Genomic DNA, 72,089 nt, shown 5'->3' with positions numbered 1-72,089 from the left:
ATCTGTCATGGCATTTCTGCTGAGCTTGAGCCTTGTCATGCATTATTTTCCATGATGTCCAGTTAGCTGACTCTGGTGCAGTAGATCCACTGTTTGGGGTAGTTTGTTGCTGTAAGTCATATGCCTCTTATGCGCTCTGTCTTCCCAGGTCACCCTTTCATCTTGCCCTGCTAAACTTTCAGATAACCAATAATGCAACTTTGCTATGATGCTGAAACTTCCTCTGCACTAGTTGTTGCTGTGAGTACTTTGAAATATTTGCCTCCATTAGCAGCACTAACTCAAGGTCTGACCTGGTGCTCAGAACTCACTTTTTGTTTATATTCCAAACTGACATACAAACTCACAAATATATAAATACATACACAATTCTGCATGACTTTCCCCAGATTGGCTTTTGACAAGACCATAAGTCCCTTAACAAAGATTTTTTTCCCACTAATTCTTGTCACATTACAGGATGGGAGCAAGACTCAGCATAATGTCTACTATACATGGCCAAATTGGTTTTGTTTCCATTTACTCAGGTTTCATTTTTCATTCTTCTTTCATATGGCAGATTGAACAGCAACATTAAATGGCACCGTCCAAGTTCATCATCCACTCTATGGTCTCTGGTGATACAAGTGAATAGAAGCTATGCATCTAGGGAAGTATCTTATCAAGCAATAGTTCATAAGATGCTCCATGGTTTGAATAGGCTCTCCACAGTCACACATCGGGCTTTCCTTCACCTTCCATTTATGTAGCAGGTGGTCACAGCGCCCATATAAAGTTCTGATGTGGTTCGCGGTGACCCATATTTTACATGGCACGGTGAAGCCGCGGTTCATCATCAAGTCCTGATTCTTGACCCTGCTGGTCTCTCACATCTTCTGCCATTTGTCATTAAGTGAGGGCTCTGAGGTTTTTTATTTTAAAAAAATTAACAGGCAGAGGAAAATATCCCCTAAGTCAGAACACTGGAAAGGTTCATGAAACCATTTTTTCTGTTTTAAAACCATAAGTGAAGGACTTGAATTGAAAAAGCGCTTAACTGCAGTACTACCCTAATAAAGCCCGAGTGCCACTTGTAGCTCACTACTCCTCCCCCTCCCTCCCCCCCACCTCACCCACCCACCCACGGTGGCCCTCAGGAGACCTGTTGCTCCATGTGTCTCTGGACCTCCATTCACAACCTGCCAGTGCAGAAAGAGAGATAGCAGCTTTCAACAAAGAGTTAGTGATTTAAATCTGTACGAGAGTAACAGCAACCAAATAAAAACAACTATAAATAGCAACGGTTGCAATAACGAGGTGTTCAAAATGAGATTGAAACCCCATAGAGGGAATACCAGGCATCTCAGAGAATACTTTCAAGGATGCTTAACAGAGTAATCCTAAATTGTCTCCTGGAAATAAAATAAGAGGTTTGTACCTGAGGGTAGATGGTTGAAAAGCACTTCTGAAAATATTGTTGCAGGAATGTGAAGGTAAAAGGAATTAAATATCTAATCTTGTCTGTTACTATATATACACCATTGAGCAAAGGTGCCCCATGCCTTTTTTTTGTGTTGCAGTATCAGTTCAACAATGTCCAGCCCACTTTGGTGTGAAAGATGTGATGACTGAGGTGCTTCCAAAGGCACATTAATACATGACTGAGCTCAGACATCCATCATTCAAGAAAAAGGACATTCTGGGATGGAGGCAATGTCATAGGACAAGACTAGAAGTTGGAAACATTGTGTGGCTGACACTAGCTTTCTTGTAGTTGCCAAATAAGTGGCAGCATCATCTGTCACGTCTCAGTGGGCAGAAATACTTTTCCTGACAACCACTGAGATATGGATACATGTGAAGCCTTGCTTCATTAGCAATATCTTATTAAATACCTTTTGGAGAAGCTAATAAAAATGTCTAGTGGCAGCCATCAGTAGTGAATCGGTTTATTGCTGAGAACACAACCATAAGAATAGAGCCCATTTTATTGCTTTAGTTGTGCAGAGTGGTGACTTTTGCAGAGCTAGAATTAATAATTGAAAATAATACACATCGCACACAAGTAATGGGAATGTTCCATGGTCCCATAAAAGATCCATTAAAATTTTGACCAAAGAAGAAAATAGGTTCCAGTAACAAATTGCCACATGGAAAGTGGCACCAAGATCCACTATTGGAAGTTATTTGTTCTAACTAATGGTCTCAGTTATAGCCATGGAATGTTTAATGCCAGAGCAAGCCTTCATGGGGAATGGTGCAAAGAGAAAATTCTCCTGTGAAAAGCTACATTTGGGAACTTCCCTTGTAAAGTTTCCAGATACACCCAGAGAGAATATTGATTCTGGGATGGCACCATTGAGATTGGCTAAAGAACAGAGAAGTGGCCAGATTGTCCAGAAAGTGCCTAAAGTCATCTGTGAGGTGACAAAGGTGGACTGCAAGAATTTGAAGCAGTCTAAAAAGAGACCTTAGGTGCCCTTCTTTAAAAGAACACCATCAACATAAAAAATTGTTTGGCACCTTGACATTATGGGGGAGCTTTCCGACTTTACAATCCCAACAGGGAGCTTTGCCTGATAGAAGCGCATGTCGGAAATGTAGTCGTGTGCTGGACACAATTATCCAATAGTCGGAAGATCAACTGCAGCATAATACCTGAATTTCCAGTATGCACACCTGTCAGAAAATGATATGTTGGCAGGTGCGTACAAACAGAAAAAAAAGGTTTCCTACACACTTTTTCCATGATGATTGGCTGATGGTAGATCCGCTTGAGTGGAGCAAGTATAGTATGCCAACTTTCTTTGCACCCCAAGGTTGAATACTCCCTGCTGTGAGATGCTCCACCTAGCAACCTGTCAAGAACTGAAAAAACATGGTGTGCACATTAGTGTCTCTTAATTCAAAGACTTAAACTCATGACCATCTGGTTGTAAAGCCAGTACTGTTACTATTGGAATACCATAAAAAGAGATCAAGAATCACATAAACTCTAGATCATATTTCCTGTTTCCACATTCTTGTTCTAGTTTCACATAAGAGCTAAGACCATAGGTCAATGGAAACGAAGCAATCTGGTATGTAGTAGGCACTTGGTTTGTGTCATAACAGCACCCATTAAATGTCAAACATTTTTTCTAAATTAGTGCACCTCGGCTAGTCACAGATAACCTAAATCCAATATGCACACACCTAAATCTTTTCATACCCAACCCAGAAGTAGTCTGTCATTAACCCTTTGGATATTAGCATTGATTTAATCCTTTAATCCTTTCACACCCATTTTGCAACATTTCTCTTTCTTATTTTACTTCTCCATAACACATCTGCCTCTTTTCAGTTCTTAGTTTTATGTTAAATGTTATTTTAGTTTGTTACTATCCCTTTTTATTTATCACTATAAGTCTGTTTAATGTCAAAGTCTATATCATAAATGTGTCTGTCAAAAGGCATATAGAAATGAAATAGCTCCAGGGTTGAGCTCGCAAATTCCATTTGAATCTAATTCAACCTGATTGGATTGGTTCAAACATCAGATGAAAATGCTGTTCTTTTGTTAAAAATAACAAACATGAATTGCACTCTTAAAAGCCTGAAGGTGGATTGACAGACCGGTTGACCTGCAAATGAATCTGATTCAAAATTTTAAATTTCAAAATCATCTGACTGTGCTCATCCCTAGAGGGCTCCACTGGACTTGTACAACACCAGGTTGGTAAAATATATATCAGTCAATCCCTGGATCATATGCAGTTCAGGTCTTGTTACTTCAATACTTGGATCGTGAGAACTGAGCTTAAAGCAGCTGGTTATGTTTTAGCAAGACTTGCCTTCACTCTTTTTATAAGGGCTTCTACCTTTAGAATTTTATTGGAAATAAAATTATCAATAACAATCATTAAAATTTGCTGAATTGACATAAGTGGTGCCAAGCTATTAAAGTCAAAATGTATGAGATTCATATGGATCTTTTTGTACACATAATTGTTCATTTTGCATACCCAAAAATTATTTTAATATATTGCCTCTATGAAAAGATTCTAAACAGCTGAGACAGGTGGGTATTTTCGGTGATGGAAAATGTTTTCTGCAGTAAGCTATTCTCAATTGCAACATGCAACTGAGAATGGCTTCTTGAGGGAAATATTTTTCATTACCAAAAATCACCAATCTACCTCCACACATATATAGTATACATTTTTATTGGCCCCTTTGTTAAAGCTTGGACTTGGCAGTGACCACTTTGATCCCTAACATATAAATTTCAAAAAACATCTTTGGAAGTTCTTGAGGTGCAGATTAAACAGGGTTAGGAGGAATTGAACTGACTTGTCCACTTTGAAGGATGTACAATCTGCTCCCTGGTCTGAATAATCTTCATAGCTTTGCAAAGCGCCAACCTAGATTTCACTCCATTGAGGGGAGAGAAGTAGAATTTATGAAGATCTTAAACACCTCCACATGCTGTGATGTGCACAGCTAACAGAAAGGCCAGCGTTTACTGCTAATCGCCAGTAGGAACCAGGGGTCTTCACCAACTTGACATGTCCAGTGTCAGCTATTATCAGTATCTTACTTTTGGAATAAAAAGTTTCTGAACTGCTTTCTGCTTCAAATTCATTATTTTTGGAAAAAATGTAATCAAATCAAATTTATAAACTTAAATGGGTAAATTTAAATCATCAATTGGAGCTAAAAATCAAAATCAAAAGTAGCAGTCCCATCTAAAACTAGGGGTTCAAATCCCAGCTGAGTATTTGTTTACTCGTGTTCCATCATTCAGAGATCACTATCGACCCTTTCCTTGTCCGGACTTTCACACCTCATGCCAGTGAATCCACAAAATAACACCATAGAAATCAAAACCCAGTTAAGAGACCGCATCTTACTTTACCATTCCATCAGCTGAAGGATCAATCTTAAGCCTGAAAGAAGGCTTACCATAGAACTAACAAGTGAGGAATGGGTGAAAAATTAAATTTAAAGAACTTTTTAAGGATCATATTTTTTGAATTTTACACCCAACCCAGATGTGATGTAGACTGTTATTAAGCAACCCCCCCCTCCCCACCCCTTCCCCCGTCCCCCCCACAACCTGTTGAATAGCTTTGGGGAGGTACTGAGTGGATTGCAGTTGACCATGGAGTCATATTCAAGCATGAATCATTAATATCAGAAGAGGAGAAAAAAAGAACAGCATGGTATAGATAGGAATGGAAGAGTTGATGAGGTAAATCAGACTGGTATGTGGCATACTTTTTAGCTCCTGTTTCTTCTTCCTGTTTTTGAAATTACCCCACAATACAGATTGATCGTTAGTTTCATCTGTTAGAGTATACCAGTGACTGCACAGAAAAACTTTTGATATAAAAAAATAACTATAGAAAGGCAATATAATTTAAGGAGGCAAGGGAAGATATATTTTTTAAAAGTGCAATGTATAGAGAGGAACCGTATTTTTTACTGAACCTATTTGTAAAATATAAAATATTCTGTGACAGAATGTCAGAATGTACCTCCTGAATAGAGACTTACATTAACTATTTCTTTTTAGGCTGGCAAAAGTATATAGAATTTCCATTATATTCAACAGCAGTCCTAGAATTCCAGTACTTGAAGTTGTCATTTTTTTTTCTAATGTTGTCTAATAATTGAATTCCTAACATGCAGATTTAAAAAAGACAACAGCAAGCACAGTAGCTTGTTAAATCCTGCTATACTGCAATATCAAAGCTCATAGGAGATAGATTGATTTCATAATAATCAAGGCTTTTTTTCTCCTTCCCCCACAAAAGTGCTGACACTGCACTGGGCTACATTCCCATGGGTCCTCGTCACCTCCCGTAACTTGGCAAGTAATCAAGACCGAGACTGACATTTCTCCTCTCTAGCCCAGAGGCACTAGGGCCAGTTGTAGTCTATCACCATCCTGACTGAGATCAGCCGACACAGCAGACCAAGAATCAGACCTAGGACCATTCTAGTTTATATGGCTCAATTCTACATCAGAAATTGTCATTTACCAGCTGAGCCACTAGCGATGGAAAGTATGGACAAAACTTTATTAAGATGCAATAGCAGAACCTTTATTTATTTGTGTAAGAAATATTCTACTATTGAGGTCTTAAAAAGTGTTGTTCATTGTAAAATCATAGCAGGTTCATTTTGTCCCATTAAAACTTTAGTATTATTAATGACATAGTTATTCCAGGAATGAGAACTGGGATATATAGGTGCATTTAGTCCTGTCTACCTTTGACTTACAAGAAAGGAAACAGACAGCGCTATGGTTTTACAGATTAATCCATACTGTTTAATAAAATGCTGATTAATAGTAACCCTGTTATTATACGTATATTTGGGTAAATACATGAAAAACATAAGAAATGCTTTGCTTTTACATATGAAAATTAATGGTTGTTAGAAGAGAGTATTCCATATAAGTCATTGCATATTTTAAACTCTTGAGCCCATTTAGATAAAAATCAGAATGGTTCTCAAATATGTGCATAGCACAGTGTATAAAAACAGTAGTTATACAACTCAAGGCACCTTTGCATTCTTATTGTTTTGGGTCACCATGCTTGCTACCTGTGGGAGACAGCTATTTTCATGATTAGCTCATCTAGCCTGCTGCCATTATGCTGCCAATACCAGTGAACCTCTCCCCATTCCTGTCCTTAAATGCCTTGGTGATTACAAACTCTAATGCATAATTCAACAGCAGTTCAGGTGTTCATCACCATAATAACAAGGCAAGCAGGATAACAGAAAAGCACATCACAAAGGGTAAAAGTTTTTTGGTCCATTAATTAGATGACAACACTTCAGAACAAAACTAGCAGCAAATATTTAGGTAAATTCTGAATGACATTAGCTGAAGAAGTTCTGAATGAGGTTTGTGCAAGTACATTGAATAAGTAATGTGAGGAGCTGAATGTGGGAAGGTCAACAAAGCAGCTTAAGTGTGATGACATTTGTGACGTTATAATGCATTGATAGGCTTATGGTTTTTGTTGAAAAAAATCCAGACATTTTACCATTGGTGATTTCAAAATAAAAGAGAAACATTGATATCTTGTCTAAGGGGAAACTATTTGCCTGTAACAACTAACAGCAGCTGACAAAATCAAACATGGACAAAGATTTTCTTTTTTATAAATGGCTTACTTTGTATATAAAATTTGTTGAACTCATTTTTACACAGCCCCTTCTTATCTTAATCTGTAAGGAATCTTACAACACCAGGTTATAGTCCAACGGTTTTATTTGAAAATCACAAGCTTTCGGAGGCTTTCTCCTTCGTCAGGTGAAGATTCTAAGATTGTAAGATTCCTTACATTTGTCAACCCCAGTCCATCACCGGCATCTCCACATCATATCTTAATCTGGGCATATCCTCCTTCAATAGGAACAGCAGGCTAGATATGGTGGCATTCATCTGATGGACACTAAAACCCATAATCCAAAGGCTGAGACTCTATAATTTTACATTGAAAAATAAAATACTCTTAAACTATTAATCTTTTGTTTTTTTGCTTATTTTCTTAACAAAATGAATAATACCCATATCTGTTCATTTAGTAGTCAATTAACAATAACACTGTATGTATAACAATGGCCCGTAAATTGCTCTGAGCGGTGAACCAACTGTGCTCACCACTCCATAGATTTATACTAACCCACTATCTTACCACGGTCTTTACTGCAGGCATTTCCTCTAATAGGAAGAGGAGATGAGCCCAGCGTTTGCTCCAGCTAGGACCCATGGGAGAAGTGAGAGGATCACTCTCTCCCCTCAAACAATCAGATTGTAGCATTTTTGACAAGCTGCCAACAGTTACTGCAAGCTAGAATGTAAAATCCAAGAAGTGAAAGGTACACTAAAATCATTTGTTAAAACAGTTATAGACAGTGAAAAAAGAGGGTAAGAAATAATCAAATTAAATAAAAGAGATTGAAGGAAAAAGTTTTTTAAAAATTTAATTTTTTAATTAAAAAAAAATGTTTAATGACCAAAAACTATTAAAATAAGGAGTGATGAGATTCTACATTTTTAAAAGATAATTTTTAATTGTTTGGCCATCATTAAGACTTACCGCATTCTTAAAACTTAGTTTAGATCTGGTATTTTAAAGCGTACCTGTTTTGTGGCGATATTAGTTACTTTCCAGCTGGGCAGAAGAGCAAGTTGCTTCTGGTCCGTTGATTCTGCAGCCTGCAATATCCCTTTAAGGCGAAGCTGACAGATCACCGGCGAACCAGGAAGAGTAAGTTCTAGATTTCCGCATTTGTCTGTGCATGTGCGAACGCCAGAACGTGCTCTTTCATTTGGCCATTAAGAACGATGAGCGCTGTTGAGCTCACCGTTCTTTTTAAAGCAATTTCCAGCCCAATGTGTTTGATCTTAGTATATGTTGATCTTAGCATTAGTATGACAGACAACTCAATTTTGCAGTGTAGCTCTAGTACTTTTTAATCATTTAGCTGTTTGCAATCATAAACAGGGCAGGGTTATTGTGATTTTTTTTTTAATACTACTTGCATTTATACAACAACTTTAATGGTAAAACTTTATAAAGCATTTTACACAATTTTGAAGTACATTGGCTGTTGTTTTGTAGGCAAATTATTTGCTCATATTATTATATTATACGATTGTTTGGTTACCAGACACTGAAATACACAATCACTCAGTTGCATTACAGGAAAAACGTCGTCACTTGGTTGCATTAAAATATGTTTTTTCTCGTAGTATTGTTTGAACAGTTGTGCTTAACACTGTGAGCTTTGAAATTGAGGTAACATTTATCTTTTATAAATTCCCTGTAGCGTACGCTGGTATTGTGGTTTGGTCCTTACATTGCGTGAGCTTGGTGTGCTTTCCCTTACAGTCACATATGATTATTTTAATTTCCTAGTTGGAAACTTAGTCTGATTATGGCCTTTGGAATCTGCCTGTTTCTCTTCAGCTTGCTCCCTCTCCCCTGAGTAGCAGACATTTAGTGTGGTTTATAGTTTATCGCCTAACTATCATCCCCTGTCTCTTTGCATAATGTAGGAAGGAGAATATATTGACAGAAATTTTTCGGTCAAGGTATACAGAGCGCACAAGTTTCTCTCTTTCAGAAAACTTCTACAGGAACTACAGCCACACAGTGCGGGAGGGAGGGTTCGAGGATGCCAGTGTAATGGAATGCATCATTATATATGCAGCAAATATCTGTTTGAATGGAGGCAAGGCTCCAGTGAGAGTTATCAAGTGCTACAATCAGAGTTTTAATATAGAATAATACAGCAAAGAAGTAGGCCACTCTGCCCTTTTGTCTGCACCAGTATTTTTCTCCACATGAGCAATCCAGTCTAATCCCATGGTCCTGCTTCCTCCCTACATGCTTTAAGATCCCTCTTTATGAGGCAACTACCTGGTTCTTGTTTTAAAGATTTGTGGACTCTTCTTCGACAACAATTTGTAGCAGAGAATTGCACATACTAACCAGCCTCTATGTAAAGAATTTTTTTCTAACTTCCCCTTTAATTAATTTTTTGATTATCTTAAATTTGTGCTCTTGGCATGCCTATACCTGTATTGTATATACAGGCACAACCTACGTATTTGTAATATGTTGCTCTTTGACCCATGTGCCTCTATATTCCAATCTGGTGGCAATCTTGCATAGCGCAATCTTTCCTGACTTCAGCAGATTTTCCAATTCTATGATAAATTGCCCTCAGTTTGCAGGCCATTTGAAATTTAAATGCAACTCTGCCTTCTTAACAACGCTGGATACCAGGAATACAATGGCATTACCAGCACCAGGCATTGCTAAGGTGTTAGTGATGCAAAATAAAAAAGATCCCATCATTGACATTTAACATTTCATTTGAATACATCTGCCCAAATAAGGTAGGCATAAATAGCATCTGCTGTCACTTCTGGTGGGAAATCCTGGAAATGGTGAGGGAGGCCGGGGAGTCAGGATAACTGCTTTTCCCTACATTTCCCATACTCATCCTCCCAGATAATGCCCCAAAAATTCAGAAACTCCAGCCTATTGCTTTTGCAGCACTTATAAAAGCATAGCATGAGAAATGGCCATTCACCTCATCAATCTTATTCCTTCCACAGGCCACATACAACTTATCTGACAGACTCTGCCCAACTACTTAATCCCATAAGAAAGAAATAAAAACAGAAAATGCTGGAAACACTCAACAGGTCAGACAGAATCTGTGGAGAGAGAAAGAGTTAACATTTCAGGTTGATGACCTTTCATTAGAACTCATGACTGAAGAAAGATTCTGCAATGTTTTCCTCTCTGTTTTCCTTTCAAAAGTAATTGGATGAAACCCCTGAATTGGGTTGGAACTATTAGGTGCCACCTACAGAGGTTAGCAGAAGGAGACATGTGCAGTCCAGCAGCTTGATCTGACTCTCAGCTTACTGAACAAACCATGAGTGCTTATCTTGGTGTCTAATACTTCTCCATTAATTTGTCCTACATGTCCTTTTCCCAGGGCTCATGTGGATTGGATCATGGAGCCTGTATTCATGGACACAAAGATTATGTAGAATTTGGGTCTTTGTTTCATTGGGTTTACATGAGAGAAGAGGAAGTCATCAAATACCTTCAGAATCTTGAGGTCCATAACCAGGATTTTGGGTGGGTAGCTGTAGTTGCTCCTCTTAAATAGTGGCATGTCTGAAGATAAGGACAAGAGTACATTGAAGCCCTGTCAAACAGTTGTGGTACTCAAGACAATCCTTGCCTTTGCCACCTGCAGATGTCTTTCCCTCCTCAACAATTCCATAAGCAGACTTAAGAACCAAAACTTGTGCCTTTATTCACCGCTGTGTACTGGCTTGAATGCCCAGCTTTAGCAATCAACCCTAATCACAATAAATTGGCTGCTGGAAAATATGTGGACTGTCCACTTCATTCTTCGATCAATTCTACTGGTAGAAAATAACATGCTGCCAGACCAAGCTAAATTACTGAGTCAGATTTATATAGCAAAAAGCAAAAAGAGACATAGCAAGATGCTAATACAGTTTAATAACCATTATACGAATTAGTCTGTCTATTTAAAAACAAAAAAAAGACACAGGAAGAGAAATTCAACTCATAGATTAACAATGCAAATTGCTAAGTTAGTAGTTGAAGCGGATTGCTTCACCCTAAGGTCAGTGAGCCTGTCTTCTTATAGATTGTGGATCTGACAGGTCTTCTCTTTTACATTTGCCCCAGTAATTTTCCAACTTTATTTTCTGTGCTTCCCCTCAAAATACTATTGGAATTACAAATCTGGAGCTTCAATAAGGAGGGTTAGCTGTTAACAACATCTATATCTTTCTCCACGGGTGGCCTGCTTTGCGGGGAAAAATTATGAAGCATGCAGCAGATGACAGTGAATCTGGAGAATCTCTCGGGGTTATATTGCAAGATGCCTCCAGACCTATCCAGGCAGCAGAACCTCTGCCTCAGGATGCCAAAGGTTTTCTCACTCAGAGCTCTGGTGGAGGTGTAGTTCTGTCACAGTCTCCCTGGTGAAGTGGAGCCGCTGGACATACTGCTCCCCAGTTAACTGGAAGTAAGAAGGTATAGCTCCTTAGCTACCCACAACAGGGGTGGAATTTGGTACCCTTGTTCCGAGCTGTTTTGTCGAGAAACAATATTGCATACAAGCTGAAATGGTGTGAAGTTAATCACATTCACAACAATTTCCAGATTCACAACACTTAAGCAGGAGTTTGAGCAGATGAAGCTGATACCAACAATATGTCAGCTACAGGAGCAATCAATGTGTAGAACTAAAATGGAAAGGCTGGGGGGAAAAGGTATTGGAAAGAGGAGCTGGCTGAATGTAAACTCTCCATAGAATGTAACTTGAGGTTATGAATCTACAAACCTGGTAGATATTCTCATAATTTCCTTTCCAAAAGATATTACACAACTTACAGCTAACCTTGATTTTTTTACAATATTAATGCTGTTTGTAAATTAGAATTGTGCCTCTTGTTACTGTATAGATAGATGCATTCTAGTTACAAATTCTTAGAATTACTGACTTCACAACTTGCTTATAATAGACTGCTTCAAAATGCTCACTTTATTTTATCATTCCCCTCTGCTCTGCCTCCCACAGACCAATCTCTTCTACCTCATGGCGCCCCAATCTTTACTACCCTCCTTCAGCCCGAAGAGTGAGACATTCTGAGCTGTAACTCATGGTCATTATCAATATTGCTCAATGTTGGCCAACAGGACACAAGCTTTGAGGAAGCAGGTTAAAAATCCTGCCTACTATTCCTGCCCACAATACTAGGGCGGGGCGGGGCTGGGGGAGGAGGGCTGTTGTGTTGGGAAATGCTCTATTTATGCCCAAGCCAAGAAATGTAAAAAAAACACTACTCAAAGAGGGTAGCCAAGTTTAAATATTTTGGAGGCTGAATGTAAGACAAGGTCCCTGATGGTCTGCCCATTAAAACTACCAGGGCAACATGCCGCAATTTATACTTCAGAAAACAGATGAGTAAATGTGATCCATACGTGAACATTAATTAATGGCAAAATCTGTGAAATATGGTAATTTTCATTATATGCAATAGATCATTACAAGCAAAGTTGTTTAAAACCAGACTAGAGTGTAACAAAAAATTCTATAAGACTCCTACATAAAGCAGAAATTGCAGCTTGGTAACTGTCTACTTAAACCATGGATTCTCGTTATCACCTTTTCTTGAAACTCAATAGACCTCCATTTAATTCCAAATAAGAATAACACATGTTCTTATCAATGTCCACTTACTGGTACTTCCATGCACATATACATATTATTGTTTGCTTGTCATGCCAGATGCAAATGTTCACAGCTCCCTCAAGGTCCCTGATGGCTCAGTTGGTAAAGGCATTCTGTAACTGAGTCATACAGATCAATAAGTCCCAGACTCAGTTTCCAGTTTGTACAGAGTTAGCCAGAGTGGCAGCAGGGTTGATACAATTGGCTTCAGCAGCCTTGGTGTAGGGAGGCATTCCCACTCCTGATCTCTATCCACTGACACCTGTGATAAAATACAAATGCCTGGACATCAGGTGGGGACAGATTCAGGATATATGTGATGCCCTCACAGTGGAATAGACTGCAAATGCTCACTGTCTAGGTTTAAACAAGAAGAATGATGTTCATCTGAAATACTGTAGGTGCGCAATGTCCCAGCACAAGTCAAAACCTTCAGGAGAGGAGGAGGGGAGAAATTTAAGAAAGGAATGGTTACATTTTAATTTGACTAAATGGAATTTCATTCAGGATTCAAGGATTATTATTTTGACAGGTTCTATAGCAAATATTGCTAGAAACTAAAAAGGTAAGTTATGTATGTAAATAGAAAAAAGATATTGGGGAACTGTAAAATACCCTATTTATTTCTGTGAATGACAAAGAACTCATAATTCTCAATTTTAAAAAAGAGATGTACTGAATATTAACTTTTAATTTACTGTGCAAACTTAAATTGTTTTAGTTCCCCAGTGGCTAAGTGGGTAGAGCACCACCTGGTGTAGCACTATTCCACACAGACCACATGGTCCCAGGTTTGATTTCTGGTCTATTTTGAGTTAGCTATTCTCAGCACTCGGGGCACTTCTGGGCTATTGGTGGTGGTGGGGGACTCAATCGAGATTCCCATTGCTGATCAATGAATCCAGTCATAAAGTCTGCATGTGTGGACTCCAGATGAGGCTTTGCTTTGCCCCATGGTCGAATGGTCTCCCAATACTCACTGTCTGAACTCAAACATGAAGAATGTCCTCTGTTACCTAACCCAAGTGGCCATTCTTTATCTGTGAGCTTAGAGTGTTCAGTTCCGTTCGCAACCCCTCAGATAATGAAGCAGTCCGTGCCCGCATGCAGCAAGACCTGGACAACATCCAGGCTTGGGCTCATAAGTGGCAAGTAACATTCGCGCCAGACAAGTGCCAGGCAATGACCATCTCCAACAAGAGAGAGTCTAGCCACTTCTCCTTGACATTCAATGGCATTACCATCGCCAAATCCCTCACAATCAACATCCTGGGGGTCACCATTCACCAGAAACTTAACTGGACCAGCCACATAAATACTTTGGCTACAAGAGCAGGTCAGAGGCTGGGTATTCTGCGGCAAGTGACTCACCTCCTGACTCCCCAAAGCCTTTCCACCATCTACAAGGCACAAGTCAAGAGTGTGATGGAATACTATCCACTTGCCTGGATGAGTGCAGCTCCAACAACACTCAAGAAGCTCGACACCATCCAGGACAAAGCAGCCCACTTGATCGGCACCCCATCCACCACCCCAAACATTCACTCCCTTCACCACCGGCGCATTGTGGCTGCAGTGTGCACCATCCACAGGATGCACTGCAGCAACTCGCCAAGGCTTCTTCGACAGCACCTCCCAAACCGGCGACCTCTACCACCTAGAAGGACAAGGGCAGCAGGCACATGGGAACAACACTACCTCCACGTCCCCCTTCAAGTCACACACCATCCCGACTTGGAAATATATCGCCGTTCCTTCATCGTCGCTGGGTCAAAATCCTGGAATTCCCTTCCTAACAGCACTGTGGGAGAACCTTCACTACACGGACTGCAGCGGTTCAAGAAGGCGGCTCACCACCACCTTCTCAAGGGCAATTAGGGATGGGCGATAAATGCTGGCCTCGCCAGTGACGCCCACACCCCATGAACGAATTTTTAAAAAACAGTGAGCGTTGGCAGGCTTATCACAGCTCAGCCTGATCCTGTTTTCAGACAATGTCCACATATATCTGGCAAGGGGTCACTGTGTAGCGATCAAGAGCGGGAACCAGTAAAATGTTTCTCCTCCCCAACATAGCAAGTCAAACAATTTTTTTTCAACAAAAGTAATATTTTAATTCTGAGACAAGATTTTCACCAATAAAGCAACATTTTCCATTTTCAACTCATTCTATTAGATTTATTCGACACAAAACAGTGAGAGCTGCTGTTTATTTGCAGTGTTAGGGGTATTGCAGTATGTATAAAGGAATTTTTAAATAGAATTAAATAGTTACAGACACACACATGGGACTGATATGAATGGAAACTGTATCAAGTCCAGATTTGTCCAAATTGCTCCTAACTACTAAATGCTGATATATCTTTAAAAAATAGCAGTTCAGCTATGGGGAATAGTTAAAAAACACCAATATTGTAGAGGTAGTATGGAACTGTCCAAGAATGCATCAAGAAAGGTATTAAAACTAATGTATAGTCCTCCCATATGTGCTAATTGCATGTCCGTGCATTCAAAATATGTAGGCTTCAAATAAGTTTTTTGAGGAGGACAATCTGAAGACCTGTGAGAAATAACCCGCGAGAGATCCAGTTCAAGGACCTGTAGAGTAGGTGAGATAACACTAGGGGAATTTCCCAGGGAGGCAAGAGAACCTGGCAATAGCAAAGCAGTTCAAATACATACTGCAAGGTACGCGATTAGAGATACACTGAATTTCTGTGGGTCTAAAAATAATAGTTGTATGGAATGTGTGTGCACAAATGGTGTGTATATGTTAGATAATTTTGCTTCAAAACGCAACAGATTTAACCAAAACCGTCTAAACATGTTCTATCCTTAACCCATTCTCCAGCCCCAAAATATTACTAAAATGAACCACCTCACACTTTGCTATATTGAATTTCATTTTCCATTGATATGCCCACACTGCAAGCCTGTTTATGTCTTCCTATATTTTGGTGCATTCTTCCCCACATTATTAGCTATACTGCCCAATTTGGTACAATTTGCAAATTTTGACACCATGCCTCCAATTTCTGAGTCCAAATCATTTATGTATATGGTAAACAACAGTAGTCCCAGCATAGATCCCCACGGGACACCACTTCCCACTTTCTGCAAGTCCAAGAAACTTCCCTTAACTCCTATCCTCAGTTTTCTGTATTGTAGCCATCTTTCAATCCATTCTGCTACCTGGTCCCTGACTCCACAAACCCTGGCCTTTGTCATGACTGTCTTATGTGGCATCTTATCAAAGGGCTTCTGAAAGTCCATGTATACCACATCCACTGCATTGCCCTTTTCTACTGTTACTTTTTCATAGGATTCAACAAGGTTGGATAAACATGAGCTTCCTTTTAGAAATCCACACTGATTATTTTTTATTAAATCCTCCATCTCTAGATGTTTTGATATTTGATCTTTTAGCAAAGATTCTAGTATCTTTCCTGCCACCGATATTAAGCTAACTGGTCTATAATTCCCTGGGTTAGTTCTATCTCCCTTTTTGAAGATAGAAATTACATTTGCTGTTTGCCTAAGCTTTTTGAGTCAAAACTCATCACTTTGTCTAGTTTAGTTCAAAGTTACTTTGTATTAGTTAGTTTGGATTTCTATCCCAATTAAGGTTAATCCTTTGGATGGAGTAAAAAATGTGACCAGGAGTAATTAAACAACATTACTAACCAAATGTATCCAGCCAGACACCAGATCCTTCAGGAGCCAAACAGTATTCAGAGCTGCTTGTATCTACTTTTATACAATAACAACAGAAAGAAAGAAGTTGCAATTACATAGCACTTTTCATGGCCTCAGGATGTCACAAAGTGTTTCATAGCCAATGAAGTACTTTTGAAGTATAGTCACCATTGTAATGTAACAGTCAATTTGTGCACAGCAAGGCCTACAAACAACAATGGTCCAGAAATTGCTTTTAAAATAACGGTGACCCAAACGGTGCTCACCGTTATTAAGGGCAAAATCGAAGAGCAAGTTCCAGCGACCGCACATGAGCAGTTAAACGCGGAAATCTGGAACTTGCTCTTCCTGGTTCGCAGGTGATGTGACAGCTTTGCCTTAAAGGGATATCGCCGGCTGAAATCAATGGCAACAATGGACCAGCGCCAACTTTCTCTCCTGCCCAGCTGGAAACGAACTAATCTTGCCACAAAACAGGTATGCTCAGTTTTTTAAGGCTAAGCTAATATTTAATAACGTGGTGAGTCTTAATGACTGCTAAACAATCTCTCTGGCACTAAAAATTAACTTTTAAAAATGTGGAGTCTCATTACTCCTAATTTTAATAGTTTTTGGACATTTAAAAAAAATTAAATAAAACATTTAACATTTTTTTTACTTTTACCATCTGTCTCTTTTATTTGAGTCTTTTAATCTTATCCTCTCTTTATTTTGCTTTCTCTATACCTTATCGGGCACATCCGGGTTTTTAGTCTGCGCTGTTTGTCTAGGAACTGCACTTCCTGGTTCTCACAGCGTGGCTTGCTTCAAGCTGATTGGTTGAGGGGCCTTAGAAATCCTTTCACCACTCACACAGCCTGTGAAAGAACACTGATGTTACTTGAATTCGCAGTTCAAGGAAGTTGTCGCCAAAAAGAACGCGGTAACTTAGTGGGTGAACTTAAATCTAATGAGTGGCAACCACTGCTGGTTCGTCACTCGGAGCAATTTACAGGCCAGATAATCTGCATTTGTTGTTGTTAGTTAAGGGATAAATGATGGTCAGGACAACTCCCCTTCTTCAAATAGTGTAACTGGATGTTTTACATCCACCCAAGAGGGAAGACAGGACCTCAGTTTAACATCTCATCCAAAAAACAGCACTCTCAACACTACAGTACTCTCTCAGTGCTGCACTGAAATGTCAGCCTAGACTATGTGCTTAAGTCTCAGAGACAAGAGTGCTACCATTGAGCCAAGGTTGACACCTGTGGTACCTTATTTAGTTAGTGTCCCTGTGTTGTCAAAAAATTCTGATTCACAAGCAAGAATGCCTTGTTTAGAAACATTCATTATAAGGATGCTGTCACTGACAGCAGCTTATTCAAGAGTGGCAGTATGTACTGGTGCTCCAATAGCTACACTACCAAGCTGCACATTGTGGATCTGCAACTCCCCAGAATTCCCCACACTTCCTAGCTGTACAGCAACACTGGAAAAATCTGGGAACAAGTTGCCTACTCACCTATCAACCAGAGATGGTGCATGGCAGATCAAAACTGAGCGGGAACAAGGGAGAAAACAATAAAAACTTTACAATTTTTGGTAATATAATGATACCTAAACAAGATGAAAATCTTATTTAAGTAAAAATGAATTCATCAATTTTTCTCCTTCTTCTATAGAGTAGAATAAAAAATCTCATTCCATCTCCAATGTTATTATAAAGCCATTGTGAAATTAACCAATAGCATGTTATTAGGTCCTCACTAGCCAAAATTGTTGTGGATGGATTAAACCTAACATAATTTTTCCAACAAAGTTCTGAAGAACTGCCATAAACAGGATCTGCATGAAGTCATGTTTTTCTTCAGACTAGCCATCTTAAAACATGTATGTTGACTGAAATTGGACAGAATGGCCCTGAAATTCCTGGGTTCGGAGCAGGCTTAAGTCCGATCTTTAAATTCCAGTCAGCAGACCATGGACGGATCATCTTCACCCTCCCTTCCCCCCTCCGTCCCTCCATCATCCACATCAAGGAGATAATATGTCAGCGGCAGTTCTTGGGCTTCACCAGGGAATCCCAGCCTTTAAGCCCTTGCAAGCCCTCAGCAGGACTCACACTTGTAGAGATCTAGCATGAAACTCTTTAAGGTCGTCTGAAGGCCCCAAACCTTTACTAGAATCTGATAATCAATCTTGTGGGAGCTGAAGACTTTAAAAAATAATCTTTGGCCCAGTTGGGCTTTGAAGGGAATTCAGGCAAAGACAAGGCCCTGTTTCAACTTATGGTGAATTAGAGCGGGATGGGCACTGTTAATGGGCACTTGCAAGTGCCAGAGGCCCATCCCAGATATACAAATGATTCTGTCTGGGACATGGGATGAGGTATTCTCACTTTGCCACACATACATTTGAGGAGAGAGTACCCAGAAATTTCCAGGCCAGTGTCCATAATGATAACTATTCAAACATATTCATAATTGAAACAATGTGATCAATCTAATGTTCATTAATCTGCAAGTAGTTTCAAAGGCTTGATTGGCTTTCTGGATTATTGTATTATTCATTAGCAATGAAACTACAAAGTAGGACCTACATAACATTTCAATAAGATCATTTCTGTGGATAACTGGTTGGTGAATCAGACTGGGATAAAGCCACTTAATAACATCCAGATCTAACATGAAAAGTAAGAGACTTCAACACAGAAATAGCTATAGGATTGGTTTTTCCACTGCTCTGAAATGATTTGGAAAGCTATTAACAATTCACAAGCTAAACCAATCAATTGTTGTGATGACACTGAGATGGGAGGGTTATCTGGATTGGCTCTTTTTAAAAAAAAGTAACAAAAACAACAACAACTTGCATTTATAGAGAGCCTTAATGTAGAAAGGTGTCTCAGGGTCCTTCACAGACACGTAGCAGTAAACTAATACTATCTGCTAACATTTGACCCTGTTTGGCATTTTGTGTAAGTATCTGGAAGAGCTGGGCTACACATTCCAGTTTTCAGGATATTCCATTAAGAGCCTCAAACCTAGCTTGAGATATTAGCATATATGATAAATAAAGGAGTTAATGCACCTGCTAAAATAGCAGATGAAGGAGTGCCATGCACACACATTTACACAATAATGTTGCCATCAGTGAGTTTCAGTTTTTGATCATTCTGTAGAAGTTATCTGATATTGAACATTGAACTAAAGTTGATTAACTTATGCTAAAAGATGTCTTTCATGTCACAGGTGTTAATCTTGAGACATTAATCAACTTCCTCCCAAGTATGTCTTCCAATGGACCGGCTACAAAAGATAATAAATTTGTTTATTTTCCTATCTGCAAAGTTGCATATATTAACACATGCCAGCAAACAAGACCATTCCTAATGTGTGATGTAGTTATTGAAGTTTAAGGTGAAAGACTCACTATCCTTCAAGGAATCTTACAACACCAGGTTATAGTCCAACAGTTTACTTTGAAAATCACAAGCTTTCGGAGGCTTTCTCCTTCGTCAGGTGAAGTCACTTCACCTGACGAAGGAGAAAGCCTCCGAAAGCTTGTGATTTTCAAATAAAACTGTTGGACTATAACCTGGTGTTGTAAGATTCCTTACATTTGTCCACCCCAGTCCATCACCGGCATCTCCACATCATCCTTCAAGGAATCATTAATTGGATGATCAAAGCTTCTGCATCTTAGTTGATATAAGTAAGAGGCTTCCAGCATCCACAGTATTTTGCTTTTATTTTATGCAAGAGGCAAACTACCTGCATTCAAGTAGGTAACACAGAGTGGATTTTCCTTAGATTGACTGCATGAAAATAGAGGGGTCCCGAGGCGGAGAAGCAAGGAATATTGAATGGGAAGCTTTCTTCCAAACCCTTGCTCCAAAAAAAGTCACCTGAATTTTCCTCTGTTTCCACTGGGAGCAGACTTCTTTGGCCACTGCACCCTCACCCCACCACATGAAAATGACAGTGGGTGAACAGGGCCTCATTTTCCATCCCTACCACCCACTGACCACCAGCAACAATCAATGCCTCAGGGGAAGAGGCATTGAGACCTACTTGTGGTGGGCTGAAGATGCTCCATACCTGAAAGCCACAAGGAACACAGTGAATATGTTTTTTAGCAATATTATTTCAGATTTATTTTTATTTATTACGGTCCCTGAAATTCCTGGGTGGGGGGGCAGAAATTTGGAGCAGGACTTGGCTCTGCCCCACTTCAGTGCCCTTTTAAATTTTGGTGAGGGGGAGAAGAGGACAAATCTTCCAACTGCCCCACGTCAAGGGGGTGTGTCTGATGGAGGACTGGTGCACCCTGGGAAATCTGCCCATTCTGCCCTTATAAACTCTCGCCAGCTGAGAGGTGGTGTGAGCCTGTTGAGGCTTTTTGAAAGACCTAAAACCTTACTCAGATTAAAGTAATCAATGCCAGAGGGGAACAATTAATTTTCGTCCACAGCTCCCCTTGGAGCTGAAGTCTTGTGCAGCTATTTTTGTTTCTGTTGCCCTTAAGGGCCTCGGGGGCACCTCAGGCAGAGATTTGCAAAGATCGATTTGTATGGGTGCCACTGATGTGCTCTTGCAGGCACTGGCAGCGCACCATCATGTGAATGACGCTGTCCCCACAATGTGGGACAGATTCTGAGTTCTACTGCATAGGCGAACAGGAATCCTGCTCCATCGCATTAAGGCATGTGGGATGGGATTCCAGGAATTTCAAAGCCAAAGGTTTCTTTAAATTCCTTTAAAGTTTTACCAGTTTATGTAAGTATATTTATGAATTTTAAAATAATTTTAAAGTATTCGTAAAGGCTTTATTCCCTCTTTTTCAGTTTTAGGGTTGCAGACTGGGCCCTGGGAATCAATGGGGTCTCCCTTAGGTCTCCTCTTGTTCCTCTGCTTTGAAGAGGAAAAATAGGAGGATCTGCTGTCTGTTAGAGTTCGATGTGAACTGAGTTTGAGGAGTCTCAATCCACTTCCTGTTGGGCAAGTGACCACAGCACAAAACTACCACTAATTCAGCACTCATTGGCAACATCACTCACACAAGCCTAAGGAGGGTTTGAGTGGCCAAATAATGCCTAGCTGCAGTAGGAGATGTTTTTCCACAGTTGGGGTTGGAGTGAATTGTTGGGATAGAGGAGAGGGAGCTTTATTTTCCATCAAGCTGTGCCATACCTGACATACGGGTGCTTAATACTGACACTGGGTGCCTGAAATTAAAAGTGTTCTGTTGTCAGCGCTAACATCCCTCACCTAAATGAGCATAAAAAGAAAAATAACAATAATGAAAGGACAACCAATAAATGGGAAGAAAGTTCTCTCCAAATAAACAAAACAGGACCGTTGAGACTAATGTATTAATTTTAGGCAATCAGGTATCATTCTGTGTAAGCTCTGAGTTCTCACACTCTCCCCAGCACGCACGTCACTCAGTGCTGCTTTACTGACATATGCCATTAATTTCCATGGGGGTTCGCCCAATCATCCAGGGTAACTTTGGCGAAAGCCCTGGAGAAATGGTTGTTTACACTGCTTCTCCAGTGTTTCTGCCACAGTTGTGGTGGGAGATCTGGGAACCTCCATGGAGATTGTACCTCATAATGTCATTACATTGACAAGTTGCAGTAATCAGAGTACTTAAACATGAATAATAGGGATTTTTTCTTTTTGCAACTTTTTCTCTCTTCCATAAGGTGCTACCTTTTGCTGGGGTACTGTTCCACAGGCTTCCACCAAGCCTCACTCAAATGATCATTCTTCATCTATGAGCCTAAACAGTGAGTGTCAGTGGATTATTAGACCACCGAGGGCATGACTGCCAAAACCAATCCTTGCGCTACTCAAGGGGAGGTGGGTGTTCACATGCATGCAGTTTCTAGCAGGAGATAGGGATAGTGATGCACTATTAGGACCTAAATGTGGGAGAACCCCTCACTTTCAAGGACAATTAGGGATGGGCAATAAATGCTGGCCTTGCCAGCAACGCCCACATCCCATGAACGAATAAAAAAAAACTTTGGTTACTTTCTTGAGCTCTGAGCTGCAATATAAAAGCATCGAGTGACTGCAATGAATGCAGCAGAAGAACAAGAGTTACTAACTACTTAACTCAGATTTCCATGCTTTTTCCAGGAACCTAAAAAATGCTGCAGGCCTGCAGCTTTACCTCACTATTCTGTACAGACCACTAGTGATGAAGCTTCATGCACTGCTTTTCCAGTTTGATTTCTCTTCGGGCCTTTATAACTAGTAGCAAGGAGAGAATTTCATCCCACCAGTAGAAATAAAAAGAAAAAACTACAACTGATGACAATCTGATTTTTTAAAAATAAGCAAATGCTGGAAATACACAACATTCTCCAAAGAGAAGAAAAGGTAAATATTTTCAGTGTGGACCCTTTACTTTATTTCATCTCTTCAGTTTGAGCTGATTACAGAGGTGAAGAGTAATGTTCTAACAAAACAGTCATCCAAATTAAACATGGATTTTGAAAATAACTAAAAAGTATAGTTTAGAAGAACCTTTTAATTCTCAGTACTTCACTGGCAAACAAGAGAAAAAGACTTCAAAATGTTAATGCTTGATGCTGGAAATATCCTTCATTACAATTCAGGTACTTCATTACTCCACTGTTTATTTTGTTTTTACCAGCTGCCCCCCCACCCCCCCCCCCCTTTTTATAATGTACTGTTGCACTAAATTGTAATGCAGGACATGAAAGAAACAGAATTTAGAAAGAAAGAAAAGATCTTACATATGAATGGTCTGTACTTGTATCTGAATTGAATATTACATTTAATTTATAATGAATCTACTTCAAAGTAGTTCAGAATATCTGTGTCATGGTGAATTGACAACACATCATTGATAACTGAGGCTGGACAGTGTCTCCAGTATCAGAGTCCACCCCAAGAGTTGTTTTTTTCATACTACCAGAGGTACATCGCTGCTACTGGCAAATGTAATTGGCTACTACCTATGGCACTGGAGACTGCTGGACACCATGGGCAGGATGAACACATTGAAAGCTGTATTAAAAACATAAAGGCTGGAAATACATTTTAAAAATCTATTAGCATCTAAAAAGAGCAAAGGTAGATTAACGTTTCAGATGTAGGCCCTTCATCAGAACTGAAAACTGTGCTCTTGGCCCATATAGACCTTCCCTAAAAATTCAGGAAATCCATGGTCAGAAAATAAAAGTCACAATTTGCATATGCACAGTTGTCTTTGTGTCAGTGCTGCTGCTATGAAATCCCAGTGTTAGCAGCCAAGACAACAGAATCACTTCTATTTAATTTCCTTGGTGTGTAAAGAAATTGCATGACCACATATGAAATATCACCTAGAAAATTAGACCGTTCAATGGGAGCTAAAAGGTGCTATGGTAAATACCCAATCCAATATGGAGGTAGAAATAGATCTCTAGATTTCCAACCAGATGTTCCATTAAACTGATGGGAAACTAAATTGCTAGAAGCTCTCACCAGATTTGTTTTCGAGAGTTTAATTTCTAAATGTGCTCAAAAAGGTTTTAAATCAACCTGTGAATGAACTCTTTCAATAGACTGGTTCCAAATGGACTCAAGTGTGCACATATCCAAATGCAGGAAGTTTATTTTCTCTACTTTCCTACCTACAGCAGGAGATAGAACAAGAGAACACACCCCCTGCCAAGCTGTGAATGTACTGTATTTCTTCATAGCATTCTCTCACTTGCTGTCATCTACATTTAAGAAGACTTCCCAATTGGTTCCTAGGAATTCATAAGTAGGTTTCAAGTCTCTTGAGAGTGGCCTGTGAATGGGACAACTTCACAACATTCCACTGCAATCCTTTAGAGATCCATTAAAATAAGCCCATTTTCACTCCATTTTATATGGGTAACTAATTAACCCATTAGGTGGCAAGTAGTCAACAATTGATGTTGGACAAATACCACAGCTTTACCATACAATGTGTGCTGCAGTCACTGTTGATTGTCTGCAGTTCATAGTTGTGTTCACGCCCAATTTTTAATTAACACCCCATTAAATGCTTTCAATTGCTTTTATATTCTGATGTCACTGGCTGCTAACAGGTGGATCTCGTGCAGCCAGCAGCAACCATCTTGCTGGATTGTTTAAGACCATTGCCCCAGTAAACTGGTTTTTGGAATTGGTCTCTATGTCTACTGCCACTCTTCAATGGTGTGGAGATGCCGGTGATGGACTGGGGTTGACAATTGTAAACAATTTTACAACACCAAGTTATAGTCCAGCAATTTTATTTTAAATTCACAAGCTTTCGGAGGCTTCCTCCTTCGTCAGGTGACATCGTTCACCTGACGAAGGAGGTAGCCTCCGAAAGCTTGTGAATTTAAAATAAAATTGCTGGACTATAACTTGGTGTTGTAAAATTGTTTACAACTCTTCAATGGGGCCAATAAACACAATCCTCTGACAGCAGCATGATCAAATATACACATGCAGTGATTCCCTGTAATGGTGACATAAAGATTCCCTGTAGTGGTGACAAAAGGTCATTGACCTGAAACATTAACTTTGTTTCTTTCTCCACAGATTCTGCCTGACTTGCTGAACTTTTCCAGCATTTTCTGTTTTTATTTCAGATTTCCAGCATTTGCAATATTTTGCTTTTGATTTAATGTCACTTATTGTTGGCTTCATAATGCCAATACTTCATGCATGCACACTAGCCAAACTGTCACATCCAGACTGTAACTGCTCAAAGTACCAGAGCCGGTTTATACAAAGACTGGCTGTACTATTAAATGTAAATGGAGGTGTGGGGCGCAATTAGGTTTCTCTCCTTAGACTAAACCTTCAATATAAAAACAGCCTCGGGTCCTTATTGTCCATACAATCGTTGTTAAAGACATATCACTGGTACATTTATTTCTGAACTTCCAAAGTACAATATTTCAGTCTTACCTTTGAGATGTGCAGATTTCTTTATAAAAGCCAGTCTGATCAGCAGATTACCTATTTTTGTTCACTCGTTCAGTGTAGGAGTATCTGCAGCAAAAAAATAATCACATTGCTTAGCTATCACAGAGGGCGGTCTCCTGGAACCCGAGCTAAAGGAGCCCTAGTATAGAAGTTGCTATGGTTTGTGCTAGGTTAACCAATCTCAGCAGTGCAGGATTAAGGATGCCCCATACCTGTGTTTCCTCTCCTGCAAGATGCTGGAATGTGGAAATGCAGGATGGGGAGAGCATCAAACTCAGGCCCTGATAATTAAAATAGCTTACTAAGAATCACTGTCCAGGGTTGAAGAACATTGAGTCGTGCGAGGTACTGGAAGGACACTGCTACCTGAAGAACCGTACTGCAAGATGATTCACCATCTTCATTAGTGCTATCTCACCACCCCCGCCATTATCTCCCGAAGGCAGTGAATCGGGCTGGGATACAGTTCAATGGATGTCAGCAGCCCTCCAATGCCCCACCTAGGTTGAAATTCTTCACGTCAATCAGTCATCACTCACCGTCTAGGCTATTCAATGCAAAAAGCCAAGTCTGATCCTGTCCTTGTCTATGTTCATCTGTGCACACTTTCCAGCAGGAGTCACTGAATAGTGATTAGGAGTCAAATCGATGACCTTTTTGATCTATGTGACTCAGTACCCATACCAGGTGGTACATTTACTCACTAAGCCATCACAGCATGCCAATCTTCAAGTTTGAAAGAAAAGGAGAAAAATTGAACTGAAAATTAAAAAATTTATCCAGTGGCCAGATATAGCGCAAATAAATAACCCAGGGTATTTTCTAACATGGCAGCATAGATTTTCAACTTCGCGCTCGGATGTAAAACTGCTGTTGCTTATCAGCCGTATATATTATAAAAAACATCCAATTTTCATTTCCACCGATTTTACATTGAAAATCTACCCCAATGTCTATTTGACACTGAACAATAGAATTTTACCTTTTGAATGATAACAATTCTCCACTCTCTACTTGAACCAATTTTAATACATCCATTGGGAAATGCTAGTAGTATTGTTTTTTCAATGAAAGGAAATATTTGAATGTACGTAGGTGTGAGAACAAATATATTTGTTTCAAAGTCATGGTTTAGCACCATTTTTTGGCTGGGAAGGTACATAACGACCAGGAAGTAAAAAAAGAACCGTTGGTATGTCTTGGGCTGCCCTTTGGTGCAGGAGTCACTGGATCAGTGTCCCTTAGGTTATGACATGTCCACATGGGATCCTGTGCCACTAACATTTATTTAGTCAGAATATCTATTTAATCAATTTGCACTGCATTAAGAAAAAAGAAAAAAAAGGAAAGACTTGCATTTATATAGCGTCTTTCACGACCTCAGGATGTCCCAAAACACTTTACAGCCAATGAAGTAATTCTGAAATGTAGTCACTATTGTAATATAGGAAACACAACAGCCAATTTACACTCAGCAAGGCCCCACAAACAACAAGGCCCCACAAACAGCAATGTGATAATGACCAGATAATCTGGTTTTTTTAATGATGTTGGTTGAGGAATAAATGTTGGCCAGGACACTGGGAGAACTCCCCCGTTCTTCTTCAAAATAATGCTGTGGGATCTTTTAATCCACCTGAGCAGGCCTTGGTTTAACATCTCATCCAAAAGACAGCACCTCCGACAGTGCAGCATTCCCTCAGAACTACACTGGGAGTGTCAACCTGGAATATGGGCTCAAGTCTCTAGCGTGTGACTTGAACCCACAACCTGCTAACTCAGAGGTAAGAGTGCTACCAACTGAGCCAAAGCAGACACTATAAGTAAGAAACTGAAACACAGAATATGAAACATAATATAGGTGGCTCCAAACAGTTATGGGTTAACTCATTTATTGTGCTTACACTCCTATGGTTCACCTGTCACAACGAATGATTACCTTACTCATTGTATAACTTTGCATTTTATGAATATATGTATCATATTATGTATAAAACTAAATATACATAAATATTTTAAGGACAGGGGGTAAACCATACTGGAAATGATAATTATACAATAAACATTTTCCAAAATTACCGGTAGTTGTAGCATGAACTCACTTTATTTGGAAAACTGCTGTAAAAGTGTTGAACTCGCCACTTGCCGTGTATCTAAAGCAAGCAATAATTAATTATCAATATGCCATTCTTGTTGCATTGCAGTCAATTAATTTACAGCGATATTTCGAGAAGCAATGTATATAATATTCGCATCTTGAATATTTCAGTCTTTGAAAAATTATAACACACAACAGCAAAAGCCTGACATCAAGACAGTCAATCAGAAATGAACACTAGAATGAAAATGGAGAATCCCAGTTACATCTTGTTTATACTGAGACCAGGGTCATATTTCCAGCATCAAGTACGCAGATACAGATTTAACAGAGCTACCCTCCTACATAACCATGCTCTTTTTGTTGACGGCCTATGGTATAAAATAGACATATGTTATTGCAATATGTATTAGATATTGTGTGTGTATGCAATATGTTTGCAGAATTTTTTTATGGTGCAGTCAGTGTAGTGGCAGTATAGGGAGGTGAGCTGGTTGATAACAGAGGGAATGGCACTGAAATAAGTTATCAGAGATTTGGGGTGCTAGTTTATACTGACAGGCATTTATGCACATACAATTCAGCACTGGCGTGAGCCCCTCTCCTGGGATGATTCTTGTTTTCACTGGTGCCAATTCAAAGCTCAGAATTCAGTGGATTTCAAGTGGCAACAGGAAATAAGATCTCAAATGACATGGGAGTGGGAGAGGTGGTGTTCTGAGCTCCCCCAATGGCTTTAGGAGTACGTGCAAAACCTGACATGGCAGTGAAGTATACATTCTAGGCGAGTCCCACATTTGACTTCCAATCTATGCTGAATTATGAGATCTCAACTAAAGCATCAGTAAGAGCGTTACAATTGGCCATAGCATCCTTGACCTAGAAAAGAGAGAAATCAACCAGCATTCCTGCTCCTGGTTGAAATCCAGTGACCCAAGCTGGAAAGTGCACATGTATGAATGTCAAATGAAGATGGGATCCAGCTCAGCTCTGAAGCTCCCTGTTGTCAACATTTACACGCTAGCTTCACACAAACTGAATGGTCATTTGGGTGAAATACTGGATGGCTGCTGGCACCTTTGGAACTGAATCCCAGAATGAGTCTGCACTTACAAGGGAAGACCAGAAAAAATGTTGGGGTTGGGGGAATAAATCCAATCTCTGTTTGTTCCTATAAATATGTTATTAAATAGAAGGATTAAAATTTAGTTAGAAAGCTGAGGAGGAAATAAAATGTTGATTTAAGAAATACAAAATGAGTGAAACAACCATCCAATAAATTATGTATAATCTTTAGTGTATCAAGAAACTCTTTCAATTATTATGGACCATTGTTGTTCATGGATAAATATTGTATTACAATTCAGGTTCAAATCCACCTTTACCTAACAATCCATTTCAGCTGATCCAATAACAACAACAACTTGCATTAGTATAGCACCTTTAACATAGTAGAACGTCCCAAGGCACTTCACAGGAACGTTAACAAACAAAATTTGACACCGAGCCACATAAGAAGATATTAGGAGAGGTGACCAAAAGCTTGATCAAAGAGGTAGGTTTTAAGGAGCATCAAAAAGGATTCCCAAAAAGGAGAGAGGTGGAGAGGCGGGGAGGTTTAGGGAGGGAATTCCAGAGCCTAGGGCCTAGGCAGCTGAAGGCATGATCGCCAATGGTGGAGCAATGAAAATTGGAGATGCACAAGAGGCCAGAATTGGAGCAGCGCAGAGATCTCGGAGGGTTGTAGGGCTGGAGGAGGTTACAGAGATAGGATGGGGAAATCTCATTGCTTCCTGGCCACACTGCTAGATGAAATTTTTTTTAAAACACTGTACCAGCAATGTTCAAGTGAGGCTTCAGATAACTGATTCTGAATTCCTGACATTGATTTGATTGGGTGAAGGGACTTCCTTGCATTATTTTTGTTTAAATAGGCCCCTTTCTAAAATTAAAATCTTATCTACAGCTATTCCATTTGGTACATTTATATCCACATAAAAGTTTTCTCTTCATTTTTACTTATTTTAATATTGTTGTAGAGTAGTGTAGTTCACCCTTAAATGACCAGGGTGGGCAGCTTCTATCCATGCTGTGTTTGTATGGCTAACATTTCTTTACCATATACAATGAACTATCAAAAATAGTTCACTTGGACAAATATGAACTGATCAGAGAGAGCAAGAATGGATTTGTAAAGGATAAGTCATGTCTATCTAACCTAGTTGAATTTTTTAAGGTCACTAGTGTGGTAGGTAGGGGAGTGTCTACGGATAATATTTATATGGACTTGCAGAAGGCATTCGATAAGGTTCCACATAAGAGACTATTAGGAAAAATGAAAGCACATGGAATTGGAGGCAACTTTTTGACATGTGTAGGGAATTGGTTAGGAGGTAGGAGACAGAGAGTAGGGATAATGGGTATTTGCTCAATTGGCAGGATATGACTAGTGGTGTCCTGGAGGATCTGTACTGCGGCCTCAGCTTTTCACTATATTTATAAATGATTTAGATGAAGAAATAGAGATCCAAGTTTGCTGATGAAACTAAGTTAGTGGCACAATAAGTGGTGTAGATGGGAGCAGAAATTTGCAATGAGACATTGATAGATTAAGTGAGTGGGCAAAACTGTGGCAGATGCCGTTCAACATGGGAAAGTGCGAGGTCATCCACTTTGGACCCAAGAAAGTTAGATTAGAATACTTTCTAAATGGTGAGAAGCTAGGAACCATGGAAGAGCAGAGAGATTTAGGGGCCCACGTACAGAAATCACTAAAAACTAGTAGACAGGTACAAAAAGTAATTAAAAAGCCTAATGTAATGTTAGCCTTCGTCTCAAGGGGTCTGGAATACAAAGAGGTGAAAGTTATGCTACATTTGTATAAAGCTCTGGTTAGACCGTATCTGGAGTACTGCATTCAGTTCTGGGCACGTCCCCTCAGGAAGGATATATTGGCCTTGGAGGGGGTGCAGTGCAGATTCACCCGAATGATACCGGGGCTAAAAGAGTTAAATTATGAGGAAAAGTTGTATAGACGAGGCTTGTACTCCCTCGGGTATAGAAGATTAAGGAGTGATATAATTGAGGTGTTTAAGATGATTAAAAGATTTGATAGGGTAGATAGAGAGAAACTATTTCCTCTACTGGGGGAGTCCAGAACAAGGATTAAAATTAGAAGTAGGCCATTCAGGGGTGATGTTTGGAAGCACGTCTTCACATAACAGGTAGTGGAAATCTGGAACTCTCTCTGCCGAAAAGCTGTTGAGGCTAGATCAATTAAAAATTTCAAAACTGAGATTGATAGATTTTTGTTAAGCAAAGGAATTAAGGGATATGGAACCAAAGTGGGTAAATGGAGTTAAGAAACAGATCAGCCATGATCTAATTGAACAGGCTCGAGGGCCTGAATGGCCTATGTTCCTAGAAATCAGCTGATACAGCAAGGTATTGTGAAATCATGTACACTTGCAGTTCCACTATATATTTTTTTTCAAAGGTGACTTTTTTACAAAATAGTTCAATGGACTTTACTTTTTCTAATTGTTAATGGGGCATGAGGGAAACTTAATAACATAGCATCTAAATGGGGTAAAGCTGATCTAAAGCTGTCTGTGAACTTATCAGTTTGTTTTCTTAACTGCACTAAGTAGGATAAGGATAAAACTTTCATTTTTTTCCCTTATTCTTCCCCTTCTGAAATGAGTGACTCATGCTTGGGTATGGTCCCACAGATACTGGCAGCCATCCAGTACCTTGCTCCATTCCCACTCAATATGTGCCCTAAATAATGAGTGTTGGCAGACTATCTGATTGTGGGGGGCATCACAGCTGAGCCTGATCCTGACCTCACCAGAAGTCCATATTAATTTTCCACCAAGTGTCGGCAGAAAGCAATCAAGAGCCTAACCAATTTTTCCTACTCTAATTTACAAGACTGAGGCTGGCTGTTGCAGCCCACCACCATATTGGCTGAAATTGGCTAACTCAGCACAGATCAGGGGTCAAACCTTGGACCTCCTGGTCTGTATGGCTCAGTACCACACTACAGCATACTGTGAAAATAGGATTTCTTACATTTCTGATGTAATGATTTTTGATAGTAATGTTATCTCATCAGCATTTAGTTATTCAACCATTAACAATTCAATTGTTATAAATTGTCCTCTTAAAAGGAATACAACCATTTTAAACTTCAATTTTCATGCATATGAGGGAGGCACTTGTTTAAAGAGAACATTACAATATATACCCAACTATATAATTTCTAAGGAACTGACTGTAAATTATATTTTTTTCAAAATAATTTGTAGGAATAACATCAAGAAAGGTAATCCTTTAGTGTGTATATCAGTACGAATCAATGAAGAAGTGCACTGTCAGTCAGTCAGTACCCACATAAATATTGTTGCCAACACAAAACTAAACAATACCACTTACAGTATGGAGTGATTTCAAGGTTGCAATCAAACCTTTCAGTTCAGGTCACAGTTATCAATTAAATGAGAAAAACTTGTAATGCCTTTTGACCCTCCTAATTAGATCTCTACCTTGAAATAACTCGTCTCTACTACGCTCTATTATGTTACTGTTTATACAGGTTGTATCATCCAGACATTGTGACAATGCATTTTATAATCCGCACATGTTCACATCAGAATAAAGACTTTCCAGTAATTTTTCCATCTAAGCTGTCAAGCAGTTATTGTGAGTTGCCCTTTTGGCATCACAAGCCCATCATTCTCCAATACGAACCGACTTTCCATCTGTATCATACCATGTTGCAAGAGCAGCCATTTTTCACAGAAGAAAACAAGAGAAAAATGCTTGTATATATTTACACTAAATACCAAAGGATCTGGGGATGTATTACAAGCATTGGTTTTGGTCTGCGGGCCAACACCCAAAACCTACTGAGGACCACGTATATGCCTGAAGTTCACCTCCAGCCTTCCACCATTATGCTATATAAATTCTTACCAGGAAAGAAAAGTGTCAGTAGGCAAATGGTGCTTTTTATTTAAAATGCCTCATTTATTTACTGACTCATAAAGTAGTAAACTGTAGAGATTTTTAAGTTTGAACTAACAAAAACAAACATTTTGTAGGTACTGTGCTATTCATTTTGTAGCCTATCATGCATGTATCACTGACACTCTATGAGAAATCACTGAAAATTTACCATACAGGCATTACCTTCTTAACGTTCTGTGAGCCGTCACAAAAGGAAAATGCTGACAAATTAATATAGGTTCTGAATTTTGTCAAAACACAACACAGAAGGCCTCCCACATTTAAGACTGATACAGACCGAGCTGAACATAGCTGTGTACATAGAGTTGCCACCATTCAATGGGAATAACATGTTCCTGAGGAATTATGACCACATTTGCATCTTATACAACAGTTTCACTGCAACTGTCAGTCTCAAATCTGTATGTGCAGTATAGCTCCAGCCAGACAGTACCCTATTCATACCATGTGGCTGGAACTCCAATTCTGCAGCCCAGGAGAAAGCTCTGTATATGTGTGGTTACAAGCATGCGCAGGGCTCCTCTCCCTACAGTCAACACTTAAACATTTAGAGAGGGAAGGTAGTAATGTCAGCATTGCCTGAACATTTAAATGAAGTGCAGGTAGATTTAAAATGTGCCCAGAAGGTCCAAGGTACCTCCAGGACAACTTTTACACTTGGTTTGATGCCATGCTGGAGTTATATACCTGGCCCTGGTTCTGCTTTTATACTACTATTTAGCATCCATGGAAACCGCTGACGCAAAAGTAGTTGTCTAAATGCACTTAAAAGCACCCTGCCAGCCTTGAGAATAAATCTAAGACCTGATGTTAAATAGAAGAAACTGAAGACAAACTAACAGTGGGATTTTGACCCTTTTGTGTGAGGAAGGAGAAATTAAACAGAATTGGTGACATTTGAACCACATTACCCAGACCTGTCAACTGTCAACTTCGTCATCTGTGAGATGTCAGTGAAGTCTGATAAAATGCATCTCTAATTCAAGTACAGAATTCTAGTATGCCATAACCTTTCACCTCCACTATAGTTATCTCCAGATCTAAACGCAATCCCAAACTATTGTGTGTTTATTAAAATTAAATAAAGGATACTGAAAATTGAAGCATTTGATTGAATTTTCTTTCTTTGAGCTACAGGGACAGCATAGATGGGAATCCAAGTGAGTTAGGAGTTTCTCTGCTTCAACTCATGAATTCTTTATTCAAAATGTAGCATGGTTTAACAAGGGTGCACTTGTGTTTGAATGATGTTCCAATTTTAGAATTACTTCTACATTATTGCACGCAAGTGATGTTTGTTGGTTATTGGTCATTTAATTATGCAAATGCAGGTATACATGACAATAATCGAACTTCATTTCTATTGGCACTTACAATATAAGATTGTGCATCTAAACTGTTATAAAGTAAATACTTCCCTGCAAAAGTCGACTGTGACGGTTTATAGTAAGCTTGAAATGAACCAGCTTTCTACATGTTGGAGCCTGTTGAATGCTATCGAATTGGAACAAAGGAACGATTTTGAAATTGAAATAATTTACAAACTAATGATTTGGTTTGGGTGTACATTAGCAAGACTGGAAGAAAATGAGACTCGTGCAGATATATTCTAACGAAAGCCAAAGCTAAAGTACAAAAGTGTAATGTTACAATCAGTTAATAGCTTCAAACGTTTTCTTATGGCGCTAAGAAGTCTAGAGAGGTATGCACATATGCAGGAAGGCTGTCGCTTCATTTCCTGAAGCGTTTTAATAAATGTGTGCTTGTTTTCCGTGTAGCTCAGAGAATTGAGTGTTGGGGTAATGAGCTACCAGACAATTACCAGTCCAGATTTTGTAATGGCAGGGCGATGTTATCTGAATGAAGCGTATCAGTTGAAATGTGTGTAATTGCACTGTCAAACAGCTGAAAAGCACTCCCCTTCAGCTTATTGCCACTTCAAAATGAAATTCTTTCTTTGGCATGGTTATGCCTGATATGCAGGCATCAAAGAGGAGGCAGCAGGTCGCAGCCTCGGGCCATCCACCTTTATAAAAGAGATAGTACAACGATTGTTGGGCAGAAGGGAGGAGAATTCAGAGAAACTATTTCTTTCCGGCAGTATTTGAAGCATGAATACTGTACCCTGTAGCTTAGCTGCAATTTTAAAAAAATCTTCTTCCTCGCACGGACAGTTGAAGATGATGGGCAACATCGATTTCAGTTGCGAGTGGAACTCTTGCGCTGGAAGTATTATGGGAGGCTGAGATCTGGGGAGGCGTTGCTGGCTTTGCAGCTGGAGCAGCTGTGACAGGGTGGGTGTTCTCACTGCTCTTATTCAGTGAAGCGGCACCTTCTGGATTGTTTCTGTTTGTTTTGGAGAAGATTATATATATATTGTATAAATATGGAGCGGGGGCACCAAGGAAAAGTTTGGAGATCGTCATCAAGAGGGGAAAAAAGCTGAAAACGCACTTCTAAAATTCAATTGCAACTGAACTTTATGTAAGAATTAAGTTTCCAAATCCAGTGAAAATAATTTCGCTCCTATATTTGTATTCTAGCCAGAAGCGTTAAGAATCAAAATGTACTCTCCGGCATTGTACGGACAGATCAGCAACAGTAGCAGGTCTGCAAATGACTTAAATCAAGTTTTGGATTAAAATCTAAATTTACAATCTGGCAATCAGTGGGGTTATTGTCCTTGGAAACAGACATACCACAGCCGTTCATCTACAAACACAAATGATTAGCTTGTTTACTAGCTGTCATTAAATATTTATAATTCATATTTAAAGCACAGCCAGACCACACACAAGCTTTGAAGGTGGAAACAAAAAACATTTAAACACAGAAAAGGCGTCTTTCCTCCTGATAGTATTTTTATGCAACACCAATCTCAGACTGTAAGCGGGTACTTCACCAAACCAACACGGCATTTAAATCCACTCCTACAGTATTTTTGACTAACAAAGGCTAGCATTTGAACTCATTTTAAACACTACAGTAAAATTAATAATAATCTGCAAATGTTAAAATTACATTATGTTCTTAAAATCCATGTATAATTCTGATGCCATATGACAAAATAGTGTAAGGAATAAACTTGACGTATAATTATACTGCTTCTCTTCATTAAAAAACGAAGTCACGTGTATACAGAGTGCCAAGGAAGAATCAGACTACTTAACGGCTAAAATAAGTTTCAAAATATTTCAAACTTAAAAGTTGATTCCCTTCCCGCTCCCAGTTTAGGAGATATGATGTGGAACGAAAACAAACGTTTCCTGAGGGAACGCAATCATCAAATCCTTTTTAACGATTTATCCAAGTTGGCCACAGTTGAAAACTAACAGGGTCGTGAGTAAATTGCGGAGCATGGATGCTTTTGCCTGAGGCTCTGATCAGCTCTCTCCACCTGCACACTCCAGGGAGCGCAGGCTTAGGCAACTCTTGTAGTTTTCTTCTGGAGTTTTAAAGCCTGCTGGATCCCTTTTGGGCCTAAGCAGTCTGCATTTCAACATCTCCAAAAAATTAAGCCTACATGCAGCCTTGATTAACATCTGCTAACCCTCTCGCTACCTTCCTTCCATTCGTTTGACAATGAATTGCTCGGAGGCAAAACCTCTTACAGTCATGGGGGGGGGGGGGGGGAGAGGAGGACAGAGATGAAAGGATAAAAATCGCGATACAGTAAACCCTGGTGACAACTATGCTACCACTGAAAAGGGATTTCAATAAATTTAAGATTAATCGCGGGAGAAATTCGGCTTAACGTTAGTTTGGGTACAAGAGGAATCAATCTTAACAGGAATGTAACTAATGGTATGATCTGCTTTAAGATGTTCCTGCCACAGGGTCCGAAATCCCAGTGAAATGAATGACAAACAGGTATGAAAACAGTAAAGCAGATCAAGTCATTTGGATGTGATATTTCTCCACATCTTTTTCAACGGGACCCTCCTCTTTCGGGCTATTCACTGTTCAACAGTTTTTTTGGGAACCAAATCACCTATTTACACCTCTTGTCTTAGCATAAGAACTGGATTTGTTGACACATTTTTCATATGTATATGTTAACCTCCGTTCACACCTTTTACAAATCAGCTACTTAACAAAAGAATGACAACCCTTAAAGCGCTTCCTTTAAGAGAAAAGGGGGACTCATTAAGTACTCTGCCTGGATTTCTAATTCCGCATACACTTACACACTGTGAACTTACCCTTAAAAAGGTGAAAAAATAATAAATAGTACACTTAATGAACATTTATGAACATTTTTTCTATATTCCAATTTAAACATATACATTCTAATATACAGTTAACAAAGACGTTGTACAGAAATTTCTTTTACGTTTAAAATATGACACTTTTATTTTCCTTTTATATGTAGTTATAAATATATTTTGTCAAAATATATGATCATATGGTCAACATTTGCACATAAGTCATAAATAATGTAATGGTGAACGCCTGTTACGAATAGTGTCCAGACATTATAAAAAGTCAATTATTACTATGATTTTTCAGCGGCACCCACATCCCTCCACAACCATCTCCTGATAGTTTTTCAGAACAACTTTATCATATTCGTCCAAGTAGAGCATTGAGATGGGGCTGAGTTCTGTAGGGACGCAGCAAGCCTTGGGGATGTTGGAATTTACAGAATTTACAAGAGTTTGCACGATGGCGTGGTTAGTTGAGTTCAGATGGTCTGCCAGTGGGAACGGGCAGTCCCCGTGACAGTAAAAAGCTTGGTAACCAGGCGGTGCTACTATCCAGTCATTCCAGCCCACATCGCTGAAATCCACATAGAGAGAGTGCCTCCTGCAGTGCGATTTGTTTTTCTTGCGCCTCTGGCCTTTGCTGCTACGTTTCATCCTTCGGGTGAGAGCGTGTCCTTTGCCATCGTGGCTGAAAGTTACAAGTAAGGGTCTGAGCTGGGACCAATCGCTGTGCCTCTGGTGCAGCGACCTGCTAATCCTTACGTGTGTGCCTTGCCGACTTTTCGTTTCGTTCAGATGGATCACCTCGACCGCCAGACCGTGGTTGGGTTGTTTTTGCATGGTCCATCTCAGCACTGCCGGGCTCACGTCAAAGCTCTCCCATTGTGTCCTGTTGTGGTGGACCAGCCTGGTATCTAATAGTCTGGTGATGAGGTCGCCCTTCTCGCTGGGGGCTCTCATAATCTCATAAACATTGATGCGATGGAATCCTTCACTCCAGTTTAAAATGCTGTCGATCTGCTCTCGGTACAGCCTTAGTTCTGCAGAAGACAGAACCTCGTTCTCGGGCACCACGCTGATATTAAACACAAAACGAAGTTGGGAGTCTTTCCTCTGCCCTGGTATCAGCTCCAAGTGTTCTGTTACGCAACAGAAATGAAAGACAACCCTTAAAATCTGATTCACCCACGGGAAAAAAAGTTTTCTGGACCAAAATAAAATACCCGTAATTTGATAAAACCAGACTGAGACGAGACCAACAGAGATAACGCCTACCTTACAAAACTAGCGCTCGTCTAAAAAAAAGTTGTGTATAAGAGACCTTAATGCAAACTACAGTTCCCTACACCAGATAAACACTAACTGCGAATGGCGGCTCGGTTCAGAAAATATTTTTGTCACCTGCCAGGAACCCCCTCCCTCCCCCTCCAACATTTAAATTGAAACATGGACTATAAACGCTGCAAATTGAAGAAGTCTAAAACTCCATATAGATACTGCACCCATCAATTGATGTCAAATAAGCTTTTCATTTAAACACAGTAATACATATAATCCACGTTTGAAAATTACATACATCTTTGCATGGTGTCCTATAGAATACAGGCAAGAAACATCGTCTCATGTAGCCCCAACGTTAAACAGAAAACCAATGAAATTGCTTATGCATATATTTTACATTAATCTCCCGCCATGTTCTGTTAGAATTACTCCATCTATCATAACTGCTCTTAAGAAATACAATAATCTAAATGCTTCTCGTACAGTGATTGCAGGTCCAGTACCTTCATGATGGAAGCTCCTCACGGTGTTGGCCCGGCTGGTGGATCTCTCGGGATATTCGAAGCTGATGTCGTGGGTGATCTCGTCCCCGGACTGCAACCTGTAGAGATCCAGCATGTACTGGGGGACGACGGCAGATTTGCTGGGCTGTGGGCGCCGTTGCAGTCCGAACATGTTGAGTAAAGTGGCCTCGAATTCCCGTAGCAGTTCATGGTTTTGCGGAGAGCGACGTCCACCCGCCTGGTTTTGCTCAGCAAACTTCTTCCTTCCTTCCTCTGGTATCAGACTAGCATTACCTCCCAGTAAGACTTGGCATAATAAAATTACCATCAGCATTCGGTTACCAGGAATCATGGTGTCTCTGCGGAGCAAAACAAGCAACAACAAAAAAACCGAATGAGAATTAAGAGTAATCTTCAATCAACGCCCCAGAGAGAGCGCACGACACAGAGAGAGTGAGAGAAGAGGTATAATTACTTGGTCTCACTCGGTTACAGTTAAATAGCCCATAATCAGCCAGATAGCACCGTCCTGTTACTCTTTGTGTTTTCCCTATCTTAGTAATTATCTTAGGCTGGTTTCTTTGGAAGCAACAAGTATAAAATTCTGTAACGGGCATCTCCCCAAACGGCTCATGTTTTTTCAGAAATGAAGAAAAAAATCCCCACAAAAATCGTGCTAAAAGTTTTATTTTAAATGTGTTCACACGTTCACATCGACTACTTTGATAGCCTCGGGTCTGTCGGTGCAACACTTGCTTAATTGCTTATTGACAACCAAGGCACAAGTGCAAAACCCCGAAACATACTCTCACCCAACACAGAGCCATAATTAATCATGTAGGGAAGGATCGCAAGTACAAGTTAAGAGAGGAATCAAATAAATGGTTAAAAACACACACATCGCTACAGTATGCAAACCAGGAATATGAAATCCCTCCCAACCTATTAGAAAAGTATAAAAAGGTCTACTCACTGACAGAAAACAAGGCAGATGAAAACAGTCCATGATTCTTGACAGCCGATCTTGGACAAGTTCTTGAAAAGCTCAGGGACTCTGGAGCTGGCTGCTCGGCTACGTATTATCGAATCCCTCCTGGAACAACATTTGAATATAATGAGCAGAGTCTCTGCTCCCTCTCCGCGACGTCAGCCAGCCCCGCCTCAGCTGTCAATCATCCTCGCCAGCCCCGCCTCAGCTGTCAATCATCCTCGCCAGCCCCGCCTCGGCTGTCAATCATCCTCGCCAGCCCCGCCTCGGCTGTCAATCATCCTCACCAGCCCCGCCTCGGCTGCCAATCATCCTCGCCAGCCCCGCCTCGGCTGCCAATCATCCTCGTCGTCCCCGCCTCACCTCGAACGTCTCAGTCCGCCACGGAGCGGCGGCCGCGATCCACCTGTCAATCACCAGGCAAGGCCCCCACCCCGCGCGCCAATCACACGGCCCAGTCCCGCCCCTCCCGTGCCCCGCTCCGCTCACGAGCTTCTCCGCCAGAGGGCCTGGGGAGGAGCCCGCCCCAGCCGTCAATCAACGGTGGGGCATAGAGCCCAGGAATCGAGTCTGATACTGAAAGAGCACGCACAGGGGATAGCGCCGAGTATGAATAGTGTTCAACAGCACAGGCACATGGACTTCCAGCAACTGAGTCAGATGGACACGCAGGATCCAGCACCACGATTATCGAGTTGCATAGGATCCCGCGTGAAATTCCACCGAAATGAGCCCACAGTAAAGCTACCTGCTTCGCCACACAGAAGTACTCAGCCTCACACGAGACAACATCCAGTGGAAGATCGTATACATTTTAACACACTATTACAAAATGCGGATCCACAGTCAATAGATGCCACAACCGCAGACACGCATTCTTGTCAACCACAACATCCATGAAACTGGCAACACGTAATTTCACAAATTGCAGCAAAACGTTTAATTTTTTTTCTGGAAATAGCCTCTCACCTGCAAGTTTCGGTGCATAAAACTAAACAATCAACAAGCACACCTCCCATAAGAAAACGGTTGTAAGTAAGTACATTAATCAGCATCAAAAGTATGAACTTCGGTATCGGTGATGCAAAGTCCCACAATCGTGCATTGTTTTAGATTACACATATCGTTATTTCTGCAACTCCACAGCAATAACCTACGATACGACGACCAACACCCACTTTCACTAAAAGCTGCATCAAAATGTTTGCAAAGTTTATACAACTATTACCCGAATTCACCTATAGGAAAAGCAATGCAAATTGCACAAACGTTTCATAGATACAATAGGAAATAACTCAATAAACGTCAGCGCATTTTTACTTCCAGGTAGGACATGAAAATGACTCATTGGTTTACCGATGTTTGCAAATAAAGCAGGCATCTCACCTCATAGCCATGAAAGCACAACTTGTCAGATATTACTGAAGCTGAATTACTGTAGTCATTATTAATTCTGTACAACGTACTCATTAACTTTCAATCACACTACAAACCGACCTACTAAAGATCTAAACAACGATTTGAATACTTTATTGCATCATAACATGCTTAAGGTGTCGTGGAAGTTTTAGACAAGATCCTAAAAACACAAGTTGTCCCTTATCTCTAAAACTGCAATATTAATCGTACTATATTGAGCACAGCATTTGCAGCCACCTTTAACTTAATACAGGGTCTGCTTCTGGCGCTGAACTTTAAAATAAGCTAAACCAGATAGATCTGCAATCGATGTGCAAAGCACCGTAAACTTTGATAAATACGTCCAGATGAAATATGTGTTTGCTATGAAGTGAATTCTGAAAATGCAAGGCTAACATCGGTTTTCAATAGCACCCTCACTTTTTGTTAGATGGAGCACGTGTGACTACAGTAATAAGAAAGCAATATACAGCCGAAATAACGAGTGTCAATTTATATTGATTAATGCTCAGGACTACAAGATACAACAATCTCAGTATTACCACACATATAATCAACAATATCTTAATTGAAATTAAGGACGACTCACCATAGATTTATCGCATATACTCCAAAATAATCACATCTAATTCATTTGCATGTTTATCGCTAGGTACGACTTGACAACAGATTTGGTTCAATAAATTCAATTTATCTGAAACGGACAGGATTAGCGTGCTAGGGAAAGACGCAGACACATAAAACCCCATATTAGATCCATTTTAAGAAACCGAGCTGCAACTATCAGTCAATCCGACTAATATGTGGCCGCCCAGTTCATGCAATTTGTTGGAAAGTATGTACGTCATTGTGGTATTTTAATACGAGTTCATAAAGCCTCACTTACTGCGATCTCTATAATATTTCACTTCCTTCCTGCTGAAGTGGGTAATAGTTGTACATCTACAGCGGTGGCCAAACAAGCCACCGGAGATTGGCGTGTGTATACCGTACATATATATATATAAATCAAGAAGTAGAAAATTCCCCTCTTTCAATTTTCTTTAAGCCAGTTCAATGTCGGTTTTATTAGCTTTGTTGTAAACAATACGTTAATCCTTGGCTTGGGAAAACAACACGAATTTTATTCAGAATCCACACATGTGATTGAGTTCTTCCGGAGCGACAGAAATATCCCGTGAGCAAAAGAAAGTACACTGAAGGAAAAGGAAGGCAGAAAATTCTGTCACAAAGAAAATTCATAGTGATGGAAGGAGAAACAGACAGAAAGTTAAACACAAAGGATGGTAAAAGTGCATGAAAGAGTACTGCTCGGTACCAGAAATCGCATTGGAAGTATGATTAACAAAGGTGAAAGAAGGCTTTACACGAGATGAAAGTCTGCTTTTAAATGTCCTAAATAATAGGACACGGTAAAGTTTGCCCTGGAAGGTTTGGATCCACAAGATAAATTTGCACGCACAATATATACATTAGTTCGGAGTCTAAGGTGTTAACTTTTTTTTTAAATCTTGCGTCACTGGGAAGAATGTGTACATAGAAACACAGAATGGATATATAGTCAATGAAACTACAGAACAGAGCCAAATAGTTGCCACTTATTCAAAGTAATTTGAATCATATTCCCACCAACGTCTTTATCACTGCTTTAAATGATCGCATGGTTAACCTACTCAACGAAATAGGTTACATTTACGCAGTCATTCTTAGGGCGAGTCAAAGGAAACAGTGGTGAACCTTTTATTTTCAAAACTGTGTGTATGGGTAGGGGGGAGGAAACCGGGGCTTGAGGGTAGAATAAAATCATCTCAAAGGACATATTGTTTTTACATTATTAGTAAATATACTTTACGTGCTTTTAAAATATTTATTTGCATTTTGTCGTCCGTTCCCCCCCCCCCCCCCCCCCCCATTGCTTTTCGTCCATCTTTACTTCTTTGCAGATATGATGTACATTGGACCAGGAAGCACGAGACATGGGTGTTCATCCGCAAAATTGGAAACTATTATTGATGATTCATTGAAAATATCAGTCAATGTGAAGCTGTTACTAACAAAGACAATCAAGTACTGGGCTGAATCTTAAGCATATTTGATTATAGTTATTTAAACTATTTTATTTAACTCATTATTCAAACCCTAGAATATTATATGCAATTTTCGGCATTCGATCTTAAAAAGGACATTGATGCGTTTACATTGATGCATTGAGTGGGTTCAGAGAAGAGCAACTCGGAGGAATCTAGTTCTTAGAGCTGGAAGTCCTTGATATTTTCTCATATTATTAAGGCACTCAGAAATGAACTTGCTTTAGTTGGAGAAAAATGGAATGAGTGGGATCCAGCACTTCAAAGCGCTCAGAGGTGTATAGAATATAACAGTAAGGTTATTCAAATGAGACTGTGAGTGCCAACTTGGAGCCTACAAAATTAACATGCAAGACTGGAGATTAGAAAGACTTCCCCTTACACACAGGGAATAGACTCCATGCTAAAACAGTTAATGCTGTGTTAACATCTTTGAAAAAGACCTGTATAAATAATGGGTTAGGGGTGGGATTAAGAATTATAAGGATGTATAAATAGTTATGATGAAATACTTCGTGGAACATGGTAATTCTTCAGATAGGATAGGTAATATAGATGTGGGCTTGGATGAATATTCCAGAGTTTCATTCGATTTGCCTTGGGATGTGGGGGACAGGGAGAAACATTACAGAGTCTTTCATCAGGAAGTTAAAATAATTATGTCGAATCCAAAAGAGTTGGATACATGACATGATATGGCTTGATGTGCCAAATGGCCTTTTCTTGTTCAATGCAACAACTTACATTTCCATAGTGCCTTTAAAATAGTGAAATGTCTCAAGGGTAGGGCAGGGTAATCAACACAGAGCAGGAAATAAGGGAAGGTGGCTAGGGCATGTGAATGGAGGCATAGTCAAACAGGTAGATTTTGAGGAAGCTTTTGATGATGGGGAGAAATGTAGCACTGTGGGAGGGTTAGGGTTAGGTTCAGAAAAGGATTCCAGAGCCATTAAGGTTGAAGATTTGGCCTGTGATGATGGATTGTTGGGAGAAGGGATGCGCAGATGTCCAGATACAGAAGATCAGAGGGTGAGAGCTAGAACACAGGGCAGGAGGAGGTTGCAGAAATGGGATGGAGTGAGGTGCAGGAGAGATTCTGCAAATTAATTATGTTTTATGATCTCATGGCACAAGTCATTCCTCAGCTGGGAGAGCAGGCAGATATACTCCTTCTAGGCCCTGCCAATGCTATATTGTGTAAAACTACTAGTACATGAGGCCACCTGGGTGTCATTGGCCTCTATATTTCTCACTTTCAAGTAAGGAAGATCAGGGCCTTCCCATATAGAAAATCATGGGTTTTATATGGATTTGTTTCTTTGTATGCATTAAATATGTTGTGCTACTGTGCTGCCCAGCAATTCACCAGATTTGAAAACAAAGGCACAGACACTGCTGTGTTTAGTGTCATGATAATGTAATCATGGTATAGATTGCATCTGCCTCTCCAATTTAATTCCAAACTATACTTCAAACAGAAAAAACACAGCAGGGCAGCGCAGTGGTGCAGCAAGTTAGTGCTCCAACATATTGCACCACTTTTGTAGCCTATACATCTGCAATTCTGCTACAATGAGATTATGTTCTCAGCCCTATCACTGAGGGAAGTTGCCAATTGTTGATTTTAAGTGTTCAATATTATCAAGCTCAAGGATAAGGGGACAGGCACTGAAGCACAAGGGATTCCCCAATTGAGTGGGCAGACAGGCAAATTCCTCCTAGGCATTCATGCTGTTGAATATACAGTTTTTGCTTCCACTCAATAGTTAGCATTAATAGCAATTGGGGAAGGTGGTGCACAAGGTTGCCCCGTCTAATGGATAGGATGATCGTCATAAGAACTTAAGAACATAAGAAATAGGAGCAGGAGTAGGCCATACAGCCCCTCGGGCCTGCTGTGCTATTGAATAAGATCATGGCTGGTCTTCTACCTTAACTCCACTTTCCTGCCTGATCCCCATATCCCTTGATTCCCTTAGAGTCCAAAAATCTATCGATCTCAGTCTTGAATACACTCAACAACTGAGCATCCACAGCACTCTGGGTAGAGAATTCCAAAGATTCACAACCCTCTGAGTGAGGAAATTCCTCCTCTTCTCAGTCCTATATCACTCAACCCTTATCTTGAGACTATGCCCCCTAGTTCTAGACTCTCCAGCCAGGGGAAACAGCCTCTCCGCATCTACCCTGTCAAGCCCTCTAAGAATCTTATATGTTTCAATGAGATCACCTCTCATTCTTCTAAACTCCAGAGAATATAGACCGATTCTACTCAATCTGTCCTCATAGGACAACCCTCTCATCCCAGGAATCAATCTAGTGAACCTTCGTTGCACTGTCTCTAAAGCAAGTATATCCTTCCTTAGGTAGGGAGACCAAAACAGTACACAGTACTCCAGGTGTGGCCTCACCAAAGCCCTGTATAATTGTAGCAAGACTTTCTTACTCTTGTACTCCAACCCCCTTGCAATAAAGGCCAACATACTACTTGCCTTCCTAATTGCTTGTTGTACCTGCTTGTTAACTTTCTGTGTTTCGTGTACAAGGACACCCAAATCTCTCTGAACACCAACATTTAATGGTTTCTCACTATTTGAAAAATATTCTGTTTTTCTATTCTTCCTACCAAAGTGAATAACTTCACATTTCCCTACATTATACTCCATCTGCCACCTTCTTGCCCACTCATTTAACCTGTCTATATCTCTTTGCAGACTCTTTGTGTCCTCCTCACAGCTTACTTTCTCACCTAGCTTTGTATCGTCAGCAAACTTAGATACATGATACTCGGTCCCTTCATCTAAGTCATTAATATAGATTGTAAATAGCTGAGGCCCAAGCACTGATCCTTGTGGCACCCCACTAGTTACAGCCTGCCAGCCTGAAACTGACCCGTTTATTCCTACTCTCTGTTTTCTGTCCATAAACCAATCCTCTATCTATACAAATATATTACCCCCAAACCCATGAGCTCTTACCTTGTGTAACAACCTTTTGTGTGGCATCTTATCGAATGTCTTTTGAAAATCCAAATATATTACATCCACTAGCTCCCCTTTATCTACCCTGCTGGTTACATCCTCAAAAAACTCTAACAGATTTGTCAAACACGATTTCCCTTTCATAAAACCATGTTGACTCTGCCTAATCATACTATGATGTTCTAAGTGCCCTGTTACCACTTCCTTAATAATGGATTCCAGCATTTTCCCGATGACCGATGTCAGGCTAACTGGCCTGTAGTTCCCTGTTTTCTCTCTCCCTCCTTTGTTGAATAGCGGTGTAACATTTGCTACCTTCCAATCCACCGGGACCGTTCTAGAATCTAGGGAATTTTGGAAAATCACAACCAATGCATCCACTATCTCTGCAGCCACCTCTTTTAGAACCCTAGGATGTAGCCCATCAGGTCCAGGGGATTTGTCAGCTTTTAGTCCCATTAATTTCTCCAGCACTTTTTCTTTACTAATATTAATTACTTTAAGTTCCTCACTCTCGTTAGACCCTTGGTTCACCACTATTTCTGGTATGCTTTTTGTGTCTTCTACTGTGAAGACAGATATAAAATATTTGTTTAACATCTCTGCCAATACCTAATTCCCCATTATAATTTCTCCTGCCTCAGCCTCTAAGGGACCCACGTTTACTTTCATTACTCTCTTCCTTTTTACATACTTGTAGAAGCTCTTACAATGTTATTATATTTCTTGCAAGTTTACTCTCATTCCATTTTCTCCCTCTTTAGCAATTTTTCGGTCACCTTTTGCTGGTTTCTAAAACTCTCCCAATCCTCAGGCTTACTACTTTTCTTGGCAACATTATAGGCCTTTTCTTTTAACCTAATACTATCCTTATCTTCTTTAGTTAGCCACAAATGGATCACTTTTCCCCTGGAATTTTTATTTTCAATGGATTGTATGTTTGTTGAAAATTATGAAATATTTCTTTAAATGTTTGCGATTGTTTATCTACTGTCATACCTTTTAATCTAATTTCCCAATTTACCTTAGCCAACTCACCTCTCATATCTATGTAATTGGCTTTATTTAAGTTTAAGACTCTAGTTTCTTAAGTACGTCACTCTCAAAGTCAATGTGAAATTCTATCATATTATGATCGCTCTTCCCCCGAAGATCCCTGACTATGAGATTACTAATGTCTCATTACACAAGACAAAATCTAAAATAGCATGTTCCCTGGTTGGTTTCACGACGTATTGTTCTAGGAAACTGTCTCGAATGCATTCCATGACCTCATCCTCCAAACTACTTATGCCTTTACTATTTTCAAATGCTCTCTAACTTAAAATAACATTTTAAATGTGCATTTCCTAAACTTTACTTCAAATTCAACAAGTCTCTCAATTCCTCCTGTGTAGCAGTTAACCATTTCTAGCATACAAAGCTCAGACAAGGCTGTCAATACATCCTCTGTGGTTCTAACACCTCCTGAATTTTTCTAGATTCTCACAAACTCTGATGATGCACACACCCAATTCATCCAGTTAATGAGAGCCCCACCCTTGCTATACAAATCTTGCCACAAAAAACATTACATGATGTGGTGATGGATGGGGACTCCAACATTGATTGAGGACAGTAAAAAGGCTGTTTGTTAATTTGAAGTTAACAGATTTTCTGGGACCTTCAAAGTTTAACATTTTTAAAGGAAAAAAAAACTAAAATTCCCATAAAATTGTTACAAATAAAAGCTACTGTATTTACTTGCATGCAGGCTGACCCTACACCCCAAGTTTGAGCCTTCTATGGAAAATAATAACTAGTAATAACTTGCATCTGGCCACATCCTGAACTTGCAACTGATTTTTTAATGCTTAAAAATCACTATCTATATATTCAAGTAAATATGGTAGACACTAGGGGAGGGAATATATTACTCAGTTTGTTTAATTGATAAATGGTATTCAATGGTGCTGCACTGAATATTCTGCTTAACACAATGGGTAGCAATGTAAACACTAAACCAGTATGCAATATTGTCCGTTTATGGAAATTTAGATTTAATTCTGTGGAAGCCATTATAACAGAATGCGGACTTGAAAAAAAAGTACAGCTGGACTTTTTCTATTACCTCCAATTATGGAAGAAGGATTTGTAGTGTAGCAGTATTCCAGATGGATTTACAAATCACCTGAATTGCTTTACAGTTTTTCCTTTTTGCTTAAATAAACAAACTAAGATTTTAGAAGGTTATAATTTTTAGCAATGAATGGAGGGTAATTCCTCTTGCACAGTGTCAAAAGTGTAATAGTTACTGTTACACCCAGGTAGCTACACTCTGTGTCTGACCACGCAATAGGGCAGGGATCCTGTATCTGTGTGGGAGTACCATGCATGAGACCATTTCCTCTGTTTTGGCAAAATTAAGTTTGTAACCTGAAAGGTGGCTCAAGTCATTGATGACTTGGAAGATAACAGGTAGCAAGGACATGAGGTTGGTCACATATAGTAATACATCTTCACCATACAGCATTATTTTGTGTTCAGTCTCACCAGCCTGCACTCCTTGGAAGTCTGAATTTATCCTTTTGGCTGTTACCAAAGATTCTATGGTGAAGGCAAACAGAGTGCGGATCGCTGTCTGGAGAGAGAATGCAAGGGAGATGTAGCCACTAGTATATACAGTGGAAGTGAGTTAGGAATAGAGGAACTTTAATGTAATGTCTGAATGCCTCTCCAAATGCTATTTTCTCAGGCATGGGTAGAAGAAATTCCCACTTATTGAATGCCATCTCTGCATCTAGGGAGAGCATGCAGACAAGGCTTTTGGCACTACTGCAATGATATATCTCATTAATTAGCCATCCGGTGTCCCATCATTGATACCTCTGGATGACACCCATTTTGTCTAACTGGAGTAGTTTAGGTGCTATCGTGTCCAGTCTGGAGGCCAGAACCTCAGTTAGTATTTTATAGTCATTATTGAGCATGGCTATGGGGCTGTTGAATATACACAAGGTAGGATATTTGCCTTTTTTGAGTATCAGTTTGGCCATCATTTCACTGAGTGTGTCTGAGAAGGTCCTTACATCTTGTATGAATGGAATAGTTTCAGCAACATTGGTGTTAGCTCGGAGGGTAGGACTTTATAGAATTCAGAAGGGAACCCGTCAGGCCCTAATGCTCTGAGAAACTGCAGCCAACATTGCTACTTGGATCTGCATTGCTGGTTTGAGCAATCTAGTGACACATTGAGGTAGGGAGGCTCACTAAATAACTTTTGTTTTTTTGCTAGGTAGCTTGAGATCCAAATGCTATTTGGAGACTACGGGCCAAGAACTGGAAAGTGGGATTAGACTGTCTAGCTTTTTTTCGGCCAACACAGACATGTTGGGGTGAATGGCCTCCTTCTGTGCCATAAATTTCTATGATTCTATGAACCTGAGGTATAAAATGCAAACTCCCTATTGATTTCATTGGGGTAAGAGGTGAAGATGACATTTGCTTTTCTAATGCATGCAGTGGTTCTACTCTGCATCCGCTGGTGAAGGGTGCATGCATGAAGCTTTTCATGCTTGTAATCTGGTTCATAATATTTTGTTCTGGTGAAGCAGAGTGAGTTCTCTACACCCATAGACAGTAGATTGTTTAACTCCCCACTAATCATAATTAGAGCCCTCTCTTTGTTATCTGACCTTTGTTTCTTGTTGGGTCTCTAGATCAATTATTCTGTGCTCAAGTTCTCTGGCTGTGTAGCATTTTGTACTTTCTTGGCTGCAGCATAGATGATCATATGTCCCCTAAGGACACAGAAATCTTGGATCACCAAGAAGGGCCCTGGCTGGGTCAAAAGGCTGGTGAGAGTGAATTTCAAAGTGAGTCGGTTATGGTCTGAGATGGTCACAAGCCTTTCACAACTGTGAACTCTAGACAGGTGGGCTTGCATCACAAAGAAGTAATCTATTCCAGAGCATGTTTCATGTGAATTTGAATAAAAGATAAAACTAAATCCTTTCTTGTAGAGTGCAAGGCCTGCCCAACATCCAAAAGGTTGTTGCCATGGTTGTTCTGTCTGTGTGGCTTGGCACCTTGTACCTGCCAGAAGCATGTCTAGTGAACAAAGTGTTCAATTCAAGTTCTCACCCATTATTACCATGCTCTTCATATCAGCGAGGTGAGTGTCAGGAAGGTTGTAGGGAATGAGGCATAGATGTTAGCATTGTATGGAAAACGTAAATTACTTCAAATTAAGTTGCAAGAGTAGGACAAAGGTTCAAACTAGCAAAAGGCAAATTTGGGATTAATACCAGGAAGTTCTTCTTCTCATCAACAGTGATCATTATGTAAATTGGACTTCCAGATAGAGTAGTGCAGATGAAAACCCTGGAATTATTTAAGAAACAATTGCACTTTGCAATTGAGAGACTGTAGGGTCTTTCTGGATGGATGAACTAAGATGTCTCAAATGGCCTTCCTCATCTGCAATTACCTTGTGACTTTATGACTAATGCTTCAGCAGAAAGGAGGGAGAGGTAGGGTTGGAGGTGGCAGAAAGCAATTTTGATAACAGATTGAATGTATGGAAGGAAACTTAGGGTCAAACAGCACAAATTGTTCTGCACTTCTTGAGGTTGTAGCTGGTGAGGTTGATAGTCAAGACCAGAGGCATGTAGGTGCTGACGGAATTGTTTTGGTTTTACTGACATTGAGCTGGAGGACATTTTGTTCATCTTGGTCTTCACGTTAGACAGATAATTGCAGAAGTGGAACAATCTTTGAATCAATGGAGGAGGCAGAGAGCTAGAGCTGGGTATCACCAGCATATGTGTAAAAGCTGACTCCATGCTTCCTAATGGCGTCATTAAGGGGTATTGTGTAGACAGTGAAGAAGAGTAGACCAAGGTACACTGAAAACAAACATTCGGGAAGGGCAGAAACTGTTGAAGGCATGAATTGTAACAGGTCCGAGTGGAATCAGGAGACAGCAGTCCTATAAAGGTAGACATTGGAGGAGGATTGAATGGTCAATGCTGGCAAAATCAGTGGAGCGGTGAAAGAGGATGGAGACAGAAAGCAATGGTCACAGTCAAAGGATATAATTTGTAACTTTCATCAGTGCAGTCTCAGTGCTATAGGCGGTGGAAATCAGATTAGTGGGCCTCAAATAAGAGATGGGAGTGCAGTTGCAAGGCAACATTGCACTCCAGGACTTGAGAGAAGGACAAGGCTGGAGTGAGGAGCTTCTTGAAGATGGGCATGACAATGACAGTCTTGAAGAAGGTGAGGACAGTGCTGGCAGATATAGATAGCTTGATGATATTAGCAAGTGTAGGGTTGAGGAAGTGAAGCTGGCTGTCCAGGAGTTGGGATGGCAGAAGATCAAGGGAGCAGATGGTAATCTTTATGGATGAGACAAATGTGTTATGAGCTGAGGGGCAGATGGAGAGAAATGACAGAAAACTAGATTAGGAGGGCTTGGTTGGGTGAAGAGTGGGAAGGAGAAGAACTGAGGGATAATTGGAGGAAACAGCATCAGCTATGTGATGGGCTGAACTTTGGGTATAGAGGTGGGAAGTCCGAGCTGGTGGTTGTGATGGAAAAGAGGATTTTGGGCTTGTACCTAGATGATCTTGGAGTTCTAGGGAGTTCTGGCCAAGGAGAGGGAGAAATGGTACAGCTTTAGGTGTCCCAGCCAGATCTAGGGTGAACAACCAGGCTAGTGGATTGCCAAGTGCACTCAATCTTATGGTCTCTAGATTTGAGTCCACGGAGGCGGGTGTACAGGCTCATCCAGATGAAGGCATCAAAGATCGAGGTGAGACGGTTGTGGAGAAAGTTAACAAAAGCATCAATGTTATTATGGATGGCAGGCCACAGAAATGGGTCAGAATTTGATAGAACGCTCGTGAGTGAGGTATGGTAGCTTTTTCCAGAGGTAGAAAGTGGCAAAGGAGCGATGGTAGGTGTGGTATAGGGTGAGATGTTCAAACATGAAGAAGGAGCCAGAGGAATAGGGGGAAAGTCCTAGGTAAGATTTTGCAAGAAGTTTGGGCTTGGGATATGGTGGAATGTGAAGTTACTCTCAGTAAGGGGAAGAAGTCAGCGGTAGTGAGCCAGATTTCAGTCAAGCCCAGGATGGCGATTTACTCCTCCAGGATAAGATTATGAACAGGGAGCTTGTTCAAAAGTGAGCAAATGTTTTGCAAGCTGTTGCAGAATGGAAGGGTGTTTAGTGATTCATTTGATGGGTCAAGTTGAGGGGAAAAGGCAAAGGCAGACTCAATAGGGGAGTGAAAAAGGGCAATAGGTGAGTCGGTTGGGGGGGTGGTGAGGAGGTTTAGATTATCTCCAGAGGAGTGAAGTGGGGCAAAGGAGATGTTAGGAGAGAGGAATGAGATAGATAAAGAGCACCTCAGCCAGCAAAAACTTCCCCTACCCGAATGCATGTGATATGCTAAATGCTTAGAGTTTGGTATTCCAGATTTCCACCCCTTTTTCCAATTAGTTAAGCCCACTTTATGCTCTGTTTCAATGAATCAATATTTATGCATAAATACACACACAAGCATAAATATGTCATAAAGTAAACAGACATTTCATTTTAACAACTTTTTTTTACACAATTACAAGCAATTTTTTTTTAAAATTCAGATAACTCTGATGTAAGCTGTCCTTTTAGAATTCTCTTTTGATCAGGCTTCCTAGATTGTATATTCCGAAAGACACTATCTGAACCTTTTTCAGTTAAACAGTTTAAATAAACTTGTACAGAATATTAGCTTGATATTAGTGAAGTGACAAACTTTGGTGGGAGATAAAGTCCACAAGATAAAAGTAATGTAAAATTGGAGACTATTGAAAACAAAATATTATGCCAGTTTGGCTGAGCGGTAACACTCTTCCCTCTGAGTCAGAAGGTCATGGGCTCAATCCTGACTATAGGGATTTAAGCATATAAACTAGGCAGACACTTCAGTGCAGGACTGAAGGAGGGCAGCACTGTCGGAGGCTTTTGTCTTTCGGATCTCTGCCTTTTCAAACGAATGCAAAAAACCCCGTGGCACTGTTTGAAAAAAAGTAGGAATGTTTACTGGGTGTCCTGGCCAACATTTAACCCTCAACCAACACCACCAAAATAGATGAATTAATCATTTTCATTGCTGTTTGTGTGCAAATTGACTGCTGCGTTTGCCTATGTAATAATGACCACACTTCAAAAGTAATTCATTGACTGTGAAACAGTTTGGGACATCCTGAGAATATGAAAGGTGCTCTTTAAATTAAAGTATTTTACTTTTATACTGCATCAGAAACATAATTAGGACTTTTGATTTTTGAGCTCATCTCAAGTACAAAATGTGAAAACTGCTGCACGCAAATAGTGATAGATAGAATTCAATGTCAGTAAGTGCAAAGTCATACATTTTGGAACAAAAATAGCAGTAATTACACTGAATAGACTCAGTGCTCTGGAAGAGAAGAGGTATTTGTGGGTACAGGTTCACAGTACATTAAAAGCAGCACCTCAGGTTGATAAGGAAGTAACAAAAGCTAATATAATTCTAGATTTTATCACAAAGTATAGAATATAAAAGCCAAGAGATAATAATGAGCCTATATAAAAGCTTAATAGGATCTCAGAGTACTGTGTGTAGTATTGGGCTGCACACTATAGGAAGGATATTAAAGCTTTAGAAGGGTACAACCCAGATTCACTAGGGTTATGCCTGGTATGAAGAAATACAAATATGAAGAAAGACTTGAAAAATTGGGGCTTTTTTCATTAGAACGATACAAATTATGAGGTGATATGATAGAAGTGTTTAAAATTATGAAAGAATTGGATGGGGTAGATAGAAGCAGACTGTTTCCAGTAGTTGAGGAGTATCGTAGTGTAGTGGTTAGGTTACTAGACTAGTAATCCAAAGACTTAGACTAATAATCACAGACAATGTGAATTCAAATCCTACCATGGAAGTTTGAGAATTCAAATTCAATTTTAAAAAAAATCTGGAAATAAAAAGTGGGTACCAGTAAAAGTGGCCGTTTTATTGTCGTAAAAACCCAACTGGTTCACAAATGTCTTTTAGGGATGGAAGCCTACCACCTTTACCCAGCTTGGTCTATACGCGACTCCAGCCCCACACCAATGTGGTTGACTCTTAACTGCTCTCTGAAGTCAACTGAAGGCCCAGCAAGCCACTCAGTTGTATCAAACAACTACAAAGAATCGGACTGCAGCGGTTCATGACGGTGGCCCACCACCACTGTCTCAGGGCAATAAATGCTGGCCTTGCCAGTGATGCCCATATCCCAAGAACGAATTAAAAGAGAATGAGGGGCTGTAGATACAAAATTAAACATAAGAGGTTCAGAACAGAGAGCAAGAGAAACTTCTTTACACAGAGAGTTGTGAGGCTGTGGAATTCACTTCCAGGTTAGTGGTTGAGGCAGAAACTATGTCAAAATTCAAGATTAGATTGAATAGGTGGATGAAGGAAAGGGGCATTAACGGATGGGAACAGGACAGGTAGATGTGACTAGGACTATTTGCTTATGTAGGGGGTAAATGCTGACAAAGACTGGTTGGACCAAATGGTTTGTTCCTGTGTTGTAACTTCAATGTATTTCTATGTTCATGATTTATTGAGTCAAAAATCAATGTTTGTAATCAGAAAACAGGTTTCAATTGGGAATACAATTTTGGAGGGAACAAATTAAAGTTAAGTAAATAAACTTTCTTTAAGTATAATGCTAAGAGGAGTTTGATATGCATTTGCTGGATCTTCAGCACTACCTCCGTCATGAAATTTTATTCAACAATCTGTATGTGTTGCAGGTGATATTGTATATCAATAATACCCATTGATACAGAAAAGATAAATTGCTCCCTGTGTGAAAGTGAAAGCTGTTGTGTACATGATACCAGAATAACAGTATGCAGACATTGAGGTTTCTGGGTTTTATCAGGTTTAACCCAAATTTTGGAATTCATCTTTGGAGATAATTATTGGGTTTAACCCTAAAATCAGAAGGCTTAAATATAAATCATTTGATATTAGAAATTTGGAGAACCAAATAGAGCCATAAATTTTAAACAATTTTCTCAGCTCTCTCAACACTTCTGTGCTGATCAAAACTTTTTGCTGTTGAACAAATTACACTTAACTTTTTTTCAATATTTTACAAGAAGAAAATGTTGATAGAAAGGCAATTATACTTTAATTATGGCTGTTGAATAACCGTCCTCATGGTTCTGGATATTAATAGAGGATAAATACCATTGCTTGTGTGCTATGGTGTGAAACTAGTAACACATAACTTCAAATGCACACACAAATTATACTTGAGAGTTCACTGCAAACACTTTTTTGCTGATTGGTACAGAACAGTGATGTTGCTTTGAGATAGTTGTGTGGAATTCTAACAAACCAGCAGGCTGTTTTGGGACAATATAGTTTGCCACTAATTATACAAATATCCCCACCTTAAACAAAATGAAACAGGGTGATGCTTTCACAGCTACACTGCTCTGTTTCTATCATTTCATAGTTTAGCCCTTTAGTGAATTGAAGATTTCCAAAGGCTTGGGCCTGTACCTTGTTCTCCACATCCAACCAATGCTGCTCTGCATTAGTTAAACATCTCCTTTTAAGGGTATGATAAGGATGCCTCAGTCATGCACAGATTTCCCTGTACCCATAAGACAAAAACAATACTTTCAGAAAAATAATACATGGTACAAAAGTTCGCGGCTGTGCAACAAACTTTGAAAGCCACATACGAGGTTTAAATTTCTTGTGTCAACACAAATATGATGCACCCTGTAGACAGAAGATGTCAAACTCCTGAACTAGTATTATTTAAACACAGAAAGTCCTACTGCTCCCAGTCCCATCAAAAACTCTTGATTTCCCCAGGGGACAAGATGTCTGAAGGGTGCATTGTGGCAGGAGGAGTAATTCAGAGCCATCAAAGAGCATGTGCATGATGGACAAGTCGTTATCCAGGAGAACTAGTTTAGCCCCTAATTAGAAGTTAATTGCAGCTCTTGATATTAGATACAGCAGGAATTTAAATACCTAGACAAAAGGAGAGAACTAACTACAAAGCACTAATTTTAAAAAAAACGATAACAAGTGCTGAAACATCTTGTTAAAGTAAACAAGCAGAATCTGTGCTGCCTACCTCAAAACTTGCTTCTCTTCACATTATGCTTCTCCTTCAAGAGGTTTTATTATTATGAATGGTGAGCCAAGCTATCAAAGGTTAGATTCCTGATTTAAAAGATTATCTTTTGAAGCAGAGCTAATTCTGCAACTCTTTCTGAGGGTTTAATGACTGCTTCAACCAGTTGTGTAAGGTCACAGGAAATACACCAGCTATCTTTACCAGAATAAAAATACCTCTTTCCGAATGCTACCAAAGCTGTTACACCATAGTTACACATCTCTTTGGTATGTTTAGTGGGAAAATATTTATTGTTCATTAAACGTTTTCTATTTTTGTAAATAAATTCATGAAATCTCATTGATTCTACCTTGTCATGAATACAAGGTTGACTTGCAACTTTTTTGTAACAAAATAAATGTTCATAAAAGCACAATTAAAGTTTACTGATAAGTGCTTTTAATATACTTATCATCATAGAAAGAGTGTTAACAACTTCCACTCATGGCTTAGCAGTAAAGGTACCACATAAGCTGTGTAGAGTAGAAGGTTCCAGGACTCGATTCCTGCTCTGAATTGGATTATCTCAGTCAAGTGTTATAATTGGCCTCAGTGCACTTGGCTAAGGAGGAAAAAATCAGCCACGTTTCTATCCAGTGACCCCTGCTGGAAAAAGCACATGTGGGTGATGGTTGAGAATCATTGTGATATCTGCCATGCTGAATACTCAGCTGAAATCAACTGCCAACTTTTACATTTTATGAAGTATTAATATCGTAGTGATGGTTTGCTCAATATGGTGGAGTGCTCTCTGGTGGTGTACTGTGTTCTGTGTGGTGGGGTGCAGTCATTTGTCATAGTTGAAAATTAAGTAGGTGGACAAAAAGTATATATTATATGAATAATATATACACATTTGCATTTGATCTTTTATAAAAGATAATTATTAAATGTTTAATTGTAATAAATTTTAAGTCAAATATAATTTATTTCATGTTTTATAATTTTTATATTTCTATGTAGTAAAAATAAAGTTCCTACCACATATATATGAATATGTATATTAGTTATTTATATATTTTCTTAATTAGTCTTTTAATTGTACATCTTTTATTTTTTATTAGTATAGACACATACATATTTTGAGTGTTTGTTTGCGTATCTGTATGTGCACCTGTTTGTGACAATATCTATATAAATATATATATATTTGTACATTTTATTCATATTTCTGTATTTTCACATTATTAATAGATTGTAACTTTGTATATACTACATACCTACATGGTAGTTTATATGGATATAATTTCTTAATATATTCTTTATATTAATTCTTTTGATTGTTGACTATTTCACAGATTTAAAACTGTGATTAAATGAATGAATATAAAGATTATATCTAGATGTGATACATAGTACTTTGTCAATGAACAATATTAGTGATTTTGTTATATAATGTTTGTATGTGCACATACATGATATGAGCTTATATGTATGGAATTTATTTTAGTTTTTTATTGTAATGGTTTCAGCTATTTATATACAGATTATTTTTATGAATGTTTTAAACATATCTTTTAGTGTTTATTTTAGTTATATGCTTTGTGTTTGTGTGTACATTGTTGTGTGAATGTGTTTGGTATTCTGTCTGTGTTATGTGTAATTGTGTGTGATAATAAATCTAGTTCTATCTTAACATGTGAATGACTGGCGTGGGTTTTGCGATCTGTTGTTGGATGTTCACGTTTGTGTTTCAGAAACACCGTTAATCATTATATTGTTTTATTTTTATGTGTATGTTTGATGTTTGGAGAGCGTGGTGTTAAAGTTTCACTCTTTGGATGTGTGGTGTTGAATGTATTTTTTAAATGTTTTTGTTCTGAAAGGGTGTTTGTTTTTGGGTGCACTTATAGTCTCCTGTGAATTTTTAATTTTGCTTGTGCTCTAGCAGGATTTGGTAATTTGACCTGTGGAAATGTATGTATGTGAGAGGAAATGACTACTGGAGGAGCAAGTTTGAGTTCATTTTCATGCCGACAATTGACTGCTTGTGCACAGGAGCGGGGGCGAGAACATCGTGACCCAAGATTGGTGGGCCCAGTGAGGGTCGGTTGGAAGAAATGTCTAATGCTGAAGAATGTTTGAGTGATATTGGAAACCATAGAACGGATGATTGATTGTGGAAGCAATGATGGCGAGTGTCTGTGTCATGATGTGGATGGTGCTAAGAGTGATGTCCAATTGCCCGACATAGCCACCGCTAAACTTACTCTGAATGTACTTAGGCGCCATAGATTGAGTGATTGATTGTGGCACAAGAGGTGGCAAGAATGTCGTTGTAAAGTTGTGGGTGGTGGTGCCAGTGATGTCCAATTGCTTTTAGTGTCCATTGTTGAAGACCTTTTGATGAACTTTCACATCGTAGAATCAGTGATCGATTGTAGCTGCAACGTCAATGGGTGTTCTTCATGATATTGTACATGGTAGTCCAAGTGAGCACCATTTCAAGAGATGTCTACTATTGAAGCCCTTTCGAAGAATGGATGCTTGATTGCGGCAGTAGAGACGCCGAGAACGTCCTTGTGGTGACATTGGTAGCGGTGACAGTGATGTGTCCAGTGCTGAAGCTACTTTGAGTGCCCTTTAAAGCTGTAGAGTGAATGATCAATTGCGGCAGAAGAGTTATCGAGAGATCGTCATCATAATGTTGCACTTGGTGGTAAATTAGAAGAGATGTCCACTGCATATCAATTGCAGCTCCCTGATTCAAACATGTTTGTGCACACGGCAGGGTGTCCATTTCATCAGTACATTGTTGATGCATACAGAACAGTTGAGAATCCTAGTTTGAATTGGATTCATACACAGCAGAAGGATATTTGGGATAATCTGTACAAAGGTCTAAAGGCCACTATTCTGGAAGGTGACACCTAATTCGCATTTTGTTGCCCATCGTATCAAACCGCCATTCTCTTTTTTCCAGAAGACTCTGACACATGTATTAGCAATATCAAGATTCAATGAGCATTATGCGTTGTATGGCAAAACAGGAATTGTTCATTATAATGAGAGGTAACCCCAAGTGGCTGGAAATTATACCTGGACTGTCCCTAGGGCACATTGCAGCTGATCAACCTGATATTTGTGCATATGTATTTCATCTTAAGTTCAAAGAAATGATGCATGTTTCGACAAAGATCTCTGTTTTGGGACATGTTTTGTCATTTATGTAACTGAATTCCAAAAGAGGGTTCCCTCATTCATACGTGTTGCTGAAACTTTGGGGAGAAGACAAGCCACGGTCACCTGATGATTATGATGTAATTATGTCTGCTGAGGTTCCTGATGTGGAGAGGTTTCAGCGGTTGCACAGGACTGCGTGTATGATGCATGGTCCTTGTGGAAATGCAGATACAAATGTACCTTGCATTGTTGATGGGGTGTACACGATGCTTACAGTGAAGAACATGCTCTAAAGTGATTCCTAAAAGTAACTAATTTGCTGATGGGGCAAATAGATGGTAAATCATGTCAGCTTTCAGTTGCAGAAGTATAATGGGCATCAAGATACTAAGCAATCTCGTCGATCTCAACAACATTCTCCGGAGTGCCTCCTCCAGCATTATTATGAAACTCGAATGACACAATCGTGGCCTTTGTACACATACTTGTAGAGATACTTCACAGAAGTGACAGTAGAGCAGATCTACACATTTGTACAGAGATATTGATTAAAAGGAACAAAATGATTGTCACCCTAACACTTAGGCGATCCATACGCCTTCGGTACAGAAGGTAACTATTTTCATCATCTGTGGTTTCTGTCGAGGAATCTACACGGCTGCTGATGACTATTTCAGTTTCCTGTGCATAACAGGTATCCCAGTGTGACATGATTTACCATCTATCTGCCCCATTAGCAAATGGGTTACTTTTAGGAATCAATTTAGAGCATGTTCTTCACTGTAAACATCCTATTACTTTGACATGGTGGTTTCAAAGACATACTGTTGATCCTGCAGCACACTGTATCCACTACCAGGACTTTCCAAAACACAATGTTCAGAGTGCTTCAAAGATCTAGAATCCATGTAAGTGAGGCCAAGATGTTACATTGTATGTTTCATGTTCATCCATCAAAGGGTTAGAGGTCAGATGCTTTTAAATAACATTGCAGGTGCTACAACTTTTGAACATTTGCTTCTGGTTAATCGACATTCAATTTGGCAGTTTCAAGGAGGCAGTTCGAGAAATGGGTTTGCTAGAAGAGACTAAAGAATGGGACATTTGCCTTAGAGGGGGTGGAGAAATACATAGTGGTGGACAATTGCTGCAGTTATTTGCTACAGTTCTGCTGTTTTGTAAACCTATTGATCCAGCTAAGTTGTGGGAGGATTAAAAGGTTAACCTATTTGAGGAATTGCTGTTTGAAGTTCAATGGCTTGGAAACAAGCCTGTACTACCATTCACTGATCCGATCATAAATGAAGCTCTTCTGGATATTGAATGACATCTTGAAAGCGAAGGGTAGAAGATTTCAGATTTTCCTGGGATACCTCTTCTTAATGAGGATGAGGAAAGTTTTGGTGATCTTCCACGTTCTGTAAGTAAAGAATTGTTATATGACAGAAATAAACTTACCAGCTGAATGAAGGCGTTCATTTCCTTAATGCTGACCAGTATGACATACATGAAGCTGTTGATGCGATATATGGAAATGGGAATGATCGTTTATTCTTTGTAGATGGTCCTGGTAGAACTGAAAAAAACATTTCTGTACCAATTAGTTCTTGCTGCAATATGAGCTGATGGTTAAATTGCACTTGTTGTAGCCTCTCAGGTATTGTTGCTGTGTTGATGACTGGGGGATAAACTGCCCCATTCAAGATACCTTTGATTGTAGATGGGAGTTCAACATGTAATCTTTCATTCTGATCAGATGCAGCAAAACTGAACAAGCTTGCGAAATGATGAGATGCCTATGGCTAACATATTTACTTTTGAAGCTGTTGATCAAAGTTTGCATGATATAGTCAAGATAGTCACTAATAAATCCAATAAGGAATTCAGGAGAAACTTCTTTACTCAGAGAGTAGTGAGAATGTGGAACTCGCTGCCACATGGTGTGGTTGAGGGGAATAGCATAGATGCATTTATGGGGAAGCTCAATAAGTACATGTGGGAGAAAGGAATAGAAGGGTGAATAGAATAGGGTGAGGTGAAGTAAGGTGGCAGGAGGCTCGTGTGGAGCATAAACACTGGCATACACCTGTTGGGCCGAATGGCCTGTTTCAATGCTGTAAATTCTATGTAACAGTGAAATAATTTTCACCAAAATTCGAACATGTTCCTTTTGGTAGGAAGGGTATACTGTTCAGAGGTGACTTTCCCAAGTTCTCTCTGTTGTTCCAAGAGGAATTCATGCACAGTTAGCTCTATTCTGAACCTATCATATCTTTGGACTAGTTTTCGAGCCACGAAGCTTTTAATGAATTTGAAAGTTCAACAACTGCAAGGACATGATGCAACTAATCAGAGCGACTTTGCAATTTTTTTACAGCAGATTGGTGAAGAGACACTGAAGTTCCTGAGCTTAGATATGATTTCATTCATGTCCCTAATGAAATCTATTAAGTAAATGAGAAGCTGGAAGATCTGATTGCCGTTGTGTTCTCTGAGCTTCATAATAGCTGCAACAATAAAGATTACGCTGTGGGAAAAAGCTTCATCAACCCTCGATACAATGCTGCTGATAAGATTAAGAAGCGTGTAATGGGATTGGTAATGAACTTGTCTACCTCAGTGCTGCCATTGAAGAGACTCAGGATGCTTTGTTTTCTGTTTTCCCTGAATACGTTGTCACCACCTGGAATCTCTCCACACCAACTTGTGTTGACGTTAGGTTTTCCAATCATGCAACTATGTAATTTGAATCCTAATGAAGACTTCTGCAATGACAGACGATTGTTTTTTTTTACGGATTTTATCACCGTGTTATTGATGCAGAAATTGCTCACGGTATCCACAGAGAAACATGTTCATTCCACGTATTTCTTTGATTCCATTTGACTCTGGAATACCAGTGAGCTTTAAGTGTTTTCTGTTTCCTGTGAGACCTGCATTTCCCATGACTATCAACTAATCTCAAGGACAGATTATGCAGTACATCGGACTATATTTGCCGAGTCTGTTTTCTCGCATGGCTAGCTTCATGGTACTCTGCCCTGTGTTTGCTATCATGGTGTTGGGTGGGCATGAGTCTGGGGGCAGGGGGGTTATTTATCTGAAGAATGTAGTCCTCCATTGAGTTGGGTTTTTCTTTGCAGGAAACACTTCAGTTTTCCTATTTACACAAGGTTTATGGCGATTTCTTTTTTTTTCTTCATTTGTACCATTTTGTGATTCAAACACTCAAGGACACAGATTTAAAAAGGGGGTAGGGAGATCAGCTAAATTATTGACGTTATCTATCCAGTAATGCTGTGGGGAGAAATGCTTGTTAGTTGCACATGAAGATATCTGCATATTTGTTCATCATGTTGGTGAAGCAGAAATCAATTTCCAATTTTATGCGGTTTACACATTTTATGTTACAAGTTTCTGTCTGTTCATCTTGGTTTTTCCGTTCAATATTTAATGACTGAGACTGATATGATGGCTACTTTGACAATGTTTGAATTGGTTGCGAGTGGGTGGGAACCGATGGATGTTCTTGAAGAGATGCAATCTATTCTGTTTTTTTGAGTGGGAAGACGACATTGATCACTGTTATGATCGGCCATGTGAAGCTGTTAAATTAGCAATTATTGAAAATCATGTTGAATATTTTTTGCAGCAGTAAGGTGCAGAGGTGCTAATTAATATCAGTCCTCAGCGTTCTGTATGTCACATTCCTTGCACGTATTGTGTGCTGGCTGTTCAGAATCATCGACTGGATAGTTTACATTATGGATGATTTGTTCAAGGATTCAAATATTCTTTTCCCTTCAATGAATTCATTGGGCTATGTCCATTTCAACGATGGTACAACAGCACTGTACGTACGGTGCCTGTGAATTAGAAGACGCCGATATTGTTCTACAGTTGCTTGGTAATGATACTTGATGTACGAGAAATGACTGCAACGGATTGACTGATTGAAGTTACCCTGAAAAAGATGGCTGTTTCCAGACCGATTTTTGCTAGAAGGTCTTGAAAATTTGCTCATGCTTGCTTCAGAAGTGGTATTTTCAATGTTAAAGGTGCCACACTATGTGATGCACAATAACTGTTATTTTGTAGGTGAAGTATATTAAGCAATCCGACCACCAATTTCCCATAAATCGCTCAAAATGCTTTCTGAATTTCTTTTCCAGCTGCTATTTTTTCCTCAGTAACTGAAATTTCTAACATTCATTACAAGGATTTAAATATATATATTTCTTAAATTACACGTTTCACAATAACCTGATTAAATGTATCCATTGATTTATCTTTTGTGTCTGTTAATTTCTACATTAACGTTTGTATTTGAAGACCTCAGCCTCTCCCAAAAGCCTGGGCTTGGACGGTATTTTTGCCCGGAACTATGGCTCTTGTAATTGAATTTTGATTATGCAGTCTAGCATGTGCAGTATACCTAATTTCCCAGGTTACTATCAGTACGTCAGCAATATTGATGGAATAGTTTTCTTTACCTCATTGCACTTTTTGCCCTGTAGCTTTTCTTGAATAATTTTGATAAGCAAAAGAACAAATTTAGAAAGTTTTACTAAGATAAAATTTATATTGAGTATTTTTTTCTAAAGAAAGGATAAGATTAAAAGACTGAGATAAAAGAGACAGAAATGTCCAAAAACTATTAAAATGAGGAGTAATGAGACTCTACATTTTTAAAGGTTAAATTTTAGTGCCAGTGAGGTTGTTTGGCAGTCATTAAGATTTACTACACTGTTAAAACTTAGTTTAGATTTTAAAAACTGAGCGTACCTGTTTTGTGGTGAGATCAGTTCATTTCCAGCTGGTCAGGAGAGCAAGTTGGCACTGGTCCATTGATTCTATTGATTGCATCTGGCGATGTCCCTTTAAGGCGAAGCTGTCAGAACCCCGGCGAACCAGGAAGAGCAAGTTCCGGATTTCTGGGTTTGAGTGCACATGTGCGGCTGCCAGAACTTGCTCTTCAATTTTGCCTCTAATAACGGTGAGCACTGTTGGGCTCACCATTATTTTGAAAGCAATTTCCGGCCCAATGTACAGTGTACATTATCTATACACAGTTCAGGTTCATCACAGTAAGGTTTGAGATTTTGTTGTATCTGGATTGTCTTATATAAATAGGGGATTCGTCTGGTAGGGGTAGATTTATTCACTCTTATAATTGGCAGGTAGGTTATCAGCAAATGCACCCGAGGCTTTATAAACTACAATTTTCCCCCCATTTTCTGCCTAGTGGAATATAAATTCTGTGCTCCATTTAAAAAAATCTCGATGCCATCTAGTGGCCATAAAACATTGCCAGATTCTCATTGTGCAAGACGCTTTCCTTTTATCATTGTAATTAAAAACGTAAGCATATTGAGTGTATTAACATGTTCCAAGAGCTTGCTATTAAATACATTTTTCAGTAAAACAGTGAACAAATTTATCCTTCACCTGAGTTGCAAACATAAAAGATTCTCTTATAAATGTACCACAAGTTCCAGGTTTGAGACTGATACCTGCTTAGGATGATGCAGAGCCAGTAAACTCACATTATACTGCCAGCTCTGAACTGATGTTTGGTGAGGGAAGCAGAGCTCTGCTCACTCACATTCAAATGGTTTGAGGTGGTCTGTACCACTTAGCAAAATATGATGCACCATCAGCCTGATGACCTCAGTCCCAGTGATATTACAGTTTTTGCACTGATACTGGACCTTATAATATCAAAATCGTTGACCAATACCTGAATTATACTTGGTCCGTATGCATGGGATCCAGGATTAATTAAAATCCCTCTCGATTCCTCCTGAAGTGGTTTGTGTAGTTTGCTGTGTTTATGCTGTCGGCAAACACCCACAGATTACAATAAATATAAATCAGGTCACAATACATAGGGACATTATGTGTAGTTATGCTTCATAAAAATTACATTGAAGAATTAGAGGAGAATAAATTTCATTAAAAATAAGAGCTTCTCCAGTTTAAAATGTACACACTATGGCCAGGACATGAAACAGATGGATGCAGCTTGTGCACTGCATTTTTGTCCCATGCCAAAGAGACTAATGTCATCTTTATACCTCACCAATTGGTGCTGTGCCAACAGCAGTTTACCAGTGATGAAAGCTGGAACAAGCAGAGTCAGCAGAGTCATGATTTACAATGTTGTGAAGTGGGGCACCGCAGAGCTCTGTGCCCAGCACTGTTCTTACTGGCCTCCAAAGGCAGGTAAGGTTTTACTGATTGGCTTTCTAAGGATTGAGAACAGCCAATGGGACAATGTTTTTTTTAAAAAAGAAAGTTGTAAAATAGATGAGCTTCATTTTAGCAGGTTTATTTTGTCAAGTTGAAGCAAAATGATGCAAGACCATCTCTATGAGGTGATTACTCATGCTGGGTACTCTGCTAAGAGTAGCTCACATCCTAACCCCTCAGAGTCTCTCAGTCATCTGCAAAGCTAAGTCAGGAATGTAATGGAATACTCATCACTTGCCTCAGTGAGTGTGGTTGTGGCTGTATTCCATCACATTCTTAACTTGAGCCTTGAAAATGGCAGAGAAGCATTGAAGGGTCAGGAGGTGAGATATTCATCATAAAGTACCCAGCCTCTGCCTTGCTCTTGTAGCCACAGTGCTGGTCAAGTTAAGCTTCTGGTCAATAATGACTCCACCCCTCCCCACCCCCAGGATGTTGATGATGGGGAACTTGACAATGGTGATGCTATCGAAGTTCGGAGGGAGGTGGTTGAGCCTTTTTGTTGGAGATGGTCATTACCTGGCACTTAAATTGCACAATTATTATCTGCCACTTGTCATCCCAAGCCTGGGTGTTGCCCAAGTCTTGTTGTGGGCTGCTTCATTATTGGAGGAGTTGTGAATCGAGCTTAACACAGTAGAATTCTCAGCAAACAGCCCCACACCTGACTTTATAACAGGTGGAAGGTCATTGATGAAGCAGCTGAAGATGGGCTGAGGATACTGCCCTGAGGAACTCCAGCAGTAACGTCCTTGGGGCTGCAATGATTGACCTTCCAACAATCAGAATAATCTTCCTTTGTGTCAGGTATGACTCCAGCCATTGGAGGGTTTTTTTCCTTGACCCCCAGTAACCTGAGTTTTGTTATACTTGGTGGAATGCTAGGAGTTACAAGCTGAATACAAAGTGAAACTTGGAGTTTCACCTCTCCTCTGGCATTCAGCCTTTGTTAGAATCTTACATTTTCATTTCTTAACAAGTAATGCATTTTCCTACAAAGAAATTATAATTGTTGCTCTTGGGAGACATTCAGCCCTACAGCTGGGTGCTATCAGAACCTATAGCCTTTGCAATGTTTATTGCACTCAGCCTCTTCCTAACAACAACTTGCAATTTTAAAGCACCTTTAACGTAGTAAAACGTCCCGAGGTGCTTCATAGGAGCGATTATCAAACAAAATTTGACACCATACCAGATAAAGAGATATTAGGGCAAGAAAGAAGTAGGGTTTAAGGAGCAGCTTAAAGGAGGAGAGAGAGGTAGAGAGGCGGAGAGATTTAGGGAGAGAATTCCAGAGCTTAGGGCCTAGGCACAGCCGCCGATGGTGGAGCAAAGAAAATCGGGGATGTGCAAGAGGCCAAAGTTGGAGGAGAACAGAGATCTTGGAGGGTTGTAGGGCTGGAGGAGGTTACAGAGATAGGGAGACATGGAATGAAGCAAATTGGCTAGCCATTGGCATCCATGATAGTGGGACCTCACAAGGAGGTAGAGTAGGATTGTCCATGGCACTTTTGGCTAAAGACACTTACAAACACTTCAGCTTTGTCTTTTGTATTCAAGTGTTGGTTGAAGTTTGGGATGTTCATGGATCCCCCTTCTGTTGTTAGTTGCTTGGTTGTCCACCACCATTCTTAACTGAATATGGTAAAGAGACAAAGCTCTGATCTGTGTAGTAAACAGTGAGGAGGATAGTAATAGACTTCAAGTGGAAATAGACAGGCTGGTGGAATGGACGGACACGTGGCAGATGAAATTTAACACAGGGAAGTGTGAAGTAATACATTTTGACAGGAAGAATGAGGAGAGGCAATATAAACTAAATGGTACAATTCTGAAGGGGGTGCAGGAACAGAGAGACCTCGGGGTATGTGTGCATAAATCTTAGAAGGTGGCAGGACAGGTTGAGAAAGCAGTTAAAAAAGCATACAGGATCCTGGGCTTTATAAATAGAGGTATAGAGTACAAAAGCAAGGAAGTTATGTTGAACCTTTATAAAACACTGGTTTGGCCACAGCTGGAGTACTGTGTCCAATTCTGGGCACCGCACTCTAGGAAAGATGTGAAGGCCTTAGAGAGGGTGTAGAAAAAATTTACTAGAATGGTTCCAGGGATGAGAGACATCAGTTACGTGGATGGACTGGAGAAGCTGGGGTTGTTCTCCTTAGAGCAGAGCTGGTTAAGACTAGATATGATAGAAGTGTTCACAATCATGAAGGGTTTAGATAAAATAAATAAAGAGAAACTGTTCCCAGGGACGGAAGGGTCGAAAAGCAGAAGATGCAGATTTAAGGTGATTGACAAAAGAACCAAAGGCGACATGAGGAAAAACTTTTTTATGCAGCGAGTAGTTATGATCTGGAATGCGCTGCCTGAAAGGGTGGTGGAAGCAGGTTCAATCGTGGCTTTCTAAAAGGAATTGGATAAATACTTGAAGGGAAAAAATTTGCAGGGCGACGGAAAAAGAGCAGGGGAATGGGACTAATTGGATTGCTCTTACAAAGAGCCAGCATGGGCTCGATGAGCCAAATGGCCTCCTTCTATGCTGTAACCATTCAATGATTCTATGTTGGTTGTGAGGCCACTTAGCACTGGCGGTAACCTTTAAGTGGTCTCACTGTGAAGAGGAGACTTTGTCACTCTTATCAATACCATCATGAACAGATGTGTCTGCAATAGGTAGGTTTGTTATTCCCTCATCTTGGTTCCATCATTACCTGATACAGACCCAGTCTGGCAGCTATGTCCTTCAGGACTAGACTAGCTCATTCAATGGTGGTACTACCAAGCCACTCCTGGTGTTGTACATTTAAGTCCCCAGTGCTTCCTCCAAGTGGTTTTCAACATGGAGTACTGATTCATCAGTTGAGGGAGGGGGCAGTAAGTGGTAATATGTAGGAGATTACCTTGGCCTTATTTGACCTGAAGCCAAAGGACTTCATAGAGTCCAGTGTCAATGTTGAGGGCTCCCAGGGCCACACCCACTTAAATGTATGTCACTGTGCCTTGACCTATTGATTGCAATATAGGAGTCTAGGATATTCTTTTAGAGTCACATGTAGGCCATACCAGGTAGTGTGTCCGGTTCCCTTCTCTAAAGGGCATTAGTGAACCAGTTGAGTTTTTATGACAACCTGGGAGCTTTTCAAGGCTATTTTTCCAGTACTGCCTCAGAAATTACCATGGTGGGATTTAAACTCTATGTTGCTGGTCCAATACCATAACTAATGGGCTATTTGTTAATGAGTTAGATGATCTTAGCTAAGATGGCAGTAGGGGCTCTACAATTGGTCTCAAAACCCCAGGTCAGGGAGAGAAAATCAGGCAGGATTCCCTTTCATGATCACTGTACTGTCCAGTAGCCCTGCCAAAAAGCGCACATTTAGACATTGAGTGAAAACAGGATTGGGCTCAGCTGTGATGCTGCCCATGAATGAAGATCCTGCCAGTATTTAGACTCATATATGATTATTAGTTACTTGGGAGAGGTAGCAGAGGGTGTCCAGAAGCTGTAGAACTGACCCACAATAGAAGTGAATGCTTTGAGGAAAGGAAAAAGGAAGAAAAAAAAATGGCCCAAACAATTGTACGATGAAAGGCTACAACCACAAGCTAGATTTTTGCTAGGATTAAATGCAGTTTGGGAGTGAATTGGCCGAATTCTGCTGATCTATTGCCAGAATACTAGAGCAACGTTTCTTCGCTTATGGCACAGTAGTAAATCTGCTTAGAGTAAATTTATTTGCATTAACAAATCCAAGTCAAATTCCTGCTTAAAGACCTATAAATTAGCTACTCGACCTTTGTAAGTGAGGCTAGCAAGCTCGGTAAAATGGCAGGGGACAAGGAAGAGAAAAAAGCACACCTTAGAGAGACTGAAGTCAACCTTCTGGTGGAAGTAGTACTTAAACTGCCTGAAACCATACTTGGCTCATGCAAAGCACATAGCTATATCATGTGAGCTTAATTCAGCAAGGCAACAATTGGGTCCAAAAACAGCATTTCCCAAATAAAAAAAGTGATAGAATTACTACAAGAAATATTCAAATAATGTCAAGAGACCTTTAAAGAGAACATTTCCTACAATCAGACATTATAACACGAGGTTCTTTTACAGCTTCCTTATAAGTATATAAGTTTCCATATTTAGTCTGAAATATAACAAACAACCACAGAATTCACAGTGATGTTGTTTGCCCTTACACATGATGTAGGGATATCTGGTGTGCCTCAAGCACTAGCACCCCAGATAGCCACAAACACACAGTTGCATCGCATCTGATGAGGAAAAGGATGATGTGGTCACACTACCATCAAGGGCATGAATGTTCTGCATTTGAAGAATGTAAAGTTCCAACCAGTCTTTGTGAAGAGGAATCAACCCAAGAAACCTCCACAGAGCAACCAGCATACATATTTAGGTGATATAATGTGGAAGAGAGAGGAGGATACTTCAGCCATTGTAGTCTGTATTTACATCAGCATTACCCTCAGACTTCCTGGAGCTCCAAGAGGCAGGAAATTTCCAACTTAATTTGTCATCGAAAGAAATATAATATGTTATCCAGACTGCCTTCAAAAAGATGGATGCATACTGGATGAAATGTATACGACTATACAAACTTTTGTTATACAGTGCTGACATAACTCATCACCCGAGCACCCTGCTCTGTGCTTTTTCTTCATGCATCTTAATGTTTTTTGTAAAATAATCTTCATTGTGGATAGGGATGCCTCAAATTTATGAATAAAATTGATCCAGACAAATTGTTGATACTGAAAAAGAGTTCAAAAACTAGGGAACATAAATTAAAAATGAGGAAATCTATATATACACAAACTCTTGGTATACCAAGCAATAATGTGGAGATGCCGGTGATGGACTGGGGTTGACAATTGTAAACAATTTTACAACACCAAGTTATAGTCCAGCAATTTTATTTTAAATTCACAAGCTTTCGGAGATTTTCTCCTTCCTCAGGCAAATGTTTCAAGATCTCCTTGAAGCCTACGCATTTATACATATTGAACAATAATACATGGTGTTTACAGACTGCCCCTGCAACTGCCCGTTGCCAAGGCAATCACCGTGTTCAGACAGAGAGGTGTTACCTCTCTGTCTGAACACGGTGATTGCCTTGGCAACGGGCAGTTGCAGGGGCAGTCTGTAAACACCATGTATTATTGTTCAATATGTATAAATGCGTAGGCTTCAAGGAGATCTTGAAACATTTGCCTGAGGAAGGAGAAAATCTCCGAAAGCTTGTGAATTTAAAATAAAATTGCTGGACTATAACTTGGTGTTGTAAAATTGTTTACAATTACCAAGCAATATGCATTAAATGTATCGTTTTCGTGACAGAAGCTGCCTGACCTGCTGAGTGTCTCCAGCGTTTTCTGATTTTGTTTCAGATTTCCAGGATCTGCAGTAATTTGCTTTTTGTTCATATTGTTTAATTCACTGCCACTTCTCTTCCAGCAATGCCCACCTTGAAGAAGTTCTGCTCATCTTTGACTTGATTTCCATTTGTTTCTTTTACTCTGTTCACCTTCTTTGCTATCACTTTTCCTGCTTGAGTTTGATCATGTATTTGCTAATTCACGTTTTCACAGATACATCTCTTTTCTCAGCACTTGTCTCCAGCTCAGACTCATTCCACGTGAACTCCAGTTTAAATTTCACCCTTCCTGTTTCAGATCCACCTACAATCACTGCCTCGAAACACTGCCCTCGCTGCTTCATGAGATCCACCCTCTCCTCTATGGTGTTGCTATGGGAACCTGCATGGGTCCTAGCTATGCTTGTCTTTTTGGCATTCCAGTCCTACTTAGGTTCCCTTCCTGACCTCTTTTTTTGTTACATTGATGCTCGTGTTGGTGTTGCTCCCTACCCTCACCCGGATCTAGAGAATTTCATTAATTTTGCTTCAAATTTCCAACCCTCCCTTACATCTCTGACTCTTCCCTTCCCTTCCTCTCCTGGACTTCGAGCTCTGGGGATAGGCTGTCCACCAACATCTATTACAAGCCCACTGACTTCCACAACTACCTAGATTATACTTTTTCCCACCCCGCTTCTTAAGGATTCAATTCCCTTCACCCGGTTTCTCCATCTCCATTCCATCTGTTATAATGTTGCCATCTTCCACACCAGAGTTTCTGAAATGTTCTCCTTTTCCTCAGCGGACGAGTCCCCTCCACCATGGTCAATAGGACCTTTGCACCAGTCCGTCCCGTTTCCCATTCTTCTGCCTTCATCTTTTTCCCCTTCTCTCAGAACAGTGATAGGGTACCTCTTGTCTTCACCATCTATCCCACCAGCCTTCACATTCAGCAGATCATCTTCTGCCATCTCTAATGCAATCCCACCACCAAACACATCTTCCCTCCCCTATCAGCACCCCAAAGGGACCTATCCCGCTGTGATACCCTGGTTCACTCTTCCATTATCCTCGCTACCTGCTTTCCTTCCCCTACAGCACCTT

General features: G+C 39.8%; 1 protein-coding gene across 3 annotated transcripts; it reads right to left on the bottom strand.

Moving 5' to 3' along the window:
- Window positions 1–35,021: 35,021 nt before the first annotated feature.
- bmp4 (bone morphogenetic protein 4) lies at window positions 35,022–41,721 on the bottom strand. Of its 3 annotated transcripts, none has more exons than XM_067991600.1 (4): window positions 41,545–41,721; window positions 39,522–39,641; window positions 38,549–38,907; window positions 35,022–37,903 (listed from the first exon to the last, which is right to left on the bottom strand). In XM_067991600.1, the coding sequence occupies exons 3-4, from the start codon at window positions 38,898–38,900 to the stop codon at window positions 37,065–37,067; spliced, it is 1,191 nt and encodes a 396-aa protein (XP_067847701.1). In that variant the 5' UTR covers window positions 38,901–38,907; window positions 39,522–39,641; window positions 41,545–41,721; the 3' UTR covers window positions 35,022–37,064. The 3 variants fall into 3 exon arrangements, with proteins under 3 accessions (XP_067847701.1, XP_067847700.1, XP_067847702.1); XM_067991599.1 differs by having other exon boundaries at window positions 39,526–39,641; XM_067991601.1 differs by lacking the exon at window positions 41,545–41,721 and having other exon boundaries at window positions 39,522–39,680.
- Window positions 41,722–72,089: the final 30,368 nt, after the last annotated feature.

The sequence above is a fragment of the Heptranchias perlo genome, chromosome 10 (genome assembly GCF_035084215.1).
Source record: "Heptranchias perlo isolate sHepPer1 chromosome 10, sHepPer1.hap1, whole genome shotgun sequence".
In the NCBI taxonomy this organism is placed as follows: domain Eukaryota; kingdom Metazoa; phylum Chordata; class Chondrichthyes; order Hexanchiformes; family Hexanchidae; genus Heptranchias; species Heptranchias perlo.
This window is presented reverse-complemented; position numbering and strand designations above follow the sequence as displayed.

Coding starts and splice junctions, on each gene's coding strand:
- bmp4 (XM_067991599.1), bottom strand. CDS start 39,554: ATGGACTGTTTTCATCTGCCTTGTTTTCT. Junction 38,908..39,525: donor TTTCATCTGCCTTGTTTTCT/GTCAGTGAGTAG, acceptor TTTGCTCCGCAG/AGACACCATGATTCCTGGTA. Junction 37,904..38,548: donor GAGGAGCTTCCATCATGAAG/GTACTGGACCTG, acceptor GTTGCGTAACAG/AACACTTGGAGCTGATACCA.